The sequence below is a fragment of the Poromitra crassiceps genome (assembly GCF_964638095.1).
Source record: "Poromitra crassiceps genome assembly, contig: HAP1_SCAFFOLD_858, whole genome shotgun sequence".
Lineage (NCBI taxonomy): Eukaryota > Metazoa > Chordata > Actinopteri > Beryciformes > Melamphaidae > Poromitra > Poromitra crassiceps.
In genome coordinates, this window is record NW_028151551.1 from 1 (window position 1) to 59,592 (window position 59,592).

A 59,592-nucleotide genomic window follows, 5' to 3' on the forward strand; every position below is an offset into this window, starting at 1 on the left:
GGTGTGCACATGCATCAGATGTGACTAGGTGCACACATGCATCAGCTGTGACTAGGTGCACACATGCATCAGCTGTGACTAGGTGTGCACATGCATCAGATGTGACTAGGTGCACACATGCATCAGCTGTGACTAGGTGTGCACATGCATCAGATGTGACTAGGTGCACACATGCATCAGCTGTGACTAGGTGTGCACATGCATCAGATGTGACTAGGTGCACACATGCATCAGATGTGACTAGGTGCACACATGCATCAGCTGTGACTAGGTGCGCACATGCATCAGCTGTGACTAGGTGTGCACATGCATCAGCTGTGACCAGGTGCGCACATGCATCAGCTGTGACTAGGTGTGCACATGCATCAGCTGTGACTAGGTGCACACATGCATCAGCTGTGACTAGGTGCACACATGCATCAGCTGTGACCAGGTGCACACATGCATCAGCTGTGACTAGGTGCACACATGCATCAGCTGTGACTAGGTGCACACATGCATCAGCTGTGACCAGGTGCACACATGCATCAGCTGTGACTAGGTGTGCACATGCATCAGCTGTGACCAGGTGTGCACATGCATCAGCTGTGACCAGGTGTGCACATGCATCAGCTGTGACTAGGTGCACACATGCATCAGCTGTGACCAGGTGCACACATGCATCAGATGTGACTAGGTGCACACATGCATCAGATGTGACTAGGTGCACACATGCATCAGCTGTGACTAGGTGCACACATGCATCAGCTGTGACTAGGTGCACACATGCATCAGCTGTGACTAGGTGCACACATGCATCAGCTGTGACCAGGTGCGCACATGCATCAGCTGTGACCAGGTGCGCACATGCATCAGCTGTGACCAGGTGCGCATATGCATCAGCTGTGACTAGGTGTGCATTTCCATAACTGCAGCCATGGTGCATCATTTCCAGAGTCTCCATGCATGCTCAATTCCTAGTATAACAAAATAGTGATCCAACCTACAGCCAGTTCATGAAATCTTTTACATTTGCTGTTCTAAACACCACAGGTTTTGAATGGATTTGATGGAAAGGGTCAAAACACTTCCTAAATGTACATGCAGTCACATTGACCTGCAGGTATATGAGTATATATGAGTTCCCAGGAGAGGAAAGTGAATGACAGACTGTGGGGAAGTAAACAAGGAGAAAGGAATGGACTTTTGATGGAAGTCTCTTTTATATAAGAACATCAGCTAAATACATGACATTTACAGTATGTCAACTAAATGTGCCTATAACTCCTACATCATTTTCTGAGGATGTTAACATAATTTTCTATCTACTGTATCTGTATGAATCTATCTACCGTATCTTGTGATGTGGTGGAGTGGAGGGAGCATTGGTTTACTTGGTGTCAGATGGGTGGATGCCGGCACTTGACCTGTGTTTCTCCGTCCTCGAGGGGGTTCAGCAGCATGACATGATCCTTCACTTCACATCCACTTCACCGGCCTGGTAATGGAACCCTGCCTGGATCCAAGATGGTACCAGCATGACCGCTGACTTGAGATAGATTCAGTCAAGCATTTTATACAATGGTTCCCCTTCACGCATTTATCCTGTTTCTGTATCTGTTAGTACTGCAGGCAAACCTTTCTTGAATGTTATACAGCAGAGATATAAAAAGAAACAATGTAAAACAAAACTCTATAGTCTATAGTGGCTCTAAACAGCTATTAGGCTACCACACAATTCTTTGTAGCTACACAGAAAAATAAAGGTCCAAAAATGTGTGTTAAAATGAGCCAATTACACATCCTTTGCATAGGGCAGGCTACATTAAACTGAGACCACTGATGCTTTTAAAGCAACTGACAGTAGCAGGCTGGTAGCAGGGCACTGCCAAGGTGGCCTCCATGTAATTCCCATCCTGGTGGGTATAACATGGAGCCCCTAATGGCTCATAGTCCACTATCCAGAGACTCTATAACCTCATACAGGTTCTGCATATCCCTTTGAGCACAATATGATCCCAGCCTGACTGAAAAGGGAACACCTGATATGAACCTTCAGCTACGCTGAGGAGTCCATGAACAGGACAGTCAACCCTCAACTGCTCCAGTGGAGCTGCTCATGATGGCCACAGTCATGAATGAAGGAAAAAATAAATCATTGCCATTATATTTGGACCCTGATGAAGGTTGAGACGCACACGTTATTTTTGCCTTGGCTTTCTTTTTGGCTTACTACCAAGTGAATGATTCAAAGTTTTCTAGTATAATTTCTTTTCTTCTTCTTTTTTTTTACCAGAGTTCATTCTTTGCCATTCAAGTTGACCAGTTAGCTGACTTGCACTCTAAAAAACAACAACTTGGAACTTCAGTCTGCCTCCTTCAGTTAGGTGATATCTAACAATTAACTGGGCTGGCCAACAGGTTGAAACAAACAAAAAAGATTTATTTAGTGGGAATCATTTTTTTGTTGGCTGGGGTTTCTCATAAGTTATGAGAAACCCCAGCCAGCAGCTGCTGTGTCCTCAGTGGCCCAGTCACCCAGTGACCTGTGCTTTACTTCCAGGTCAGTGCCTCCTGCAGGTCTTACAGCCAGGCTCACCCAACAATGTCTCCTTTACAGGGAGGAAGAGCTGGCTCTGAGCGAGTCCCTCTGGAGCCTCTTCAAAACACTGTTACCATGGCCACAAACCTGACCGCCGGGAGAGAGAGCTGCTTCTGACTGACTGACTGACTGACTGACGGTACGTGCACATCTACAATGGCAAATTCGCTTTTCCGCTGTGTCGCAGCGTTTTGTGGGCGTGCAAACCAGCTTCCAGCTTGGAGCTGTAGCCTGTAGAAACGTTGTACACAGGAGGGTGCGGGGAGGAAATGTGTAAGAAGAGCTGTCATTGGGTAGCTTCAACGAAAGGTCCCGCCCTAGTCCCGCCCCGCGAGCGTGAAGCCGCTCGGAGACAAGCCGCCTCTAGTCTGCGACAGTGAAACGCTGAAACGCTGGGGGCGGTTCCAGCGCGATGTTGAAATGGACCAATCAGAATCGAGAATACAGCAAGACAGCCTATCAAGATGCAGCGTCAAAGCGGCTTTTTCAGCAGGCAAGCCGCCGTGCCATTGTAGATGTGCACGTACCGTGACTGACTGACTGACTGACTGAGAGAGGGGTGTGTTTCAATGTGTACACACAGGGTACAGACAAGAGACTGTGTGTGTGTGTGTGTGTGTGTGTGTGTGTGTGTGTGTGTGTGTGTGTGTGTGTGTGTGTGTGTGTGTGTGTGTGTGTGTGTGTGGCACACATGGCAACTTTAACACGCGCGCGCACACACACACACACACACACACACACACACCACTAACAACTTCAATGCACACTTCTCGTATTTCACAGTGTTCTGTTTTCTACTATTTCCTTGATTTTACTAATTGTACCATTTTCTTTTTACAGTAATCTCATTATTACTTGAAGCATTGGCAACATTGTCTTTGTTACATCCATGCCAATAAAGCGAATTGAATTGAGAGAGGGGGTGCAGGTAAATAGGCTATGCATGTGTATACGTTTATTTGTGAATGTAAGGTTAGGCTAAGTGCGGCGCCATTTTCAGTTAAAAAACACACCTCCAAACTTCAGAGGGCAATGTTCCATGTTGACTCCTGACATGCCTGCCTGCTTGCCCACCGTGCCGTGCGTGATTGACTGCCAGCAATCTGATCCGGTGAAAGACATTGACAACCAATAGGAAGCGGAGTGCGGGTTGTTTCCATGGGAGGCCCCGGGAGGCGATGCCAAGCCGCTACACAGCAACACGGTGAGCGGCGAGAGCGCAGCCTTTAGCCCGGGACCGTGGAGGAAAAGAAATCACTCCTGTAGCGGCTCTGCTCTGCTCTGCTCCAGTCCGCACACACGCAGTCCACTGTCGCTCGGTAAGTGCGCATTTTGTTTTTGTTTTGTTTTTTTGCACGACTTTTCTCGCGTCTGAAGCATTTTGCGCTGCGTCTTTGCGCGCTTTGTGCCGTTTTACGCACGACATTTGCAGATTTGTCAACAAAGTTTGCAGCGTCGCAGGTGTTGTTAGTTGTATTTCATTCTCGTTGAGCTAAAAGCTCGAGTAGAGGTGTGTAAACTGTGCCTTTATGAAAGAAACTATCTCATTTTCACTCATGGAAAGATGCGAAACCGTCATTCATGTCCTCTTTCTCTCTTTCTCTCCTCTATCCATCTTTTTATTGTGACCAGAACAGACTCGAGGGAGACATTATAACTGCTTATCAATTACAGCGCTGCAGAATGGATGGATTTCACGACCAACAAGTGCCTTACTGTAAAGTGAGTGGTTATAGCCTGTAGGCTAGTTAAAAAAGTTAACTCAAACCTGTAAATCTACCAAGGAAGTTTTTTTTGTCCTTGTTGCCTGTTACAATAATGTTATTGTTATAATCCCCTGTTGTATTACCTCCAACACTTTATATTTGTTCTATTCTTTTCTTTGTCTTTCTTTACTGCTGCCAAGACCCATATACCTCACATGGACCATTTAAGTTTCATCTGTTCGTCAAAGACAATCAGTTAAACAAGGTGTCCATGACTTTATTCTGTGTTTTGGCTAAATGCATTATGTTTACAACTTCTGAATTTGCATGACAAGCATAAGAGCACAAGTCCCTTGCCATGGGTCGGGCTTTAAAAGCGATTGAGATTCTCCTGCTGCTCTTTCTGCTGCCATCAGACAGAGTGCGTGGTGTGCTGCTGCAGCCAGGAAGCGAATCACCGCTCCAGTCAGGGAAGAAAAATTGATTTGTGTCTTTGTACCCTCTTTGCAGAAGCCACAAGACAAGACAACGAGCAGCGAGAGGCCAGCAAATGACAGAAAGAGAAAATTCATTAAGTCCGACCTGGCCCTGGACACAGAAGGTAGGCAGAGGGCGGGGGTGGGGGGTTAGAGTTAATTTCACGGCTCCTAAACATTTAGCAAAATTCAATTGGTTGGTGGCCACCTGCACTCCTTAGTACAGACTCTCAATTAGAACACAGCAGCCTGTGAAGATCCTCACAAGCCTCTGTCAGTGGTTACAGACACAAATTGAGTTGTTATTAGCTGCACACGTGCCCAACACTGTGCTGCAATGGTGCCAAGCCCCGTCATAATGAAGTCAGTTGTTTCCGATGCTTCTCATGGGGTTTTTGACTGTGTTTTTTTTTCTTTACTTTCTTCAAGCATCGCTCTCTGCTTTGATTCCCCCCAGAGCTCTTCCAGGACCTCAGTCAACTGCAGGAGGCTTGGCTGGCGGAAGGTGAGTGTGTCTTAAAGTTGGGGTGTGAAGAGGAGAGATGGGTATGATAGGTTATGAGGGAAAGAGCTGCCTGGAGTTACATGGCTGAGCGTTGCAGTCCAATTAAAAGCCTGTGTGGAAGAGGCACCTTGTGTGTCATGCATACATTAGAGACTGTGATGAGAGAGAGGGGTCTTCAGGGAGAGACGGAGGAGGCTCTACCAGAGAGTGTCATCACAAATTACCAGGAGAAGGCTCTCTGTCGACGCTCACTGTCGACTCTGCTTTTGGCAAGAGCTAACGCAGCGCACGCCAGTCGCTGCCACCAGCCACGTCCTCTTCCAGAGCCGAGCTGCAGCACCAGCTCGCGTGCTCGCTCGCTCTCGCTCTCGCTCTCTCTCTCTCTCTCTCTCTCTCTCTCTCTCGCTCTCTCTCTCTCTCCCTCACTTACTCTCTCTCTCACTCACTTTATCTCTCACCTGCTATCTCTCTCTCTCCTTCCTATCAGCACACCTCTCCAAATATTTTCCTCTACAGCTGTACCATCATCTTGTCTGCTTTAATTTAATTTCTTGGCGGAAAAAGAAAGGAAAAAGAATGGATCTATAATTTTTTCCCCTCAGAGTTGGTCTCACTGAGTGGCCACTGACATTTTTCACACTTTTATTTATTTATTTGTTTACTTTTTGTTATTATTTATTTATTTATTTATTTATTAATTTGTTTTGTTTTGTTTTGTTTTGTTTTGTTTTGTTTTTTTGTTTTCTCTCATGGCAAGACTTGTAGTTTGTGGTCTAACTGAGACGTGATGCTTCAGGATTTAAGTGCAAGTGTCCTCTTTCCGCCGTGTCTGCAACACCGAAGTTTTGGTTAGTGGTGAATATTGATATTATATTTTTACCTTTTGATTTGTTTGTAAAATGCATGTCTCCTGCTGCATCTGCCTCTTTCACTTAGTTTAACCTCTAGTTAACCTAAGTTTTGTATTTGCATCTCTCTAAATATTGCATGTGTTTTGAAAGTTCATATAATAGATATCATAACAGAGTAAGAGTTTGGCATTTCACACTGCGTGCATCATTGTGTATAAGTTTAGTTTGACAGGGTCATTGTGACTAATTCTTGATTTGCTCCGTCACTGTAAGATAAGAAAGCAGATAAATTGTAAAGTTGCAAAGAGAAAAGAGACAATTTCTATGTATGGGAAATTTTAACCAGCTTTTGCATACAATACTACAATACATATTATGGTTATAAATATACATCTAAAAGTAAAACAAAATAGGAATATCTCTAAAAATGTGCCTCAGCAATATTATGTAAAAAATAAGTTTGTCAAGTAGTGGAATATTGTCCCCTCTAACAGAACGATTAGACTTGTTTTCTTTATGTGTTTTCTTTATTACACCTTATTGGCTTATGTGGACATGTAAAGTCTCGTCTTTTTTCCCTTTATTTCTTTTTGTTAATTTGTAAAATCCTATTTTTAAAGTTCACTTATGGAACCAACGTTTTTTTGGGGGAAATCTATATTATTGTGTTAAATTACTGCATCAGTTTTATTTAGTCCTTTGCTTGTTTTGTGCTGAAATTGAGGTAGACATTGTGGGGAAAGACTGCTATCTGATGAGGCACAAATATAATATTTGATCAATTTAATTTGTGTAAAACAAGTCAATTGGAAGTTGGAATTTCCGAAAAATATTAAAAATTACAGCAATGTCATCAGTGAAATGAAATGTCAGTGCTCAGGACACACAGCCATAATTATAGTTACAAAGTAGCTCTCTCAAGTGCACAATGTAAGTGAATTAGGGGGAAAATCAACTGTAATACTTTTTTTTTAAAGGATGGAGCTTCATCTCAATACATCCTCTGGAAAGGTGCTGAGGAGAAAATGTAGCTCACCCTTTACACAGGTGAATGGGGTCTTCAATCTTTAATGGGACCCATCTATTCTTTAGCACATTTGAAAATGCTCACAGTATAATCTTAAAAAAAAAAGAAACATATGCTTTGAAACAGATATTGGAGTACTTCAGCAAGACCCCTCACCGCCAGTTAGATGGGGAGGTAGCGTGGCGCACACCGCAGGGCGTGTAAAAGAATAAGACAAGATTTTAATATTTCAGTATCCAAGTGAGGAGAGAGACGGCGGCCGTTGATAAGATAAGATATTACTGTTAAGGATGACAGTTCTGCCTGTCATGGACCAATGTGACGATGTCCGCTTCAACGCTGTAGATTTAATGAATGACTTCCCGTCCATTAAGATGAAAAGGAATACCTTGTCCATTTGTAAGATTTATTAGTTCAGGTAATTGGAGTAAGAGGAGGAATTATGAGAGACAGACTGAGTTTCCGACATGGACAGAGTGGTTGAAGGGGTTTTGTCACCTGACAGGCGTGTGTCTAACACCCCACCCATCCACCCTCCATCCCCACATGCATCCAGCCAGAATTTTTCTTTTTTGTTATTTAAGTTCAAAATACTTCCATTTTCATATTATTATTATTATTTAAAAAAAAAAAGTGTTGTGCTTCACAGATTTCTCGCTTTAAGAATGCACGGGTGCACCGATTCATCTGTGGAAATTTGGCATTGTTAGCACACAAATGTATCATTGAAATCGGCATTGACAAAAATGACAGTGTGACAGTTGGCGCCTTTCACCCAGATCCTGTTTGTCCTGCGCTAAATGAGTTTGAAAGTCAGCAGGCCAGAGACACAGAGTGGAGCAGGTAGTGCAGAGGCAGCGAGAGCATTCGCTGATCTTCTCTTCTGCAGGGCGCGTCTTCTCTGCTCCGGCCCTGTGTTTGGGGACTTTGCTATTTCTCTTTTTTTCTCTCCTCTTTCTCCCCCTGTGTTTCTCTCCTCTCTCCGTCTGTGTTTTTTGTGAATGGCGGCAGACTTCCAGCTCTGCGATCTCCCCAGGAGTTTGTTGCAGGGATCAGCTGGCTCATTCACAGGCCGCGGCCGGTGACTCATCCGCCCTGCACTTCCTTCTGGACAAAGACTCTTTCCTTCTTTCTTTCTCTTTTCCATCTGTCCTCTCCTTGTCCCTGTGTGAAGATCTGTCCTCTCCTTTGTCCCTGTGTGAAGATGTGTTGCCTGAGGTTTCTGTGAGTCCGTGTTTGTGTCATAACAGCGAAGCGAGAGCTGTTGCTGAGATTCACTCTTGTTTTCAGGTTTGTTTTTCATTGTGTTTTGGCACATTTGGTTGTCGTGGACCGTTGGGTTAATAATTGGTGTTAAAAAGTTGAGGTTAGGTCACGGTAGCTAAAGATGTGGGTATTATTTACCATGCAGTGAGCTTTCTTTTATAGCTTTCTTTTTGATTGTTGTATTGTTCACGTTTGCCCTTACTAGCCCTGGAAGTAGGCTTGTCACAAAGTATCTTATGTAAAGGAGTCATCCATCAGAACTGTGTGTCCTCTGCATAACACTGCAGTAGTCCTTTGTACAGTCATGGTTGTTTTCCAGATGATCGACTACTTCAACCAGGCTATAATACCAGGCTGTATTTAAAAGGACTGCATACAATAGGGTGGAGGCACATTTAACTGAACTTGCAGTGAAAAAACTCAGGTGTTTCTACTTGTGTTTTTTTGTTCTCATTACACACTTGACATGCATTGTTGGGAAATATGGAGCACCGGCACTGTTGATCTGTTGATTGTTTACTCACACCTTTGGAGAAAAAAACATCAAGATCGTATCAAGAGTGTAAAAAAAATGCCAAAATGGCGATTCTTGTGCGATCTCCAGACATGTGGAGACATGCTACTGGTTCTGTGATAATGAGGACCCACCTCATTGTGCGTATAAATAGATGTGCTAATGACACAATTTAAATCTCCTATTGCCTTTCGCCATAGTGGAACATGAGGGACATGAAGAACTGTCAGCAAGTGTAAATATGTGTGATAAATAATGTGTGTCATGTATAAATATCTACATTATGCCTAAGTGGATCCAGAGCAGAGGAGGAGGCTTCATTATTCTAGCATTAGCCGGTGGTGCAGGGGCGTTTGAAGCATAGGTGAAGCAGTGCAGTTTTGGAACAGACCTGACTCGGTAGGTACAGGTGGATTCACCAGTAGGGAAGAAGCCAATTAGATACTGTTAACAATGGGTGTTTGGCTGCTGGCAAGGACTGAGCGCTGAGGCTCCAGAGTCGTCAGTGGACAAGGCGACCTCAGGAAGTGGAATTTAGGAGGCAGACGAAGCATTTGTTTGAAAATGCAGTTCGTTCGAAACAATTTCTGGCAGTACATAATGCACACGCTATTGAAGAAGTTTTCAAGGTTGTGCTGGATATTGCTATTGCCAGTTGTTTTTCATACTTGAATTAAATGTTCACATGGTCATTTATGTTTGGAATGAGTCTCATGACCCCTTCTAGGCCATTAAAACCTTTTTAAACCAAAGTGCACATTTTTAAAAATACTGAGAAAACAAGCAATTCTTTCCTTGATTCCTGCAAAAAAAAGAAAAGAAAAAAAATGGCGAGCTCTGTGGTCTTTAACTGACGACGACGTCGAGGATAGGCCAACTTAATATCCCAGGAGGCTGCTTGCCAGAGCAGGTTATTGGCCTGTAGAGAGCCCTGATCAATGCAGCATTGTCCATCAACATCAAGAAACAATCTTTTCCTTTCTTCTTGTCTGCTTATGTCTTCAGCTCAAGTTCCCGACAATGACGAGCAGTTTGTTCCAGACTTCCAGACTGAAAACTGTGAGTAAGAGACAACATCACTTTTCTCTGTGTGTTGTGTGTGTGTGTGTGTGTGTGTGTGTGTGTGTGTGTGTGTGTGTGTGTGTGTGTGTGTGTGTGTGTGTGTGTGTGTGTGTGTGTGTGTGTGTGTGTGTGTGTTTGCGCTCTTCGACTCGTGTGTTTGTTTGAGAGTGCACATGTGCTCTCTGGAGAACCACTAGTCGTGCGGGTAGGCAGACAGGTGCATTGTGTGTGTGTGTGTGTGTGTGTGGGTGGGGGGGGGTATCTCTTTCTCCCCCCCCCCCGCCTCTGTCGCACCCTGCAGCTCTCCACCACCGTCTGAGATATTATTGCACCGTGATTTATTTGCATAAGGAAACATCAAAATATTGTGGTTGATTTTCAGGCAGTTGAGGTGATATTTTTAACACTGGGAAAGCCAAACTGGCATCAACTGATGGCTGTTTTGACATTTCTCAGCTTCCAATGCTCCATGCTTCCATGCTCCTCCGTGACCTATCCTAGACCCACTTTTTATGCTAGATTTTCAAAATCATTCAAGGAAATATGTAGTTCTTCTTCCTCTATTTTTTCTTTCAGTTCAAGGCTTTTGGGCCTTTTTTCTTACACCTGCAAACTTCACTGGCCTTTCTAGTGTTAGCAGAAATATTTTATACAGAGTATTTTATGGCATGTCAGGTTTTACTTGCGTAATCCCCCTCCAAAGAGTAAATTATTTTGTTACGAATATTTCTGAGAATGGGATGAATTTTCTGTCGCCTGACGTGAATTGATGATACCCTGGCAGTAGTTATAGGATGTGGTCGTTAGTAGCAGTTCACCTGGTTGTGCGCGGTGAAAGGCAAGCACGCGGGGCTGGGGACTTGGCACCACTTCTGGAGGAGGTAGTGCCAAGCTGGGGACAGAAATGGAGTGAGTGGAGCTCAGTGGGAGCCGGTGCTAGCACATGTCTTTTAGATGAGCCAAACGGCCCGCGCAAAACTGCATGTCCACAGCCTAAGTCTGCTTCTCCTGTCCTTAATGCCCTTTAACTACTATGTATTCAACCAACTTGTGCAAAAAGACAACTGCTATACTGGAACAAAAAGAGAAGATCCAGATTTTAGAATCTTTGCGTTGGTTACGTTTGTTTCTGGACTCATTTTAAGATTGTACTGATCACGGGTAAGACTATAAGAATAAGATGAAGGCATGGATGGGTCTGGCATCAAGCTATATCACAGGCTTTTTAACCCCGTGTGAGCCGGACCGCAGCTTCCTATTGGCTTCCTATTGTCTATATTAAAAACCAGATTGTGATTGTGTTTTTCAGTGTAAATTCCAGAAAAAAATAGTATAATCTTTAAACCACTTATTGATTTTTTTTCCATACTTGCTTTATGTAAGAAAAAAAAATTGTACTTCCTTTTACAACTTGATTATATGATTTGTATTTTTTGTCTATTATATGTTTATTTCTGACATCACTTCTAGTGTTTTTGCTGTTTTTTTTCTTTTACCTATTTGTGTGTGTGTGTGTGTGTGTGTGTGTGTGTGTGTGTGTGTGTGTGTGTGTGTGTGTGTGTGTGTGTGTGTTGGTAAGCATTCGGAGAGCGCTTTGTGACCGTGTTTGGACAAAGATTAGTTGATTTTTTTTCCGTTTAATGTAGCCCATTTTATTCAAATATTCAACCAAGAGCTTGAATTGAACAGACCGTGATCACAGGGGTGTTGTTAGGGTTAGGGGTAGGGTTATAGTTATCCATCATCGTCACACCCGCAAAAATGTTTCATTCATTGAAGTTGAGCATTATTGTTAAGACTTGTGAGTCCTGAAGCAGTGAACTCAGTGAACCTACCCCAAAAATCCAAGGTGGTGGAGCCGGTGTGGTGCAGCAGAGAACCAGAGGTCACCGAGACTGTCCCCTCGTCCTTCAGAGGTAGCCGGGGCGGGTGGAGACTGCTGACCATCTGAATTGTCCTGTTGGCAACCTGCAGCAGACTGGAGAGGCACTAGCAGATGGTGGGAGGGTGAGGGCACCGTGGTTGGGCGCTCGAGCAGGCATCCCAGCCGGCAGCTCTCCCATATGAGTTTCACCGAGCCCAGAGATGGAGGGACGGACAGAGAGAGAGAGAGAGATGGAGAGACAGGGGGAGAAAGACAGACAGACAGAGAGAGAGAGAGAGAGAGAGATGCAGAGAATGATAGAAGAAGTATCAGGTTGTATCTAAAGAGAGGAGAGAGACAAAGGGATGGAAACCCATTGTTAATGGTGGTAGTAATAAATTGCATTTATGAGTAGCTTTTTTCGTACTTGTACTTTTTTGAGTAAGTCATTACTTTACTGAAGAATGTTTTGCCTCTAATATTGTACTTTTCTATGTCTTTAGAAAAACAAAGGTGCGCACACAACTCAAAAACAAGAATAAATTAAGCTGCATGCCAAAAGGATAACTCATGAAAGGAAGGAAAAAGCCAACACACTTCATTTAACTAGTGCAGTGCCTGTTCCCCCATGCACCACCCCGTGGGTGCTTCCCCCTGCACACACACTGCACTCTGTCAGGTCCCTCTAAGATCCCCCATGCACCACCCCATGGGTGCTTCCCCCTGCACACACACTGCACTCTGTCAGGTCCCTCTAAGAGCAAGTTTGAAGTCCATCTGTCAAATGGTTATCGAGATACGCGAAGGACAGACATACAGACAGTCCTGGAATAAGTCCAAATTGCATGAAATGCGGCACTGCACTCCATCGGACTCCGTTCTCCGACTCCGTTCTCCGTCTCCAAGTTTGAAGTCAATCGGACACATGTTTCTCGAGATAAACTGCTTTTTGTGTTGCCAGTAGGTGGCGATATGTCAAATTGCAAGAACTTCAGCGCTGCACTACATCGAGTTCGCAGGAGCACATTCTCCAAGTTTGAAGTCAATCGGATGAACGGTTCTCAAGATAAACCACTTTTTGTGTTGCCAGTAGGTGGCGCTGTGCCAAAATTGCACAACATTCGGCACTGTTCTATGGCAGGTTCTCCAGCAGCGCACTCCCCAAGTTTGAAGTCGATCAGATGAATGGCTATCGAGATAAACTGCTTTTTGTGTTGCCAGTAGATGGCGCTATGCCAGATTGCATGGAATTCAGCTCCCTGCACTCCGTTGATCCGTTGAGTCCCCCTAAGCGCACTCCCCGAGTTTGACGTTTGAAGTCGATCAGATTAATGGCTATCAAGATAAAGCGCTATTTGTGTTGCCAGTAGGTGGCGCTATGCCCAATTGCACGAAAATAGGGCACTGCACTGCACAATAGGGCACACTCCCAAAGTTTGAAGTCGATCCGACCAACGGTTCTCGATGGCATGCAGCAGATGATGCTCATCCATAAGCAGTGGTGGAAATGGCCAGGTTTTACTCTGGGAACCCTACTTACACAGGATGGGGGTTCTCGGAAGTGGCGCGGCCCTAGAGGATATTATTTCTGAATGCGTGACTCATTATAGCCTACCATTATATCCATGTGAAAATCTCTTCGAAATCTCACTTAACTAAGATCACTGAGCTCTCTACTGATTATTTCCCCTTGATTTTATTCATGACAGACTTGAATATTAATGCTGCTTATTCAGCTTACAAATACATGTTCTCCTACTATTCTCTGCTCCTTTCATGCTGCCTTCTCTCCAATGTTTACTTTACCCCCCCTCATTCTCGACCATTCACTCTCAACGACCCTACTTACAGCATGTTTACTTTTCTCACTTACTCTCACAGAGCTCAGCTGTGGCTTGAAGCAGTGCAGAACTGAACACAAATGTTCAAATATTGAACGTGTCCGAATTGCACAAAAACAGGGCACTGCACTCCATCAGGTGACCTTCAGCGCACTCCCGAAGTTTGAAGTCAACCAATGGTTCTCGAGATACGCGAAGGACAGAGAGACTGACAGACGATGCCGGCATTATAGTATAGACAGATTACCACTGGGTCAGCACATCAACGTCAGCGGATGCATTTCAGCAAACAGCCTTCCTTTCAGCAAACAGCCTTCCTTTCATAACTTTTCTACATCTTAAACATCCGTCACAGAGTAGCGTATACATATACAGTATATACATATATATATATGTCCCTCCCGGAAATTGCGATTTTGCGATCGCAATAACTAATGCAAATTCAACCAAACTCCGCGATATTTGCGGGGGCTTGCAATTTTTCAAAATTCCCGCGATTTCGCCACAAAAAGTTAGTAAAATGCCGCATCTTTACCTGGTTTTGAGATATGTGTGCGCTGTCATCTTGCCTGGTTGCTGTGGGAACGAGGGACAACAATAGGAAGTGACGAGAGTATGACGTAACGTAACACGTCATCGCATTGTGATGAGGAGGGCAAACCCCTCACATTTGCCAACAAAAATAACCGCAAAACAATTTCCAAATGTTTTGCATGAAAGTGGAGGCCAACTATTTTGCACTCCGTGCATCACTGTCGCGAGGAACACACACGGAAATCGTCACTGGACAGCCACTTTGCTAGCGCGAAGCATTTGAGACCCACACACACACACACACACACACACACACACACACACACACACACACACACACACACACACACACACACACACAGAGGTGGCATATTTAGCTTAGGGTCTAGTAGTTTGAATATTTAACAAGGAACAAGGGATGAGGAGGACAGGGAAGGCATGAAGAGGAAATAAGGATAAGAAGAAAAATATGAAGCACTAAGCAAAAAGTATGAGAAAAGGCAAAGTGATAATAGCATCATTGAGGATGAGGAAGAAAGGAGAAGAGAAACGATGAAGGGAGGAAAAGAAAAAATGTAATTAAAAATTAAAAAATTAAATCGCAATTTTTTCCGCAACTCCGCAATTTTTGCCAGTTCCCGCAATTTTACCGCAAAAAATCACATAAAATGACGCAAATTGCATCGCAAATCTTGAGAAAAGCCGCCGCAAAATCAAGCATTTATGATCGCAATAATCACAAAAAAACTCTGCAAAATCCTGGAGGGACTATACTGTATATATATATATATATATATATATATACATACATACACGTATAATAATAATAATAATAAAAAGAAATGTATACGCTACTCTGTGACGGATGTTTAAGATGTAGAAAAGTTATGAAAGGAAGGCTGTTTGCTCCCCCCCAGATTCTTCCCCCATCTTTTCCCCAATTGTCTCTCCATATAAGCATCAGAAATGTTTCTAGTCGATTGTAAATTTAAAACTTGTTGGAGCAAATGTTAATGATAACTTACTGTTTAGCATTAGCCAAAAAGCCATCCAGCTGTAGTATTATTGGTTTGTGTTAGCCTGGTTGTTGTCGAGCTAGTTCGCTAAGTTCGTTAACCTTGCTAGCTAGCTGGAAGCTAGTAGCAAAAGAAACATTGACTACTGGCGATGGCTGTTATTTTCAGTCTGCTTAAAATGTGTAATAAGACATGTTAAACTATCATCCCCTTTACATTGCATGGGGAAAGATCATAGGTCGCCTAAAAGTTTTATTTTGAAGTACCGGTACTATACTTATTCAAAGAACATTTTTAATTAGCTACTTTTTACTTTTAAGTCGATTTGTATACCAGTAATTTTACTTTGCTAAAGTAACACTGCTTCTACTATATTTTGGTAATCTTTCCACCTCCAGAGAGACCAGAAGAGAGGTAAACAGGGAAAGGATGGTTGGTGTTAAGGCCGTATAAAGGAAAGAAAGAATGGCACCTCTGAGAGAAAGTGTTTGGTAGAATATTGAGGTGTACTGTAGTTCAAATATTTTACCAGAAGGCAGGTGTGAGATAAAAAAAAATCCTCTTTGCTATTCAAGTATTATTTTATATTTTCATCTACAATCCTGAAACTTCTTACCTCTTGACAAGCTGTGGCACTTTCCTCTCAATACTGACTTACAGTAGTGCTCTAATCCTGCTAAAGAAGCAGCATCTGAGCTGAGTCTCCAAGCTAATGTGTCCTCAGGCTGTGACGAAGAAGGAGAATTTTCTTTGTCTTGAACTCCAACACAGATGCTTACCATTAGCATAACTTAGCAGGGAACGGAGGAGGAGAGGAGGTGTAAAATGAGGCCACACGTAACCAGCAGATCTGAGCCTCTAATATTTAACAGGAAAGGCGAGCACCTACAGTAGGTGAAAATGGAATGGAAGGTTTTTCGCTGCTGCCAAAAGACCTGTATTTTTTTCATGAATGGACTGGAGAAATATCTGCCAAACGTAGGCTTCGGTTCTGCCAAAACACACAATTTGTAGCTCAGCATACACAATTGCTGGTCCTGAGGGCTTTTTGATAATTACCAGTATGAATGATTGGCATAAAAATGCTTAGGAGCTCAAAGTAAAATATTACACCCAAAATGAAAAGGCGAAAATAAAAAAGAATGTGTTTTTGTCATTTGTAATTGTTAAATTGTATCTCTACATCGAAGGCCAAATAAAATGACTCAATATTTGAATGAATAGCACAGAGAAAAAAACATTTGCATTCAAAATAGACCCAGTAATTGTTCTAACTGCCTCTTCTTTTAAACACCCTACCATCTTGGTTAATCAATATGTAGATAATGAGAGCAATCAAGCAGTGATGGGCATGACATTCTGCACTAAAAAGGAAGTATCTGTTTTAGTTAGGGGCAATGCCTTCACTATTGATTTGTGTGCCTTGGCACCCCATTGACAAAATCTATTGTGACATTTCCATCTCTATTTTAAGGCACTCTGTTTCAGCCCAGGTGAAGCCATTGTTAATATTGTAGCCCATGTGGCGCTTAGGTAAATACAGGGTTTTATACAAATAAGTTAAATAACCCACTTATGTTTTGTCTTATGCATCTTATGCTTTATGCATTCTTCTTATGCATATTTATTTTTATTATGCATTATTCTTATGCATAAGTGTATTGGGCTTCATGGTGATTCTACACTTTAAATAAAATTGATTGACTTCCATTTAACATGCAAGTGAAATAGCGCACAGACTTTACTGTACTGTTCAGAGTAAAGCGCAGAATTGGAATGTAGAGAGACGTGCAGGCAGATAGAAACCTCTGATAAGTCAGTGGATTAGCTCTTGTGTTACTGTCAGCAAGGCAGATTCCTGTACGTTTATTGTGCTTGACGATTAAAGTGTTACTGATTCTGATCTTGAGGCAAAACAAAGTTATCGTTTCGACTGCATGAGCCCTTAACGAGGCTCTCCCACGTCTGCGAGCCGTGCTCAGCGTCGTCAAAGGTCTCCCCTCAGGAAGTGTCTCTTTGACCTCCGATCGATGACCCGGAAAGGTCGGGCCCCCAGCGAGGGCTGCCAACAAGCCCGGCCCCCAGGGGCCCGGCTGGGCGTCAGATGGGGTGTTGGCAGATCGCCGCCTGCTCGTACGGCAGCTGTCAGTCAGCCGTGAGAAAAACTCCCCAAAACATCCTCCTCTCTCAGCTCCTTAGACCTTCCACACAGTCCCTTGGATAGGAGTTTGTTTGAAAGAAAAATATTCCCACCGGCAAATATTCCCCCAAACAAAACCACCAGCTTGAATCTTTTGGTTCATGAAATGTCAAAATGTTTGTGCTTTGGTTGAACGAGGAGTTGATGGATTTCCTTCATCCATTCATAGTTTCATGGTTGCTTTGTTTTTTACTCAGCTATTTTACTAGACTCCCATCCTGTCTGTAACATCAGTCAGAGCAGAATCTATCCCTTTCAACCGCGTGCATCAGCGGGGTCTGATGGAGCGCTGTGGGATAGGCTCACCGCGGCGCACGTCGTCGTGTGTAGTCGCGGTGAGACGGTGATTGGCGACTGAGGCAACCTGAGCCTGACTTCATTCTGACTGACTGGGTTTTTGTCAGCCAATTGGATTAGCGTTGATCATGACTCAAGACGGTGGGATGTTAATCAGGACCGATCAGGCACTTAACAGCCTCTCAGATGCACCGGGGGCGGGGCTCACTGTGCTGTGGGGCCGACCCGTAGGTAGAGAGCACAGGCCCCTTCAGTTCAATGAGCCCGGTTGTTGTCGTCTGGGATGTATTGACAGCCAGCTGAAAGCAGATAAAGCATTTACTGTAGAGCAGCCCAGTTTGATGCTATATTTCACTAACAGACTCCCATTCTGGAACATAGCTTACAAATGAGATTTGAAGTGAGTTGTTGGTGTGTGACTGATGGCTTGACATGGCAGACATGTGTAGGATGGCAGACATAGGAGGGAGGGGTTGGCATTATTTCATAGCTGGCAACATCCATACACAGAACTAGGCTTGTACTAATATACATAGAGCTGATTTTGGCCTTTTGTTAAATATCATATCAAGTGGATGATGGAAGTTCCTCCCTGACCACAGATACATAAAAAAAAAAATGTCTGTAAATCCTGTAATAAAATTGTATTTACTTATTTTTTCATTGAATTGTTCAATAGTGTTTCTTGCCGATGTCAAGGAATTCTTAGGCATTATCCCAGGGTCGTTGAATTGGTAGGGTGTGTCGTCCTGCCATAAATAACTGCCAATAAAACTCAAATAATTGAATTACTATGTGTTTCTGTGGACTGGTATAAATGCTGTTTCTGGGTCTTTTCCACCCGGACAAAAATATAATTCTGCCGGAAACACATTTGTCATGAAAATAGGCACTGTGAATGACAGTAGTTATTGGCACCTTCAGTACAAAAAAAAAGTTATTTGCAACCGGCTTTCAAAACCCATATTGGTCGAACCCTACTATTGATTATTTAGTAAAGTGTGACTCATTATTATTCCAAGTCTAATTGGGGTTTCTCTCACTCTCTCCTCCTGGCTTGGTGCAGTGGCTTTCCACGGACTGCAGCTGAAGATCAAGAGGGAGCCGCATAGCCCGTGTTCAGAGCTGAGCTCCAACTGTAGTCAGGAACGGCCCTTCAAACTCCAGTATGGAGAGAAGTGCCTGTACAACGTCAGGTGGGCCCCGCACCACACAAACTGACCACTCGAAAATGATATTAAAAAAAAAAGACATATTCACCGTTTGAAAAAAGTGACACCTATTCTTTCAAAGTGATCGATAGCAGTCTATTAGAACGAGGCCAACATTAGAAGAAGTGGAACTTTTTTTGCTGTGTATCATATTTGGCTCCACATTATGTTTATAACCAACCGAAAAAGTTTGAGGAGTTTTATTTATTCTAAAATTATATCCACTTTTATACCTACTTTAAAAAAAAAGAATTAGCACAAAACTGAAATAAATTACTTTGTACTTTATCAAGTTTCTGATTTAAGTCATTGATTGACAAAATGACACTAGGTACATTTTATTTTAGGGATATTAGATGATGAACTGTGTGTGCGTGTGTGTGCGTGTGTGTGTGTGTGTGTGTGTGTGTGTGTGTGCGCGTGCGTGCGCGGCTGCACGCGTGTGTGCGTGTGTTTTATGAGATATTGAATTCTTCAAAAGCGCTGTTCAATTCTACGTGATGTTATTTTCTTTCTTTTTTGTGTGTAAACACTGCGTTCAGTATTTCAAAGGAGATGCACAGGAAACTGGAGGCATCTGATATTTCTAAGGTAAATCCAAAGCACCCTGTAACAAGTGCCGTCATGTTCGGCAAATCCTTTTTTCAAATGAACGTAAGGGTAAGGGGTCTGTGGCACAGGAGTGTTGCTTAGTTACACTCAACGTTGAATTGATTTGATTTGTAATACATGACATTCATTCTCCTTGCGTGCTTGTATAATGACCTTGTATGTAGACTCTACATAGAGAGCCATCTTGAAGCAGTCTTTGATGTGGTGAATCATGTGTGTGATTCTTCGTTCACTCACCTGGTGACATCTGCTCAGATGCAGACAGGGTACAAAGAGGCAAAGTATCACATTTGGCGTGCTGTGCTTTCCATCAAATTACAATGAAAAGGAGGTGTGACATATCCACTGAAACTACGCAGCATTCACTCCATCATCTACAGTAGCATCTGATCATGAAAATGATCCTGTGGAATAGAAGTTAATCATCATCATCATCATCATCATCATATTGATAATGATAATATAGCACTATTCTGACCAAAGTACACAATACTGCATGTAAAATAAAGAGCAACAAAACTATAGCAATCGGCTATAGTAAAGGGAAGACACTAATATCTCTCTTTCACTCAACAAAAATCCATATTTTACTCCCAACAAATACCCAATACTACAGTGCAAAAAAAAATAGTTTTCATCTTTAAAAAAGATAGTTTGCAAATTGGTATATCCTCAAACATGTTGCTAATATTGAGATGCCTCAATATTTCCCAGGCATAAAAATATATCTTTAATATTTTTGCTCCTCTTCATCTACAGTGCATCTCCTCTTCTCAAATCAAAGAGTATTTGATAGGTGAACTCCATGTGGCCAGTCTGTTTCATGGAAAGAGCAGGTGGTCATATTGTTTTAAACCAGTGTGTGTTTGAAAGGGCCAAATGCATTCATACCCTGTCAGCAACAGCGGTGGTTCCCAACATTTTTTTGTCTTATGTACCCCTCGAGATGTTCTGCCATGCCAATAGTACCCCCTCACTCATGCGAGTAGATGATTCTCCTAAATTTGTTCTATTAAACACTTTTAGTAGGCCTATACACATCTGATTATTAAATGGAAACCATTTGAAAGACTCCACTTTAATACAATTCTGACAGTTTTCAATTGAAAAAAGTCATCCGTTTTAACGGGATGGGCCTATGAAATGACGTAGAATATTGTTTTCATCATTTTGGAAATAAATAAATTGTAATCCCCAATCTTTCCAGGTACCCCCTCTGCAAGCTGGTCAAGTAGCCCCTAGCCCTAGGTGTACACGTACCCCTGGTTGGGAATCACTGAGCTACTGCATACGATGCACTGTACATGAGTGTATCGAAAAAGTTAGATCCTAACACAAGTAGTGTATGACATAACATATAACATAACGTAATGTAAAGTAAAATAACAACATAAACCATTTCATTAAGCACCAGACGACCCCAGGGTGAATCAGACCCCGAAAGACTGACTGATGATGTCCAACCTCTTGCCCCCCTCTCTGCCCACAGTGCCTATGAGCAGAAGCAGCCCACAGGAATGAAGCCCTCCAGCCCAGTGACGCCCCCTTGTAGCACCCCCGTGTCCCCGCTCCAGCATGCCTCGCCCACGGCAGCCCCGACCCCCAAGCCAGATAGGACCTACGCCCACTGTCCGCCCTCGCAGCCTCTCCCTGACATCGCCTACGCTCTGGACCACAGGTACTCAAACCCACAGCCTTTTTACATTTACATCACATTTACATTCAGGCCATTTAGCTTAGGCTCATGTCCAGATCAGCTTACAACCAGGTCAGCATGCAGTAGAGTAACTTTATAGTGCCAGTTTTAGTTCTACAAACATTTTCTCGCCGGCAGAGCTGCTCTGCAGGCAGCAATAATCTCATTCATTGTGAGTTAAACCTCGATGGGCAGGGCCAGAGTCATAATAGAGAGAGAGAGAGAGAGAGAGAGCTCTGCGTCAACTCCATTCACTTCATCAGGCCAATTATTTGACAGCAATGGCGGATCATGGAGACCCAGAGTAGTTCCAAACAGCCGGAGCTAGCAACTGCATCGCCCTAAGGAAGTAGTGGAATTGGACCCGGAGCTACGTGAACCACATGAGCTGTATTGTTTTTGACCCTCCGTTGACACAACTTTTTCTCTCAATGACTCGGGGCAGGGCCAAAGAACCACCGTGTTTAGGAGCGCAATTGGCAAATTAACTTGAAGCACAAAGAGGGAACTCTGATCAAAATGGAAACAGCAACAATGTATCTTTCCCATTCATTTATAGGCTGAACCGGATTCATTATCTTGGCCAGTGGGCTAGAGCTAACTAGCTTAGTTAGCCTAGTTTGAACTTGGAAGGTCAGCTAGGCTAACTAGCTAACCTAATTTAGTATGGCTATTGCTAGATTTATTTTATTTTTTTCAGTTAGTAGCAGAGCGCTTAGCTTCGGAATATTAGCTTCCTCCTCTTTTACCTCTTGTATTTTTCACTGGACCTCAGTTAAATGTTACTTCCACAGTGTTGCCAACTCTTTTCCAAGTAAAGTAGCTATTGGCTGCTCAGAACATTGCTAGATGTCGTCAGATGACATCTCATGATCATTTGCATATCAATATAGCCTACTGGCTATAATGCTGCACTTGCTATGCACGCCGCGGCGTAGCCTGTTTTCATATTAATGTGCTGACTCCGCTCATCCGGGCCAGTTTCGGCATTCACAGGTAACAATTACAAGTGGACCCTACCATACAGTCCCTGCTTGCAGCGGAGGGAGGGGGGCTCTGCTGTGTGTGGGAATTGCTGATTAGCCAAGCAAGTAGAGAAAACCGGCATCAGCCATACCAATTTATTGCCAAATGCTTTGGGATTCATCATATTAACATTGCTTCCCATGGTCAAAAAGTCGCCAGATTTGTTGCTAGTCGATTTTGAGAAATAAAGTCACCAGGGGGTCTGAAAAGTCGCTAAGTCTAGTGACAAAGTCGCCAAGTTGGCAACACTGCTTCGCCAGAAACACTGTGGTTCTTTGGCTCCGCCCACTGAAGTTTAATTCAACCAATGAGTTTATTTCTGCCTCCAGAGCAGCTCTGCCTCTGGGAAATGTCTAAACCAGTGCTTCTTATATCACCATTATATATGCAATCAGTAACTAATGAGTGCAAGATTCAAAGCCACAAAGGCCTGACAACAGATATAACAAATAGTCCTGTGTACCAAGAAGAAGGCTAAAGAGGTGCTACAGTAGGTAACCAGAACAGCACCCGGCAGACAACCTGAAGTTTTGTATGTTGTTTTATTTGTTTACAAGGCAGTCATGACTTGCATAATAAACCAGGTGCATCGCTGCTGGATATTTGAGCACTGGTTCTTTTGAGGCTCTCTATTCAGCTATTCCTAATTTGCAATGTTTTTATTTAGGTCAGACAAGTCAGACAGTGTCAAGTAATCGGCAATGTGCAATCTTTAAAATACTCTATAGACCCTTTTCACGGGGGCCATTTTGTGTCGAAAAGGCAGAATATACACAGGTGCGAGCAAAACCCTAATGAGGGTTTCCAAATTCCAATCATGGAAGTGGGAAACCCTCATTAGTGTTTTGCTTGCACCTGTGTTTACCCTGCCTTTTCGACACAAAATGGCCCCCGTGATGAGAAGGGTCTATTGTTTAAACTTGGCACTCGTATTTTGCCCTCAATGACAAAGTCCAGTCATTTGGCACTCGAGCAGGTTAAAGCCCTAAACATAATTAGCAAATGCTATGATTTAACCGTGATTTAACCATGATTAAGCATGGATTTAACCATACCAGTTAAAGGGATAACATGTTCTTGTCTAAATATGTCTTCCGGTATGAGTGCTGCTAACTAATCCACTGATTTGTTGTCGTCCTCAGATTTCGGCGTCAGCTCTCAGAGCCGGGCCACTCGTTCCCTTCCCCGCCGACAATGGTTCGGGATGGGCGGCCCGTGTACCACAGGCAGATGTCGGAGCCTAACATCCCCTTCCCTCCTCAAGGCTTCAAGCAGGAGTACCCCGACCCGCTGTTCGAACACCCGGCCATGGTGGGGGCGCCGCTGCCCCACGCATACCCCGCCTCCATGATGATCAAGCAAGAGCCCAGGGATTTCACCTACGACTCAGGTGAGACAGGCTTCCCACGGCTCCTTGACATTGTTGAAAGTTTGTGGATTTCAGGGGGGGAAAATCAAGGCCTTGAAAGTTTTTGAAAATAGACATAGATAGACATGGGTGATTCAAGTGCTTGAATTTATATATTCTTATAAGTTCTTATACGATTATTTTTTTTTGCTCAACGTTAGTAATACGTTACGTTTACGATACGTTTCGCTGTCTGCGCGTGTCTCTCCCGCCGTCTTTGCGTCCTTGTTTCACACTCTACCTGCTTCGAGAAAGTGGATCCGTATCTCAAACTATGCCGTGGTTGTTGGGTCCTTGAATTTGAAGGAATTGGGCCTGGAAAGTCCTTGAAAAGTCCCTGAATTTGATGCTTAGGAAGGTGTGGGAGCCCTGGTGAGAATCTTCTAAATTCTGTGTGTGTGTGTGTGTGTGTGTGTGTGTGTGTGTGTGTGTGTGTGTGTGTGTGTGTGTGTGTGTGTGTGTGTGTGTGTGTGTGTGTGTGTGTGTGTGTGTGTGTGTGTGTGTGTGTGTGTGTGTGTGTGTGTGTGTGTGTGTGTGTGTGTGTGTGCGTGCGTGTGTGTGTGTGCGTGTGCTTGTCTACATGTTACCCTGATAACTGGTAAGTAATGTGATGAGAAGTCTTTTTATGGTAGCGATGAAATAAATACCATAAAAAGCGACAGCATTTCTTTCTGTTGCTAGAGCGTCATCATTTCAGGAATGGGAGAAGGCGGAGGAGGGGTTGGCGTTTATTGAGTTTGCCCATTATTAGGGCAGGGGATCTGGCTGAGCCGGGTGTCTGCGCCGGCCTCCATTTCCTGTGGTGCTCTCATAGAAAAGAGGGGGGGGGGGGGTATGCCTGGTCACTATCCGTCCTCCCACGCTTGTCCATTCCCCTTAGGGAGTGAGTAAAGGGACCTAATAGGCCTTTTTCACAGCGGCCATTTTGTGTCGAAAAGGCAGGGTAAACACAGGTGCAAGCAAAACATTAATGAGGGTCTCCAACTTCCAATCATGGAAGTTTGGAAACCCTCATTAATGATTCGACGGAAAATGGCCACTGTCAAAAAGGCCTGTCGTCAGCTGGGGCCTTCCACGGGGCCTGAGGCTACATTCGGGACATGAATGAACATGGTTGGGGAGTAACGGAATACATGTACTGTATTTAGAATACAGTATTCAAAATATGAGTAATATTCCCTTACAGTTACAGTTTAAATTGGTGATATTCTGAAAACAGTTACTTGAAGGGATTACTTTGTTTTGTTTTTATTTACTCTAAAGTTCATATGAGGCATGCATTTCTGATAAACAGATTAAAAAAAAGTGCAACAATTTGTGCATGCACAGTGCACCTGCCATAAGGCAATGGCAATGGCGGAAGAGACACAGAACCAGGACGCTCTCAGGAATATGTAGAACACTGTGCAAAGGCTTCTCCCCTGCCTTTTCACCTGACTCTATGTCCCCAAAAGTGCTGCATACTAAATGTCAAGTCAAGTCAAGTTTATTTGTATAGCCCTAATTCACAAGCATGTCTCAGAGGACTTCACAGAAAATATGTCTAGCTAAATCTAGCTGACACAACAGTAGCAATTACAGTAGTAATAATAACAAGATTGAACAATTAGAGAAAGGCAGAGAGAAGGGGAGAAAAGGGGGGTGGAATGTGCGGGAGGAGAGAACAGGGAAGGGAGGAGATGGGGAGGGAACATGGGAATGTGGGGGAGGGCAGAGCAGGGAAAGGGAGGAGGTGGGGAGGGAGAGCGGGGGAATGTGGGGGAGGAGAGAGCAGGGAAAGGGAGGAGGTGGGGTGGGAATGGGAAATGTTCGTGGAGGAGAGAGCAGGGAAGGGGAGGAGGTGGGGAAGGAGCAGGGGAAGGGGGAAAGAGGAGAGAGCAGGAAAAGGGAGGAGGGGGAGCAAGGGAGGGAGAGTGGGGCGATGTGGGCGAGGAGAGAGCAGTGCAAGGGGGGAGGTGGGGAGGGGACAGGGAAAGTGGGGGAGGAGAGAGCAGGGAAAGGAAGGAGTTGGGGAGGGAGAGGGGGGGTGTGGGGGAGGAGGGAGCAGGAGGAGGTGGGGAGCAGGGAATGTGGGGGAGGAGAGAGCAGGGAAAGGGAGGAGGTGGGGAGGGAGCAGGGGAAGGGGGGAAGAGAAGAGCAGAACAGATAGAATATACTGTAGCTAGGTGATATGGTCATGAATAGTCACAGGGGACAGTCAAATTTAGCAGGCAGGTTATGTAATTACTTATCAGGCGAAAAGAGCCAATGAATAAGCAAGAAATGAATTGACATTTATCGCCCAGCCACAGGTAGCAACGGCACACTGGAACTAGCAGCAGAGCATCCAGGCCAAATGAGCAGCAGTTCAGACAATCTGACTACTCGAGCCATTAACCGGAACTAACTAGAACACAGGGAATCTAGCTAATCTACAGCCTAGTCTGCCCTCTCCTATTCTACTCTAGTCTGATTTTAGCCTGAACACTATAACAGGTCTACAGCCTACAGTTAGGCTGTAGCTAATCTATCACCTAACCTAAGCTATTCTAACCTACCGGCATCCCTCGACCAGTGATGGAGAGCACCGATGCCCCCCACCCCCACACACATAAGGCGTGAGAGAGAAGGCCAGGCCGGGACACACCGGAGCCCCTCCCCCATTTTTTTTCTTTTTTTTTCTCGCTTCTTCAGCACACAAACATCTTTTTTTGTTTTTGTTTTTTCCAGTGCCAGTCAGCCCTTTAAAGTAGTGTTGCAAGCTAGGGCTGTGCAATAAAATCGATACGGCAATATATCGTGATACTTTTTTCCGCAATACTGTATTGATATTTCAGAAAAATATCGTGATATATCGCCATATCAAATTTTTTGCACTGCTGTGTGTTCAGTGACACAATAAGAATACTTTTTATTTCAGTGCGTTCAGTAAGACACTCAACACTCAGTAGTTTTGACAAAATTTGTCCACTAAGTTAACAATATAAAGCGATGTACATATTATTACACTACCTGGGTGGTACACAGCGTGTTGTATTTTTAGCTATATTTTTTAATTGTCAGTTAATTATGTAGAGTATTGCAATATATCGCAATATGTATTGTATCGCAATGTATCGTGATACAATCGTATCGCAACCCATGTATCGTGATACCTATCATATCAGGAGGTCCTTGCCAATACCCAGCCCTATTGCAAGTGCTAACTCTACAAACACATTTCACTAACATGCTGAAGAAGGACACAACATTACATCAGTGTGCAATGTGCATGTAACTCACTTTTTTTCACATATTAAAAAAAGAGAGAAAAAAGAAACAGAGTAAAGGAAATCAACAAAAGCATGTGCAGGTAGAGACAGGAAACCCTAGGTGGGCTTATTCTGGGTCTTTACCTGCAGAAATTAAACCAATATTAATAATCATACAAAGCATACAATATTTTAAACAAATGAGTGTGTACATTCAGAGTGACCCAGACAAATGGGCTCAGCAAGACGATTTTCAAGTATTCCAAAAGTAGGCTAATCCAAAGTATTTAGAATATGTTACTTAACTTGACTAATCTAATCGAGTATGTTACAAATTACATGTTAGGACATGCATTCAGTAATCTGTAGTGGAATAACCCTCCCAACACTGTGAATGAACATACGCTGGACTGCTTGGGTTCATTCACTAAACGGACAGACAGGACCCTGGAGAGGCAGAGCTGCCTCCTCAGCCACTTCTCATGGCCTCCTCTGGGTCTGTCCACTCTCTGTTACACCAGCTCTTTACTTCCCATGGCCTCCTCTGGGTCTGTCCACTCTCTGTTACACCAGCTCTTTACTTCCCATGGCCTCCTCTGGGTCTGCCCACTCTCTGTTACACCAGCTCTTTACTTCCCATGGCCTCCTCTGGGCCTGCCCACTCTCTGTTACACCAGCTCTTTACTTCCCATGGCCTCCTCTGGGCCTGCCCACTCTCTGTTACACCAGCTCTTTACTTCTCATGGCCTCCTCTGGGTCTGTCCACTCTCTGTTACACCATCTCTTTACTTCCCATGGCCTCCTCTGGGTCTGCCCACTCTCTGTTACATCAGCTCTTTACTTCCCATGGCCTCCTCTGGGCCTGCCCACTCTCTGTTACACCAGCTCTTTACTTCCCATGGCCTCCTCTGGGTCTGCCCACTCTCTGTTACACCATCTCTTTACTTCCCATGGCCTCCTCTGGGCCTGCCCACTCTCTGTTACACCAGCTCTTTACTTCCCATGGCCCCCTCTGGGTCTGCCCACTCACTCTCTGTTACACCATCTCTTTACTTCCCATGGCCTCCTCTGGGCCTGCCCACTCTCTGTTACACCAGCTCTTTACTTCCCATGGCCTCCTCTGGGCCTGCCCACTCTCTGTTACACCAGCTCTTTACTTCCCATGGCCTCCTCTGGGTCTGCCCACTCTCTGTTACACCATCTCTTTACTTCCCATGGCCTCCTCTGGGTCTGCCCACTCTCTGTTACACCATATCTTTACTTCCCATGGCCTCCTCTGGGTCTGCCCACTCTCTGTTACATCAGCTCTTTACTTCTCATGGCCTCCTCTGGGCCTGTCCACTCTCCGTTACACCAGCTCTTTACTTCCCATGGCCTCCTCTGGGCCTGTCCACTCTCCGTTACACCAGCTCTTTACTTCCCATGGCCTCCTCTGGGCCTGCCCACTCTCTGTTACACCAGCTCTTTACTTCCCATGGCCTCCTCTGGGTCTGCCCACTCTCTGTTACACCAGCTCTTTACTTCTCATGGCCTCCTCTGGGCCTGCCCACTCTCTGTTACACCATCTCTTTACTTCTCATGGCCTCCTCTGGGCCTGCCCACTCTCTGTTACACCATCTCTTTACTTCCCATGGCCTCCTCTGGGTCTGCCCACTCTCTGTTACATCAGCTCTTTACTTCTCATGGCCTCCTCTGGGCCTGCCCACTCTCTGTTACACCAGCTCTTTACTTCTCATGGCCTCCTCTGGGTCTGCCCACTCTCTGTTACACCATCTCTTTACTTCTCATGGCCTCCTCCTCCTCTGGGCTTGTCCACTCTCTGTTACACCAGCTCTTTACTTCCCATGGCCTCCTCTTGGTCTGCCCACTCACTCTCTGTTACATCAGCTCTTTACTTCCCATGGCCTCCTCTGGGTCTGCCCACTCACTCTCTGTTACATCAGCTCTTTACTTCCCATGGCCTCCTCTGGGTCTGCCCACTCTCTGTTACACCAGCTCTTTTCTTCCCATGGCCTCCTCTGGGTCTGCCCACTCTCTGTTACACCAGCTCTTTACTTCTCATGGCCTCCTCTGGGTCTGCCCACTCACTCTCTGTTACATCAGCTCTTTACTTCCCATGGCCTCCTCTGGGTCTGCCCACTCTCTGTTACACCAGCTCTTTATTTCCCATGGCCTCCTCTGGGTCTGCCCACTCTCTGTTACACCAGCTCCCCCCCCCCCTCCACCGGCAGCTCCGCAATGTACCACTGCTGTCATGGAAAAGCCAGGCAACTGCAATTTTGGTGTTTTTCTCACTTTCCATTGTGAGGTTTACTTGGTAATTGACGTGCTGACCGAGTTTTAGGGGCTCTTGGCTCTTGAAACCTATTAAAACACCATTGATTAATCTGAAAATACACACAGTTTTCTTATGTCCCTGTGGTCCATCAACAGCACTATGTTTCTTGAATGGTCTATTTACACTTAAAAAAAAATACATTTACGTAACTGCCTCACAATGAGTGCAACAGTAACCTTCAATTTGTAGATCATCATCATTATAAGGCAACCAATAATGAGTGTAAGGTTCAGAGAGCCACCGCATTCCTGTGAGAAATGTGCTAGTGAGAGAAATATGGCATTTGTTGGTCCATGGTCCAAGGCTACAGTAGAAACCTTAGCAGTGTTGTGTACAGTTGTGTATAAGATTGAGTACGAGGGTGAATGTATTAGCAGGCACTGTGGGGCTTGTTGACTGGAGCAGGCCTGCTGCAGGATGGGAGGGGAGCTGATCATTTCATTAGCAGTCATTTCCTCTACAAGCCCATTACTTTGATGACGTTCACAGAAATGTTTATGGGTCTAAATGAAGGGCCTTAGTCTGTTTATTGAACATTCACTTTGTAACCCGTTTGGCCATTTTGATCACATGCCATGTGCCTGTGACCCGTTTGGCCATTTTGATCACATGCCATGTGCCTGTGATGCCTGTGTTATGGGAGGTTCTGAAAACATGGACAGTCAATGGAAGTTTAATTGGATGTTGTAAAACAAACTAGTAAATATGGCTTCCGTAGCAAAGTGCAAGTCCTTTTCAGACAACTGAGAATTATTTGATTGGACACATCTAATTAAACCTAAACAAGCCAAATAAGCTCATCACTCAAATAAGCAAACCACCAAATAGCTGTTAAAGGCATTAAGATCGTATTAGAAATTTGTATTTTGTGTGTACAAATTAGACTATTCGGAACACCAACTATTCCTGAAAGTCACTGAGCAGGTGAATTTAAGTAAAAAGGTATGTTACTTATGGATTTCACCTGTTAAATCCATGATGTGTAGATAAAGGAGAAGACATAAGTGTTGAAGAAGGAATAAGTGACCCCTTCACATCTATGTAATTTAGATCTGAAAACACGTTTGTGCTCGTTTAACGCCGTGTTCAATGTAAATTGGGGGCGGGCACAAGCGCATGGCTGTTATAATTGTCTTGGGCATAGGCGTGCCACATGCCAAAGCAGGCGTTTCAGCGCTAAAATGTGGGGATAGATGGCATTATCCTATCGTCAGCAGCACGCAGTTACTTTGCGCTAAGAGCTTTGAAAAGGAGGCGCTAAAACACTCGCTGCGCTTGAGCGCACCATAATCTCCGCGCAGCGCAGCACAGCACAGAAACGTCATTACGCACGGATGTGCCACGCCAGGACATCAAATTCTGCTGTTAAAATTGGGTAACCAGCAGATTATTCGGTGAGGCAATAACTATAATTCACTGAGAAACTTTTATCACATTGCAAGGAGGGGTTAGGTAAATTGGAAAAACTTACATCATGTCCACTTGCTCCACTGTCCATACAAGCGTTGTGTGTTTTTTTTCTCCCTTTTTTCTGATTTCCCTTCTCTTTTTCGCCCCAATTGTACTTGGCCAATTTCCGCCCCTGCTGCCCCGGTTGCTGCTCCACTTTCTGCCGATCTGGGGAGAGCCGTAGACTAGCACCATGCTTCCTCCGACACATGCGCAGTTGCCAGCCGCTTCTTTTCACCTGACACCGGGAGCTTCACCGGCAGGACGTAGCACGTGGGAGGATCACGCTATTCCCACCAATTCCCTTCCACTCCGACCAGGTGCACGACCGACCAGAGGAGGCGCTGGTGCAGCGACCAGGACACATATACCCCCAGTCTGGCTTCCCTCCTCAGCCAATCGTGCCTGTATGGACGCCCGACCAAGCCGGAGGTAACACGTGGGTGCAAATCTGCGACCTTCGTGTTGGTAGGCAGGGAATCTACCGCTACACTACCCGGACGCCCACAAGCATCTTGTTGTATGCGCCATATGCGGTAATAAATCTCCCTCTGTGTTTAGACGTTGGGAGCGTGTATTAGTAGTAGTGTGATATAGTGAGCTCGCCTGTGGCTGGGAGCCATTGCAATGCTGGCGCTGGAGGCCATATTGTTTAATCAGAGCCAGTGGTGCGTTGAGTGAACAGGCTCTGACTGCTATCAGATAACTCAGATAGTGTTCTTAATGCTGCCTTCAGGCCCTTTAACACCCACTCTCCCATTCTTGCCTGGCTTTCAGCTGAAGTGCCGAGCTGCCATTCTGTATACTTACGGCAAGACGGCTATCTGGCTCACGCTAACAGGACTGAAGGTACCACTGATGATACGTGTGAATGTTGTCATGGTGCATTTTGGGTATTTGTAGAATATTACACCAATCACTCGTGTTTACTCCCCCAGGTTGTATGTTTGACAAAGTGGCGAGGCATTTCTATGATGATACCTGCGTGGTCCCTGAAAAGGTTGAAGGTGAGTCCTGCCTAAGTGCATTCTGTTTCATTAAAGACAGGGTTCCCATGGCTCCTTGAAGGATTCTACATTTGAGGGGGGCGGGGGATCAAGGCCTTGGGGTGTCTGGGTAGTCTAGAGGTAAAAGCGCTTGCCTACCACCGCAGAGACTCGGGTTCAATTCCTGGCAGTGGTATTTCCGGCTTGGTCAGATGTTCCGACAGACGCAATTGGCCGGCGGTGGGGTATGAGTCCTGGTCGCTGCACTAGTACCTCGTCTGGTCGGTCGCAGCGCCTGTTCGGGTGAGGAGAGGAACTGGGGGAATAGCATGATCGTCCCACGCGCTACGTCCTGCTGGTGAAACCCCTCGCTGTCAGGTGAAAAGAAGCAGCTGGCACATGTATCAGAGGAAGCATGTGCTAATTTACGGCTCTCCTCAGATTGGCAGAGGGAGTGGAGCAACGACCAGGACAGGGCAACGGCCGCGACAGGAAATTGGCCAAGTACGATTGGGGAGAAAACGGGGGAAGATGAAAAGAAACAAACTGCACAAAGCTTTTTGAAACATCATAGAATTGTCCACTCTGTGTCCTTTAGGTGACATCAAGCAGGAGTCAGGCCTATTGTCCACTCTGTGTCCTTTAAGTCAGTGGTTCTCAAATGGGGGTCCGCGAAAAGTTTTTAGGTAAAAAAAGAAAAAAAAAAAAGAAGAAGCTACAGTACATGTTACTTATTCCTTCTCAAACTACTTCCTACATGGTGCTAGTCTATCAAAATAGCTTGGCTGTCATTGATTGTGTTGCATAGTGGTTTTCTGTACTGTTGACAAATTGTGATATTGTAAGTCGCTTTGGACAAAATCGTCTGCTAAATGACGTAATGTAAATGTAATGTAATAAAAAAAAAAGATATACCGTATATTTTTTTTCAACGAAAATAGTTTATGCTTTAAATCTAAAATGGTTCATGGATTACATTCTAATAACAAACCTATCAAATTAAAAGTCAAGCACGTTACCGTGGAAACAATTAAGCTTAGCCCAAAATCACAAATCAGAATGAGGGGGTCCCCGGTATATTTTCTATCTTGTAAGGGGTCCTTGGCTGAAAAATATTTGAGAACCTCTGCTTTAGGTGACATCAAGCAGGAGTCAGGCCTATTGTCCACTCTGTGTCCTTTAGGTGACATCAAGCAGGAGTCAGGCCTATTGTCCACTCTGTGTCCTTTAGGTGACATTAAGCAGGAGTCAGGCCTATTGTCCACTCTGTGTCCTTTAGGTGACATCAAGCAGGAGTCAGGCCTATTGTCCACTCTGTGTCCTTTAGGTGACATCAAGCAGGAGTCGGGCCTATTGTCCACTCTGTGTCCTTTAGGTGACATCAAGCAGGAGTCAGGCCTATTGTCCACTCTGTGTCCTTTAGGTGACATCAAGCAGGAGTCAGGCCTATTGTCCACTCTGTGTCCTTTAGGTGACATTAAGCAGGAGTCTGGCCTATTGTCCACTCTGTGTCCTTTAGGTGACATCAAGCAGGAGTCGGGCCTATTGTCCACTCTGTGTCCTTTAGGTGACATTAAGCAGGAGTCAGGCCTATTGTCCACTCTGTGTCCTTTAGGTGACATCAAGCAGGAGTCAGGCCTGTAATTGTCCACTCTGTGTCCTTTAGGTGACATCAAGCAGGAGTCAGGCCTATTGTCCACTCTGTGTCCTTTAGGTGACATCAAGCAGGAGTCGGGCCTATTGTCCACTCTGTGTCCTTTAGGTGACATCAAGCAGGAGTCGGGCCTATTGTCCACTCTGTGTCCTTTAGGTGACATCAAGCAGGAGTCGGGCCTATTGTCCACTCTGTGTCCTTTAGGTGACATTAAGCAGGAGTCAGGCCCTGTAATTGTCCACTCTGTGTCCTTTAGGTGACATCAAGCAGGAGTCGGGCCTATTGTCCACTCTGTGTCCTTTAGGTGACATCAAGCAGGAGTCAGGCCTATTGTCCACTCTGTGTCCTTTAGGTGACATCAAGCAGGAGTCAGGCCTGTAATTGTCCACTCTGTGTCCTTTAGGTGACATTAAGCAGGAGTCAGGCCTATTGTCCACTCTGTGTCCTTTAGGTGACATCAAGCAGGAGTCGGGCCTATTGTCCTCTCTGTGTCCTTTAGGTGACGTTAAGCAGGAGTCAGGCCCTGTAATTGTCCACTCTGTGTCCTTTAAGTGACATCAAGCAGGAGTCAGCCCTGTAATTGTCCACTCTGTGTCCTTTAGGTGACGTTAAGCAGGAGTCAGGCCCTGTAATTGTCCACTCTGTGTCCTTTAGGTGACATCAAGCAGGAGTCAGGCCTATTGTCCACTCTGTGTCCTTTAGGTGACATCAAGCAGGAGTCGGGCCTATTGTCCACTCTGTGTCCTTTAGGTGACATCAAGCAGGAGTCAGGCCTATTGTCCACTCTGTGTCCTTTAGGTGACATCAAGCAGGAGTCAGGCCTATTGTCCACTCTGTGTCCTTTAGGTGACATTAAGCAGGAGTCTGGCCTATTGTCCACTCTGTGTCCTTTAGGTGACATCAAGCAGGAGTCGGGCCTATTGTCCACTCTGTGTCCTTTAGGTGACATTAAGCAGGAGTCAGGCCTATTGTCCACTCTGTGTCCTTTAGGTGACATCAAGCAGGAGTCAGGCCTGTAATTGTCCACTCTGTGTCCTTTAGGTGACATCAAGCAGGAGTCAGGCCTATTGTCCACTCTGTGTCCTTTAGGTGACATCAAGCAGGAGTCGGGCCTATTGTCCACTCTGTGTCCTTTAGGTGACATCAAGCAGGAGTCGGGCCTATTGTCCACTCTGTGTCCTTTAGGTGACATCAAGCAGGAGTCGGGCCTATTGTCCACTCTGTGTCCTTTAGGTGACATTAAGCAGGAGTCAGGCCCTGTAATTGTCCACTCTGTGTCCTTTAGGTGACATCAAGCAGGAGTCGGGCCTATTGTCCACTCTGTGTCCTTTAGGTGACATCAAGCAGGAGTCAGGCCTATTGTCCACTCTGTGTCCTTTAGGTGACATCAAGCAGGAGTCGGGCCTATTGTCCTCTCTGTGTCCTTTAGGTGACGTTAAGCAGGAGTCAGGCCCTGTAATTGTCCACTCTGTGTCCTTTAAGTGACATCAAGCAGGAGTCAGCCCTGTAATTGTCCACTCTGTGTCCTTTAGGTGACGTTAAGCAGGAGTCAGGCCCTGTAATTGTCCACTCTGTGTCCTTTAGGTGACATCAAGCAGGAGTCAGGCCTGTAATTGTCCACTCTGTGTCCTTTAGGTGACATCAAGCAGGAGTCAGGCCTATTGTCCACTCTGTGTCCTTTAGGTGACATCAAGCAGGAGTCGGGCCTATTGTCCACTCTGTGTCCTTTAGGTGACATTAAGCAGGAGTCAGGCCCTGTAATTGTCCACTCTGTGTCCTTTAGGTGACATCAAGCAGGAGTCGGGCCTATTGTCCACTCTGTGTCCTTTAGGTGACATCAAGCAGGAGTCTGGCCTATTGTCCACTCTGTGTCCTTTAGGTGACATCAAGCAGGAGTCGGGCCTATTGTCCACTCTGTGTCCTTTAGGTGACATTAAGCAGGAGTCAGGCCTATTGTCCACTCTGTGTCCTTTAGGTGACATCAAGCAGGAGTCAGGCCTGTAATTGTCCACTCTGTGTCCTTTAGGTGACATCAAGCAGGAGTCAGGCCTGTAATTGTCCACTCTGTGTCCTTTAGGTGACATCAAGCAGGAGTCAGGCCTGTAATTGTCCACTCTGTGTCCTTTAGGTGACATCAAGCAGGAGTCAGGCCTGTAATTGTCCACTCTGTGTCCTTTAGGTGACATCAAGCAGGAGTCAGGCCTATTGTCCACTCTGTGTCCTTTAGGTGACATCAAGCAGGAGTCGGGCCTATTGTCCACTCTGTGTCCTTTAGGTGACATCAAGCAGGAGTCGGGCCTATTGTCCACTCTGTGTCCTTTAGGTGACATCAAGCAGGAGTCAGGCCTATTGTCCACTCTGTGTCCTTTAGGTGACATCAAGCAGGAGTCGGGCCTATTGTCCTCTCTGTGTCCTTTAGGTGACGTTAAGCAGGAGTCAGGCCCTGTAATTGTCCACTCTGTGTCCTTTAAGTGACATCAAGCAGGAGTCAGCCCTGTAATTGTCCACTCTGTGTCCTTTAGGTGACGTTAAGCAGGAGTCAGGCCCTGTAATTGTCCACTCTGTGTCCTTTAGGTGACATCAAGCAGGAGTCGGGCCTATTGTCCACTCTGTGTCCTTTAGGTGACATTACGCAGGAGTACGTCCCTGTAATTGTCCACTCTGTGTCCTTTAGGTGACATCAAGCAGGAGTCAGGCCCTGTAATTGTCCACTCTGTGTCCTTTAGGTGACATCAAGCAGGAGTCAGGCCTGTAATTGTCCACTCTGTGTCCTTTAGGTGACGTTAAGCAGGAGTCAGGTCCTGTAATTGTCCACTCTGTGTCCTTTAGGTGACATCAAGCAGGAGTCAGGCCTGTAATTGTCCACTCTGTGTCCTTTAGGTGACGTTAAGCAGGAGTCAGGCCCTGTAATTGTCCACTCTGTGTCCTTTAGGTGACATCAAGCAGGAGTCAGGCCTGTAATTGTCCACTCTGTGTCCTTTAGGTGACGTTAAGCAGGAGTCAGGCCCTGTAATTGTCCACTCTGTGTCCTTTAGGTGACATCAAGCAGGAGTCAGGCCTGTAATTGTCCACTCTGTGTCCTTTAGGTGACATCAAGCAGGAGTCAGGCCTATTGTCCACTCTGTGTCCTTTAGGTGACATCAAGCAGGAGTCAGGCCCTGTAATTGTCCACTCTGTGTCCTTTAGGTGACATCAAGCAGGAGTCAGGCCTGTAATTGTCCACTCTGTGTCCTTTAGGTGACATCAAGCAGGAGTCAGGCCTGTAATTGTCCACTCTGTGTCCTTTAGGTGACATTAAGCAGGAGTCAGGCCTGTAATTGTCCACTCTGTGTCCTTTAGGTGACATTAAGCAGGAGTCAGGCCTGTAATTGTCCACTCTGTGTCCTTTAGGTGACATCAAGCAGGAGTCAGGCCTGTAATTGTCCACTCTGTGTCCTTTAGGTGACATCAAGCAGGAGTCAGGCCTGTAATTGTCCTCTCTGTGTCCTTTAGGTGACATTAAGCAGGAGTCAGGCCTGTAATTGTCCACTCTGTGTCCTTTAGGTGACATTAAGCAGGAGTCAGGCCTGTAATTGTCCACTCTGTGTCCTTTAGGTGACATTAAGCAGGAGTCAGGCCTGTAATTGTCCACTCTGTGTCCTTTAGGTGACATCAAGCAGGAGTCAGGCCTATTGTCCACTCTGTGTCCTTTAGGTGACATTAAGCAGGAGTCAGGCCTGTAATTGTCCACTCTGTGTCCTTTAGGTGACATCAAGCAGGAGTCAGGCCTGTAATTGTCCACTCTGTGTCCTTTAGGTGACATCAAGCAGGAGTCAGGCCTGTAATTGTCCACTCTGTGTCCTTTAGGTGACATCAAGCAGGAGTCAGGCCTGTAATTGTCCACTCTGTGTCCTTTAGGTGACATCAAGCAGGAGTCAGGCCTGTAATTGTCCACTCTGTGTCCTTTAGGTGACATTAAGCAGGAGTCGGGCCTATTTATTTATTTATTTATTTATTTATTTGTTTATTTGGACGGGACAGTGCATATTCATGAACATTACACAAGGCAACGTAAATAAGCCGGAGTTAGCAAGAATGCTAAATTACATCCGTAGTCCCCACAGAGAGACAGAAAAACGACAGAGGCAGCACCAGGACAGAACTAAACAGAACAATACAAAAAACAACATGAGCAATAACAAAACCAAAACGGATCAGAAACTAAAGTAAACCAAAATGAACTAAACTAGGTTAATAAGACAAGACAAAACAAAAACAAGAAGCATAACAGAGCAAGCAAAAACAAGAGCACTACAGTACAATTTACACATGGTCGCAGATTTGGCTATTTAAAATCCATTTTTTTACGTTGTGTTTGAAAGATGTCCACTCTGTGTCCTTTAGGTGACATCAAGCAGGAGTCAGGCCTGTAACAGGCCTGTAATTGTCCACTCTGTGTCCTTTAGGTGACATCAAGCAGGAGTCAGGCCTGTACCGCGAGGGTCCGTCCTACCAGCGCAGAGGCTCCCTGCAGCTCTGGCAGTTCTTGGTGGCGCTGCTCGACGACCCGTCCAACTCCCACTTCATCGCCTGGACCGGCCGCGGCATGGAGTTCAAACTCATCGAGCCAGAGGAGGTGAGAAGCTCAGTGAAACATCAATGTGCTCCGGTGCGTGGTGGAAATATGGCAGTATTTGTAGTGCCATACGTTGCAGCTGAATTTTGCCAGTACTTGAGGAAGAAAAACAGATTGCTTGATATGTTCAGACAGCGACAGAGAGGTCATCATTTGCAGTGAAATGTTCTCTGCTCTTGAAGTGGTCAGACCAGGCCTCTAAGACTCGCTTTAGAAACCTACAGAGAGGCCAAGATGTATTTACTGGGCCCTTCTTGATCTAACCTCGTCTCTCTCTTTCCTTATATAAAAAAAAAGAAAAAAAAAAAGAAAAAAAAAAAAACCCTAACCAACCTTGTACCACTAACCTAAACTTGTACCACTGTTCCTTCAGAAGCTGTAGTTGTCATAGACTGTGCTCCATAGTTGATTGTTCTATTGCAGACAGAAAAATGTGTTATTGTAAGTCGCTTTGGATAAAAGCGTCTGCCAAATGACGTAATGTAATGTAATGTAATGTAATTTATTTTTTTCTTGTACTTCGGCCACGTGCACACGAAAAATTGTCACCCAACCAAATCACCTCCACAGCCAGTCAAGCGGGCCATTTCAAAGAACAAGTTAACTAAAAATATAACCCATGTTGACGGTTGGGCCTTTTGAAATGGAAACAGAGCGCGGGTCTGTGTGCACCCACATCACACACAGTAGGGCTCAGTCAGTCACTCCTGCACGCTGATGGAGGATGAAGGAGAATGCAGGGTGCGGGATGGGGGGTTGGGTGTGGCGGGGAGGGGAGGGCGTAGAAACGGGGTTGGTAGAAGGGTACCTGGCAACCATCCACACGGCCCAACGGTGTTGCGGCATGGGCCAGCTGCAGCAAACAGGGGGGCCCATTCATGCCATCAGGTGACCAAATGCACTCGCTTTGGGGCGCCGAGGACAGACGTTAGTGCCTATCTCTTTGCCTTTGGACCGGGCAGGTGTGGCAAGCGAGGTTGCTTTTTTATTACTTTTTTTTGGGGGGGGGGATGCATTATATTGGATTTTTTATTTATTTTTTATTTGGGGGTGGTGATTTCCCCCCACCTAATTTTAGAGCAGATCAAGTCTCTCCTGTCGTAGAATTAACACATTATTATTATGCCTACTCTCATCATGATGGCCCACTGGCAGATGCAGACATACTGTAAATACAATGTTTTTTCAAAAGGTACACATTCACTGGGCAAAATAAAACTGCTTCAAGTTATGTCAAACATGCCAGATTCTTTATTTATTTAACATTTCCTTTCAAACAAAACTGTAAGATTCATCCTACTGAAACAGGCTTGGATGAGACCTGAGACAATCCTGGCAAATTTGACCTATTTCACAAGTTGCAAAAAAAGCATTTAGTCAAGCATCAAGCATTTTGGCTTAAAGTGTCATTTCTTCGGCCTATAATATCGGCAGAAATGTTTGTTTCGAGCCGATTCCGGTATTTCATTTTAAGGCCTTTATCGGCCGATGTCATCGTGCATCCGTAATGTGTATCATATTTTTGAGTGTACAGGTTCAGAGAGAGAGAGAGAGAGAGAGAGAGAGAGAGAGAGAGAGAGGGGTGGATAAAGAGGGAAAGACAGTGAGAAAGCTAGGAGAAAAAGAAGAGAATAGAGTAGTTAGTAAACCACAGAATGGCAGAGAAGAGAGAGTGAGGCGAGCGCCATGGGGCTGTGTGTTTGGAGCGCGAGGCGCGGCCGGGTGGTGGGTGGTCTGGTAGACAGGTGCTGTAACATCTGCTGCCTCCTCCGCTGGGTGTGTGACAAGCTCCTAATGAACACATCCCTGGTCAGGTCTGCCCAGTCTGGACGCACTCTTAATTATTCTTATTAGGAAATACAGATTAATAAGGTTTGTTTCAGCTGCCATGACATTCTTGTCAGGAAATTGGGTAGATTGTGCGTGCCTGTGTTCTTTCACAGGTCTTGCAAATGTGCACAAAACATAATGCAGTAAATACTTTTGGCATTTATTCTTTTATTTATTTTATTTTTATTTAACCTTTATTTAACCAGGTAAGTCATTAAGAACAAATTCTTATTTACAATGGCGACCTGTTGGCGATTCTGCTATAACTTCCCCTTTATGTCTGCTGTTATGACTCCATCATTTGTGTCTGTGTGTTTGCAAAGGTGGCACGCCGATGGGGAATACAGAAAAATCGACCGGCTATGAACTATGACAAGCTCAGCCGATCGTTGCGCTATTACTACGAGAAGGGAATCATGCAAAAGGTAGTGTGTGTGTGTGTGTGTGTGTGTGTGTGTGTGTGTGTGTGTGTGTGTGTGTGTGTGTGTGTGTGTGTGTGTGTGTGTGTGTGTGTGTGTGTATGTATGTGTGTATGTATGTATGTATATATATATATATATATATATATATATATATATATATATATATATATATATATATATCCCTCTCCCCTCTCCCTCTCCCCATCTTTCAGTCTGCCTACTGTCCTGTTGAATAAAGGGAGAAAATGCCCCAAAAACTATCTAATATAATATTTAATATATATATATAAAATAAGTTTGGCTATGTGGCAACGTTTGTTTATTTCAATGTTGTGTCCCGGAAGTGATGATGTCACACACACACACACACACACACACACACACACACACACACACACACACACACACACACACACACACACACACACACAAGGAGGCATTGTGACATCACAAGGCGGCACACTTTTCTAATGGCTTTCCGGCAGACTGGATGCCTTGTGGCACATTGCTGCCTCTCACAGTTGGGGAATCTTCTCCTTTTCACTCAGACGCACATCACACACACACACACACACACAGATGATGTCATCAGTGATGTCATAAGGTGGCGCACACACACACAAGGAGGCATTGTGACATCACTGACGATGTCATCAGTGAAGGGATCATGTGGGCAATGTTCTGTTTCAATTTTGTGAACTTTAGGGTGGGCGAGCCCACGCAGCAGGCGAGCCTAGGATCGAGCGTGCGTAGCGCACGAGATGCCTCGTATATCATTCTGTTTTCCCAGTACCTATATGTTTATGTAGATTGGATTTTGAGTTATACAATGTTTCTACAGGCAGAAATACTTTCATTGGTTGAGCGAAACTTCAATGGGTGGAGCTAAAGAAGCACACATTTTCAGAACACACAGAAAGCAGCTTAAAATAGTTTTTTTTAATGGCACTGATCCCCCCCTTTCATTCATGACCATGGTTTTCATGATGTTGGAAGGTCATCAGCTAGCTAACTACCATAGCTTTAGCTTACCTAGATAGCTAAAGGCTAGTGCAGTATGGCTAGTTTGAATTTGGAGGATCAACTACGCGTCATTATGGACAGCACCACATTTCTGCCTCTGATTGGGTTTAGGCATGAGGAGTGATGATTGGGTTTAGGCATGAGGAGTGATGATTGTGTAAGGTTAGGCTAAGAATATCAGGGTAGGCCACTCAGAGGTAGTGTAGGGCAGCCCATGCCAAGAAATGTGATGCTATCCATAATAACACTTCAGGTACGCTAGCTAGCTAACCTAGATAGCTTATGGCTGTTGCTTCTTACCCCAGTTAGTATAAAAGCACTAGTCTTCATAATATTAACTTCTTACCTCTTGTCTTTTTCACTGGGCTTCAATCTGTCCAACATTAAATTTGATTATTTGGCCCCGCCCACTGAAGTTTAACCATTATTTGTTTCAGAGCAGCTCAGCCTTCAAGAAATGTTTGTCTTAAACAGCAATCTGCTATTAATTTATTAAAATTTTTCTCACCTGACACCTGTCTCCATCCAGGTGGCGGGGGAGAGATACGTGTACAAGTTTGTGTGCGACCCCGAGGCATTGTTCTCCATGGCGTTCCCTGACAATCAGCGGCCGGTGTTGAAGACCGACATGGAGCGGCAGATCAACGAGGAGGACACGGTGCCACTGTCGCACTTTGACGAGAACATGGCCGCCTACGTACAGGAAGGGCCCTACTGCCAGCCGCACCCCTACAGCGAGGGCTACGTTTATTAACATCAACCCCCCCCCCCCCCCCGCCCGGCCCCTCCCCTCTGACCGCTCACACCTGAAACTGTCATATCCTCTCATTCGCAGTCGCTCCGGGAATAAGACTTAGCATACGCATCCAGCGGAGCCCTCGCGCCCCCTCCCCATTTCTCTCTCTCTCTCTCTCTCTCTCTCTCACACACACACACACACACACACACACACACACACACACACACATCCCCCTTTTTGCTCTTGTCTTTTTTGACGTCCAAGCCGTACAGCAGGATGGAGAGTGCACTTTATGGACAGGAACGACACGTTGTTAACCTGCCAGGGTTAGCTATGTGGTTGGCTTTTTTTCTTCAGATGTTAATGTGGGATTTGTTTAGTTTGTTTGTTATTTTTATTTTGAGCATGCAACACCCTGGTGAGACAGGACTCAGCGGCTAACAGTCGGCCCAAGGACAGATTGATAGACAATGATTTTCTTGAGACTGCAGCGATGGAAGGAGTACCGATGATCACTTTTGTCCAATTGTCCTTTTGATTTTGCTCGTCCTCATCTCGTCATTATGCTTTCATACTCATTGAAGTGAATAATAATGCAATGTATTGTAATGATACTTTTATGGTGAAGTGTGACATGATTATAGACTTGAAAAAGTAATGATAAGAAGAGACATTTAGTTGCCATGGAAATACAGTAACAACTGCCTTGCTACCGGTTTTAAAATGGCACCTGTCAATCATCTCTGCCCCTCACTCATACGGTAGCTCTCATCAAATACAGTAGGTGTTTTTGCTATAATTATGTATTACGCCGTTGACTCCACTAGATCATCTCCACTAACCTGTACTGACAGGAACCTCTTCAGTTGGAAAGATGAGACATTGGCACACAAGGATACATTCAAAATTGTATTGAAGAACTGTATATGGATGAAAACCTTTTTTTTCAGCATATGTGAATGGCCTGTATTTAGGATAATTAACAAAGGTATCCAGGCCTGGATACCTTATATATACTGTAAAATAACTGATTCATTGAATATACTGTAAACAGCAGTTTCTTTAGTATTTTTGAAATACACATACATCAAAGCAGCAGTCATTTCTCATTCAGGTGTTTGGTTTCCCATGAAAAACTTGTAAAAATGTACAGATATATCATGAGTGGATACAGCAATCAGTCAAGATATTCAAGGTATCATCTGCATCCCCAAATAAATAAACCAGGATGTCAAATATTTCATAGGCTCAGACAAAAAAAAAAAAAAAAAAAAAAACATTTTTGTCCTTTTTTCAGTTTTGTTACAGGTAGGGGAGCACAAGGTGTATATTTTGCTTAAATCATCACATTGCCATTGATAGGGTTGCTTTTTGGTAAAAGGTATAAGAAATATTTAGAGTTTTATAATGTGATAAAGATTCATGTTATAACAAAAAAATGTGTTCCATTGTATAATCAGGTAAATGCACATTTGTTGCTTCAAATTGTAAGTGTATTTTCTAGTCTAAAAAAAATGTACGGCAGCTATGGCCTGCTATTCTGGATTCCTCATTTTCATTTGGTATTTTCTTTGTTTTGTTCAATCAAGCATTAAAAAAGATCTGGTGTGTCTGAGTTTTGTTCTCAAGCTATACATGTCTGGGGTGGGATTGGCAATAGCAGAAATTCTGTAATAAAATAGTTCTGGAAAAACAAGCTTATCAACACTTTTCAGATGATTAATCTGCTACATGAAAAGTTTTTTCTTCTTCTTAGTTTGATGTCTTGGCAACGTTATCTATCACTTGTGTCAAACAGAAAATGCAATTTTGTGGTGATTTCCACAGCCAATCTTACCGCCTGTCGCTTCTTCCTTGACAGAAAAAAGAATCGGTTGGTATTTACATATTGGCACGGGTAATAAAGCATAGTGTCTGTGTGCTGAAGGGCAATAGATTATGGACCCTTGTCAATTTCCAGGTTGGAGAGAAAACTCCCAACCACAAAGCATTTAGCCAAAGTGACACCTAAGGAAAAATCAATGAGTAATTTAAGGCAGTATTTTTTCATGTAGGTGAATTGTTTCTGTCTTTTGTTCCCATGCTCTTACGAGAGTGGCAGTAATGAAAAAAGGTACCACTGCCTTAAAGTTATTATTTCCTTCTGTAAAGTGTCACTATTGCTAAAAATCAATGACTAATTTAAGGAAGCATTGTTTAATTGGTTCTACTGATGGAAAAAATGAAAACGGATGTGTAAGTAATGAAAAAACGCTGCTTGCCTTAATTTGTCAGAGCAGGTTACAAGCCAAGCCCATTATAGTTCCCTCTCTCGGTTCCTCTTTATTGATTGTCTATGGTGCGAGGAATTGCCCTTAACTTTATACATCTGATTGCTTCCCTGATGCATTTAACAACATCTAATCCGACATACGAAATTGAGAATAGCGCTAAAGCTTTTAATATGATAAATGACACTTCTAATTTGGTTATCCACTTACAATGGCCTTATCCCAGGGTATATTACCTGTGTATTAACCAGTGGAAAGGTCCTGTATGTACACAATAATACTACCGGTATCTGCATTTTGATAATTAATGCATAATGCACTTACAATAGCATAACAACATCATCTCTGTACAATTCGTACCAACATAATTTGCTAAAGTAAGTAATTTTAAATGACATGTCTAACTTCACATCCAGCAGGAAAACATATTGGCTGCCCCGGCTCCTCTCCTCAGGTGTGAGCTGGTTGGGTTCCGAGGATGCGGTTGACTTTCGCTGTTCAAATGAACTTCACGGTTACAGACCGGACACAAATGACTCTGGTTTATTCAAACTCTGCCATTGAAATCCCATGCAAACATCTGTGAGTTTTAAATATGTGGTGAGCTTTCATGTCATCGGTGAAATGACGCGGCTCGCAAAAGTGCAACAGCGCTGCAATATCTTACACCTGTGTGTTATAGGAAGAGTCTTAAAGGAATAGTTCACCCCCAAATCAAAAATAGATATATTCACTCTTATCTGCAGTGCTATTTATCCATCTAGATCGTTTTGGTGTGAGTTGCCGAGTTTTGGAGATATAACCGGTAGAGATGTCTGGTGATGTCGAATACAATGGAACTGGATGGCTCGGCTTGTGGTGCTCAAAGTGCAAAAAAAAATACATTTGAATAAACTCAACAGCAATGTCTCTTTCCAGAAATCATGGCCCGGTTGCGCAAGATAATCCACAGACCTTGTGAACAGTTTCATGTAGGAACTATTTTCTTTCGACGAAACCACACCCACTAGCTAGCTGCTGCAGCTCAAATGATGTTTTCTTTTTGGGGGCACTTTACTTACTCTTTACTAGCCTGGTAAACCAGCCGGTCATGTGAACGCACATTTCATTTCGTTCTACCAGACCGTCTGGCCTCAAGCCCTGGGTGGGCTTCTGCAGAAACTGCAAAGCGTTCTAACCAATCAGCGACCCGCCTCGTAGTTGACATCGTAACCGGCCAATCAGGAACGCCGCTAGCAAAACAATAATGGCTGCCTCCTTGCCTGTCCGCCTCGAGGACTAACGTCAAAGTTCATCAAGTTTAAACAGCCATAAAGTGCAGTTATTGCAGAAATAGACTCAATAACAACAATTAAACAAGTACAGGAGTATGTAGGGACACTGGGGGATCGGGGCTCGCGCTCTTATGGGTTACGCCCACCGACGCCAAACTCAATCCAAAAACCTGTCCGTTTTACTGTTGTCTTGCTGGTCACTAAGTGCGTCCGACTGATAGGCTATAACATGACTTTAGACCTGTTATGAATCAGTGGGGTCTTTAATAATATTCGGGCTAAAAACCGAAGCTCAGACCACGTACATGTCTTGTATATTTACAAAATTCACATCTGCGCTCATTGTTATGAATGGCGAGTTATCCCCCAGTTCCGGGTCCCGTGCTGCCCCCCTTGCTCCCGTGACGCGCGAGTGTCCCTACGTATGCAACAGGGGAGTTTCTCACCGGAAAATATGTTTTCGCCGTTCTCCTGAGTGGATTTGTGTTTGACTGGATCCAATACTGATTGGCTGAAGGAGTTGTCTGTCAAGGCAAGCACCCACCCAACTTCCACCCACTGCAAACATTGTGTGAAAGCATAAGGCCCAAAACAATCTCTAGATAAATAGCACTACAGGTAAGATAGATAAATAGCACTACAGGTAAGATAGATAAATAGCACTACAGGTAAGATAGATAAATAGCACTAACATATTGATAATTTGTTAGTTGTAGCTTGAAAGAGAGACAATATTGACAGTGTGTGAATTGGTATTTCTCAAATTCTTTGTGTAACAGAGTTGAAATGTGGTCTACACAAACACTAAATTTCAACACGTTTAATGTCTCGTGAAATATCATAAAATATCATTAATATGTAACTATCGGCTATGTCCTGTCAGTAAAAAGCTTCCAATACACCATTATTGTGGTTAATACTGTAACGTAAACACAGTAAAATAAGTTTCTGCAGTAAGTAACACATGCACACGTACTTAGAAACGAGACGATCCTGCAGCGACTAGACTGACCGGGACGCAGAATTGAATCAGAAGCAACAACAGCTGTGCTGGATGAAGTGCGGAGCGAGGTGCTCTGATTCACGCTATTACAGATATATGAGGCTGAGTCCCCCCGGAGTTGCCAGAGTTAATCTGAAGCCGCAGCAACATTGTCTTATAGGTAAAACGCTCGCTTCCATTTTAGTTGTTGGATTAGCTCAGTTTGCGGGCACAATGCTATAACGCCATTTAGAACACGGCTCTCTTGAATACTCGATTCTGATTGGTCAATCAACAAGATTCACCGGTCATTATTTCTCGACAACCGACCGCTGCTCTGCCACACCTGGATTAATCAGTTGATAAGAGCCTTTTGTCAGCAAGCACTGCTAATTAGGCCAACCAGTTGCAGTCTTGTGTGGCAATTACGAATGAAACCGCTTTGACGTTGAAAACGCTATTAAAAAATCTATTTGAATAATTACTTTTGTCAGATTATTGAATGATTTAGTTGTAGGCCGTGTTCTAAGCGGGATAATGTATAGTGAGCCAGTGATTACTGGAAATAATGACCTTCAGGTGAATGATTATGGGGCGGCTTTAGCTCAGGAGGTAGAGCGGGTCGGCCAATGACGCAAGGGTTGGCGGTTCGATCCCCGCTCCCTCCCAGCTGCTGTCGTTGTGTCCTTGGGCAAGACACTTAACCCTCCTTGCTCCCGATGCGTGGCAGCCTGCCACCATCGGTGTATGAATGGGTGAATGTAGACTATCTACTGATTGTAAAGCGCTTTGGATAAAAGCGCTATATAAATGCAGGCCATTTACCATTTACCATGATTAAGCCCTCCGCTGCGCGTCGGGCTCAATCTTCACCTGTTGGTCATTATTTCGCCAGTAATCACCGGCTCACAATACATTATCCCTTACAGATAGATTGCAAGTTCAAACCCCGCATGGGATGATGCTTTTTAAAATTTTATCCTGGTGAAACCGCGGTGAAATAAGGTCTAAATGTGGACGTTTATTCAACGTCTGCAAATAGTGGGTGACTAAACTTTCACTTTTGAACCAGTTTTGGAAGTTTTTTCACCATTGACCCTAAACGTTTTTTAAATGTCTTTTCAACTGAAAAATGCTCACTGGGTACAGGTAAGATAGATAAATAGCACTATAGCACTACAGGTAAGATAGATAAATAGCACTACAGGTAAGATAGAGAAATAGCACTACAGGTAAGATAGAGAAATAGCACTACAGGTAAGATAGAGAAATAGCACTACAGGTAAGATAGAGAAATAGCACTGGTAAGATAGATAAATAGCACTACAGGTAAGATAGATAAATAGCACTACAGGTAAGATAGAGAAATAGCACTGGTAAGATAGATAAATAGCACTACAGGTAAGATAGATAAATAGCACTACAGGTAAGATAGATAAATAGCACTGGTAAGATAGATAAATAGCACTACAGGTAAGATAGATAAATAGCACTACAGGTAAGATAGAGAAATAGCACTACAGGTAAGATAGAGAAATAGCACTACAGGTAAGATAGATAAATAGCACTACAGGTAAGATAGAGAAATAGCACTACAGGTAAGATAGAGAAATAGCACTACAGGTAAGAGGGAACATGTGTATTTTTTATTTAGGAGTGAACGATCCCTTTAAGGTCAGCAGTAGGTTTACGTGTCTTACACCTCTGAGGCGTCATGTTGACGGAGGTGAAAATCACCATGCAAATCCCATTATCTGGCCCCAGTTCAGAGTCCCAGGCCTCAGCTAACAGGATATTTACCATTTATGGACATACGCTTTACATCCTGTGGCACTGGCCAAATCCTCCCCTCCTCTGCACTACCGGCCACGCTAATATTCTGTGTATCTGAACTGTGAATGGTGGTCCTCCCCCACTGTAACAAACAGATGGCTGTTCGATCTTGAGTCATCACAAACCCATTACGAGAGTGGCTCCTCCTCGCCCGCGCCGCCGTGATTCGTGCCCGATGGCTCTGGCCAGTGTTTGCCCAGGCTCTTAAGTCGTCCTCAGGCTTCGTGACACACGGTGTTTGCTCAGGTTAAATGGCTTGTGTTGCCCGTGGAGGCCCCTGATTGGCTGTGACACTGCAGTATTTGACAAGTGAAATGACACCAAGCAGCCCCGCACTGTAGCAAATGTGTTTGGCTGTTTGAAACAAGTTGGCTTTTAATACAGTGTGTTTACACACCAAAAAGCTCTAAGTGTGTTTCTATCTGTTGCCAGGGTCTATCAGTGGCCAGGCCAGTGAGCATAAATCATTCAGGGGTAATTCAGAGGAACAACAGAGGCTCTAAGAGGAAAAAGCTTGGGAAATTATAAAGCCTCTATAATGGAGGCCCCTATTACAGCTGCTGGTCCAGTTTAACACCGCTGTAGTAAATGGCTTTATTGTCTAGGAGGATCTATTTTGCCGCATGGCTTGGCCAGTCAACAAGCCCTATAAGGCCGCATCTGCCCGAAATCACTTAGCGAGCCGTATGCTTCTTCTGAACAGAATTCTCAATTATGATAGAAAACTTTCAGGTAAATCGATTTTCTTTAATAAGCCTCAAGTGAATCATGGATCACTTTCATGACTTTTTTAAGCATTTTCTGAAAATCGCGTAAAAAAAAACACATTTACGTTTCATGTCAGGGCTAATTTATCGGGCTGTGTTTCTGACTGCTGAAACAAATGTCAGGGTCTAGCAGGCTCACTGCGCAAAACACCCCAGAATCCAGAGATGTTTTTGCCCAGATTTTTTAATCACGCCCTATATATGATGATATCTGTTTTGATACTCTCCGATCATGGCAGAGAAGAGATTTCATATCAGGAGCACGTCTTGACTCCATATGGGAAGTGTGATACTACCAGAATCTGGATTCCTGATATTTTCTTGATTTGACAGAATCTGGATTCCTGATATTTTCCTGATTTGACTCATGCCATATTTTGAATCCCGAGCACAACACATTTCTGGTGTCATTATACCACACTATCCTACCCAAATATCTCATATCTCATATCTCATATAGGCCTATCTTAATATCTGGAAAGTGATATGTATCAGTTGCAGGAAACTTTGGGATATCACAAATAGCCCTATATACACACATAAATGCCTCATGTATGTTGATATCTGGAAAGCAAAATACATGGGGTATCCACACCAGGAAACTTTTGGATATCACCAATTGCCTTATGTTGTATATTCACAGATATGATTCAAATATGATGGTGGATGCTAACTGTTTATGGCCTAGCCTATATCTGTTGCATATCTGATTCCCAGATTGGGACCAATTTCAGAATATGGAGTTCAGATATTTCCCCCAAATGAATAACGCTGTATTATGAATGCCACACACAAACAAATCTGATGTTACACACCTTGCATCCAGATATTATTGTGCTATGGTCAACAATTTAAGATGTACTTCTTGTTAGTTACAAGGAGACTTGTCAGATTATGATCATAAAAAACACCTTTGAATTGAAGGTTTTCATCCAAAAGTTAAATTGTTAAAATCCTTTCAATTACACCACTTGTTTTCCCAAATTGAAAACAAAAAACAAAACAATTAATGAATATGAAGAAAAAAAATACTTTTCAATTTTCAAACATGCAAGTCAAGTCAGGTAGGTAGATCAAATAATTATCAAATCAAACACAAGGTAAAAGGTCCAGTGGATGATGCTTCAATACACAAAAAGTAACTTCCAAAACAACGTGTCCAAGTCTCTTGGTTGAAAGTCGTGCATGGGGAATAAACAAAATGTATTAATCAATCTTCCTCCTCGTCCTCCTCATCCCTCTGCACCTCCTCCGCCTCCTGCTACCTTCAATATTTCAACTCTGCAGCCGCCAGAATTGTCTCAGCCACTTCCACTCCCTTCTTGAAGAGCTTTGAAAAGAGAAAGGAGTTGTGAGTTACCAGCAGCATTGAATCTGGAGTCAGCAGTTAATAGACCTTTTTCACTGCAGCCATTTTGTGTTTCTGACTGCTGAAACAAGCGTCAGGGTCTAATTTAGCAGGCTGTGTTTCTGACTGCTGAAACTAGCATCAGGGTCTAATTTAGCAGGCTGTGTTTCTGACTGCTGAAACTAGCATCAGGGTCTAATTTAGCAGGTCGTGTTTCTGACTGCTGAAACTAGCATCAGGGTCTAATTTAGCAGGTCGTGTTTCTGACTGCTGAAACAAGCATCAGGGTCTAATTTAGCAGGCTGTGTTTCTGACTGCTGAAACTAGCATCAGGGTCTAATTTAGCAGGCTGTGTTTCTGACTGCTGAAACAAGCATCAGGGTCTAATTTAGCAGGCTGTGTTTCTGACTGCTGAAACAAGCATCAGGGTCTAATTTAGCAGGCTGTGTTTCTGACTGCTGAAACTAGCATCAGGGTCTAATTTAGCAGGCTGTGTTTCTGACTGCTGAAACAAGCGTCAGGGTCTAATTTAGCAGGCTGTGTTTCTGACTGCTGAAACTAGCATCAGGGTCTAATTTAGCAGGCTGTGTTTCTGACTGCTGAAACTAGCATCAGGGTCTAATTTAGCAGGCTGTGTTTCTGACTGCTGAAACAAGCGTCAGGGTCTAATTTAGCAGGCTGTGTTTCTGACTGCTGAAACAAGCATCAGGGTCTAATTTAGCAGGTTGTGTTTCTGACTGCTGAAACAAGCGTCAGGGTCTAATTTAGCAGGTCGTGTTTCTGACTGCTGAAACAAGCATCAGGGTCTAATTTAGCAGGCTGTGTTTCTGACTGCTGAAACTAGCATCAGGGTCTAATTTAGCAGGCTGTGTTTCTGACTGCTGAAACTAGCATCAGGGTCTAATTTAGCAGGTTGTGTTTCTGACTGCTGAAACAAGCATCAGGGTCTAATTTAGCAGGCTGTGTTTCTGACTGCTGAAACTAGCATCAGGGTCTAATTTAGCAGGTTGTGTTTCTGACTGCTGAAACTAGCATCAGGGTCTAATTTAGCAGGCTGTGTTTCTGACTGCTGAAACTAGCATCAGGGTCTAATTTAGCAGGTTGTGTTTCTGACTGCTGAAACAAGCGTCAGGGTCTAATTTAGCAGGTTGTGTTTCTGACTGCTGAAACAAGCATCAGGGTCTAATTTAGCAGGCTGTGTTTCTGACTGCTGAAACTAGCATCAGGGTCTAATTTAGCAGGTCGTGTTTCTGACTGCTGAAACAAGCATCAGGGTCTAATTTAGCAGGCTGTGTTTCTGACTGCTGAAACAAGCATCAGGGTCTAATTTAGCAGGCTGTGTTTCTGACTGCTGAAACTAGCATCAGGGTCTAATTTAGCAGGCTGTGTTTCTGACTGCTGAAACAAGCATCAGGGTCTACTTTAGCAGGTCGTGTTTCTGACTGCTGAAACTAGCATCAGGGTCTAATTTAGCAGGTCGTGTTTCTGACTGCTGAAACAAGCATCAGGGTCTAATTTAGCAGGCTGTGTTTCTGACTGCTGAAACAAGCATCAGGGTCTAATTTAGCAGGTCGTGTTTCTGACTGCTGAAACAAGCATCAGGGTCTAATTTAGCAGGTCGTGTTTCTGACTGCTGAAACTAGCATCAGGGTCTAATTTAGCAGGTCGTGTTTCTGACTGCTGAAACTAGCATCAGGGTCTAATTTAGCAGGTCGTGTTTCTGACTGCTGAAACAAGCATCAGGGTCTAATTTAGCAGGCTGTGTTTCTGACTGCTGAAACTAGCATCAGGGTCTAATTTAGCAGGCTGTGTTTCTGACTGCTGAAACAAGCATCAGGGTCTAATTTAGCAGGCTGTGTTTCTGACTGCTGAAACAAGCGTCAGGGTCTAATTTAGCAGGCTGTGTTTCTGACTGCTGAAACTAGCATCAGGGTCTAATTTAGCAGGCTGTGTTTCTGACTGCTGAAACAAGTGTCAGGGTCTAATTTAGCAGGCTGTGTTTCTGACTGCTGAAACTAGCATCAGGGTCTAATTTAGCAGGCTGAGTTTCTGACTGCTGAAACTAGCATCAGGGTCTAATTTAGCAGGCTGTGTTTCTGACTGCTGAAACAAGCATCAGGGTCTAATTTAGCAGGCTGTGTTTCTGACTGCTGAAACAAGCATCAGGGTCTAATTTAGCAGGTTGTGTTTCTGACTGCTGAAACAAGCGTCAGGGTCTAATTTAGCAGGTCGTGTTTCTGACTGCTGAAACAAGCATCAGGGTCTAATTTAGCAGGCTGTGTTTCTGACTGCTGAAACTAGCATCAGGGTCTAATTTAGCAGGCTGTGTTTCTGACTGCTGAAACTAGCATCAGGGTCTAATTTAGCAGGTTGTGTTTCTGACTGCTGAAACAAGCATCAGGGTCTAATTTAGCAGGCTGTGTTTCTGACGGCTGAAACTAGCATCAGGGTCTAATTTAGCAGGTTGTGTTTCTGACTGCTGAAACTAGCATCAGGGTCTAATTTAGCAGGCTGTGTTTCTGACTGCTGAAACTAGCATCAGGGTCTAATTTAGCAGGTTGTGTTTCTGACTGCTGAAACAAGCGTCAGGGTCTAATTTAGCAGGTTGTGTTTCTGACTGCTGAAACAAGCATCAGGGTCTAATTTAGCAGGCTGTGTTTCTGACTGCTGAAACTAGCATCAGGGTCTAATTTAGCAGGCTGTGTTTCTGACTGCTGAAACTAGCATCAGGGTCTAATTTAGCAGGTCGTGTTTCTGACTGCTGAAACAAGCATCAGGGTCTAATTTAGCAGGCTGTGTTTCTGACTGCTGAAACAAGCATCAGGGTCTAATTTAGCAGGCTGTGTTTCTGACTGCTGAAACTAGCATCAGGGTCTAATTTAGCAGGCTGTGTTTCTGACTGCTGAAACAAGCATCAGGGTCTAATTTAGCAGGTCGTGTTTCTGACTGCTGAAACTAGCATCAGGGTCTAATTTAGCAGGTCGTGTTTCTGACTGCTGAAACAAGCATCAGGGTCTAATTTAGCAGGCTGTGTTTCTGACTGCTGAAACAAGCATCAGGGTCTAATTTAGCAGGCTGTGTTTCTGACTGCTGAAACAAGCATCAGGGTCTAATTTAGCAGGTCGTGTTTCTGACTGCTGAAACAAGCATCAGGGTCTAATTTAGCAGGTCGTGTTTCTGACTGCTGAAACTAGCATCAGGGTCTAATTTAGCAGGTCGTGTTTCTGACTGCTGAAACTAGCATCAGGGTCTAATTTAGCAGGTCGTGTTTCTGACTGCTGAAACAAGCATCAGGGTCTAATTTAGCAGGCTGTGTTTCTGACTGCTGAAACTAGCATCAGGGTCTAATTTAGCAGGCTGTGTTTCTGACTGCTGAAACAAGCATCAGGGTCTAATTTAGCAGGCTGTGTTTCTGACTGCTGAAACAAGCGTCAGGGTCTAATTTAGCAGGCTGTGTTTCTGACTGCTGAAACTAGCATCAGGGTCTAATTTAGCAGGCTGTGTTTCTGACTGCTGAAACAAGTGTCAGGGTCTAATTTAGCAGGCTGTGTTTCTGACTGCTGAAACTAGCATCAGGGTCTAATTTAGCAGGCTGAGTTTCTGACTGCTGAAACTAGCATCAGGGTCTAATTTAGCAGGCTGTGTTTCTGACTGCTGAAACAAGCGTCAGGGTCTAATTTAGCAGGCTGTGTTTCTGACTGCTGAAACAAGCATCAGGGTCTAATTTAGCAGGTTGTGTTTCTGACTGCTGAAACAAGCGTCAGGGTCTAATTTAGCAGGTCGTGTTTCTGACTGCTGAAACAAGCATCAGGGTCTAATTTAGCAGGCTGTGTTTCTGACTGCTGAAACTAGCATCAGGGTCTAATTTAGCAGGCTGTGTTTCTGACTGCTGAAACTAGCATCAGGGTCTAATTTAGCAGGTTGTGTTTCTGACTGCTGAAACAAGCATCAGGGTCTAATTTAGCAGGCTGTGTTTCTGACTGCTGAAACTAGCATCAGGGTCTAATTTAGCAGGTTGTGTTTCTGACTGCTGAAACTAGCATCAGGGTCTAATTTAGCAGGCTGTGTTTCTGACTGCTGAAACTAGCATCAGGGTCTAATTTAGCAGGTTGTGTTTCTGACTGCTGAAACAAGCGTCAGGGTCTAATTTAGCAGGTTGTGTTTCTGACTGCTGAAACAAGCATCAGGGTCTAATTTAGCAGGCTGTGACTGCTGAAACAAGCATCAGGGTCTAATTTAGCAGGCTGTGTTTCTGACTGCTGAAACTAGCATCAGGGTCTAATTTAGCAGGTCGTGTTTCTGACTGCTGAAACAAGCATCAGGGTCTAATTTAGCAGGCTGTGTTTCTGACTGCTGAAACAAGCATCAGGGTCTAATTTAGCAGGCTGTGTTTCTGACTGCTGAAACTAGCATCAGGGTCTAATTTAGCAGGCTGTGTTTCTGACTGCTGAAACAAGCATCAGGGTCTAATTTAGCAGGTCGTGTTTCTGACTGCTGAAACTAGCATCAGGGTCTAATTTAGCAGGTCGTGTTTCTGACTGCTGAAACAAGCATCAGGGTCTAATTTAGCAGGCTGTGTTTCTGACTGCTGAAACAAGCATCAGGGTCTAATTTAGCAGGTCGTGTTTCTGACTGCTGAAACAAGCATCAGGGTCTAATTTAGCAGGTCGTGTTTCTGACTGCTGAAACTAGCATCAGGGTCTAATTTAGCAGGTTGTGTTTCTGACTGCTGAAACAAGCATCAGGGTCTAATTTAGCAGGTTGTGTTTCTGACTGCTGAAACTAGCATCAGGGTCTAATTTAGCAGGCTGTGTTTCTGATGCTGAAACAAGCATCAGGGTCTAATTTAGCAGGTTGTGTTTCTGACTGCTGAAACTAGCATCAGGGTCTAATTTAGCAGGCTGTGTTTCTGACTGCTGAAACAAGCATCAGGGTCTAATTTAGCAGGCTGTGTTTCTGACTGCTGAAACTAGCATCAGGGTCTAATTTAGCAGGTCGTGTTTCTGACTGCTGAAACAAGCGTCAGGGTCTAATTTAGCAGGCTGTGACTGCTGAAACAAGCATCAGGGTCTAATTTAGCAGGCTGTGTTTCTGACTGCTGAAACAAGCATCAGGGTCTAATTTAGCAGGTTGTGTTTCTGACTGCTGAAACAAGCATCAGGGTCTAATTTAGCAGGTTGTGTTTCTGACTGCTGAAACTAGCATCAGGGTCTAATTTAGCAGGCTGTGTTTCTGACTGCTGAAACTAGCATCAGGGTCTAATTTAGCAGGTCGTGTTTCTGACTGCTGAAACAAGCATCAGGGTCTAATTTAGCAGGCTGTGTTTCTGACTGCTGAAACAAGCATCAGGGTCTAATTTAGCAGGCTGTGTTTCTGACTGCTGAAACAAGCGTCAGGGTCTAATTTAGCAGGCTGTGTTTCTGACTGCTGAAACTAGCATCAGGGTCTAATTTAGCAGGCTGTGTTTCTGACTGCTGAAACAAGCATCAGGGTCTAATTTAGCAGGTCGTGTTTCTGACTGCTGAAACAAGCATCAGGGTCTAATTTAGCAGGCTGTGTTTCTGACTGCTGAAACTAGCATCAGGGTCTAATTTAGCAGGCTGTGTTTCGGGGTTGCAGGCAACGCCACCTCTCCACACTCATTACACTCTGCTCTTGTTGATCATCTTTCTGCTCTGAAATACAAAGGGGGCCGACACAAAGCCCTATGACAGTAATAAATAGCCTCCCTGATCCAGGTTTGGAAAGCTGTGAAATTGGATATTGAGATGCTCTCCGGAGCTGCGGGTCGGGAGTAGTTTCAGACTAGACTGTGGGAATCGGCTAATCCGATCACTGGGAATGTAAGGCGGGGTAATCGTCTGATGGGCCCATCTTCCATGCCCCGCGGGGCATTGGTGGTGTGGAATTGATGCTTGTTTTGAATGGGGATTTATCATGTCTATTGTTTCACAGACACTAGTAAAGACTTTTTTCCCTCTGCTGTGTCTGTCAAAATGTTGCTACGTTAGATGAGTAATTATTAGTGTTGTTATTATTAGTGTTAGTGTTATTGTGTACTACAGTATGTCCAGCGTTATTATGAAAATTCCTCATTTGCAATGTTGGAGTGGTTGGCCATTTTTCTTTACTTCACAGTTCACACATTGCTCAGTCAGTGTATTACTTAAAGGAAGTTCACACAAAAATGAAAGTTCTGTCACCATCTACTCACCCTCATGCCAAATGGAATACAGGTCAAATTTCTTAAATTTGGTATAAAGATAGGGAGGTTTCCAGCACACATCTTTGTAGCAGCCTTCACGAAAACAACTGAAGTCAACGGGGACGTGTTATATAGTGCTAAATCATAACAAGAGTTATCTCCAGACGCTTTACAAATACAGCAGTAGAAGTCCAGGCTCGTTCCAAAACAATGGAAAAAGTGAACAGCGAGCACATTATATATATACAACTTCGGTGCAGGGCAAATGCAATATCAAGTCACAGCAGAAACACCAGCACACAAAAAAGTCCTTTTAAAGGTCTTAATACCTTAGTCTAGGTAGAGGCAACAGGCCATGCATGCCCTACCCAGACTAAGGTATTAAAACCTCTAAAAGGACTTTTTTGTGTGCTGGCGTTTCTGCTGTGACTCGTTCCAAAACAATCACACTGTGAATAGAAAGACATATAATAATAATAATAATAATAATTATTATTATTATTATTCATTATGGTAACGCTTTAATTATTATTATTAGAAAGACATATACACCATTATTGTTGCAAATCAATCAGCTGTAGTTCAGATTTGCACTAAATTATGGAAGGATTTTGTTGGAACTCACGAGGAACTGGCATGAGGGCGAGATGAGGACAGAACTTTCATTTTTAGGTGGACTATTCCTTGAAACCAAACAATTGCAGTGTTTTTGTTTCCCCCCTGGTTAATGAAAGCTTGTCCTTTCACTTCAGCGTGATGCCTTCAGCTCTCCAGCATCAACACATCAGTGAGGAGATGTTGGTTGGACATCATCCTTCCTTGCTTAGAAAGGACTGGATTATGTCTCATCTCTCTTTTTATTTATCAGTGATAATAAGCTATTTTGATTTGCCTTGCGTCATGATGGAAATGAGGTAAAACCCTCCTGACAGACAGGACACACTCACACTCAGCACATGGTGCAAACTAGCTGCCAGTGCGCGGCTCGGCACTCCATTTGTAAGTTCAAACTGTAATCTGTCAAACAACACAACAGCTATAGCCATGTCTCCCAGATCTAGACTGATTTATTGAGCAGAAATGGACCTTTTATTGATTATCGGATATTGGCCAGTCATCATGTCTTCCACTGTCTGTGATGGACATTCCTCTCCCGTTTTTTAACAGTTATAATGTAGTTCTATGTATAAATTAGTTCACTACCCTCCCACTAAATGTTGTTTCAGTGGCATTTCCACCGTGACAGGAATAAAATCCAGGGGAGAAAGACGAACAATTTGGTACGAAAACAGTCCAAATGAAAGATATTGAACATTGGCTATCGGCGATGACTCGAGTCTAAAAATATCAGTATTGGCACCGGCCTTCGGGAACCCAAATCTCTTCTTCCCCCGGGTGTCACGGCATTGGCCTGGCGCGCCGCACGCCTCTTCACCTTCCACAATGTCGTTTGATCTCTGCTAACGCTGTGGACGCCGCGGATCAGCCGCACCACAGACCGTGTAGCCACAGCCACCCAGCGAGGTGGCCGACCATCTGTCACCGCGCCCGGAGACCTTCGGCGGCAAAGGGCCCAACTCCCCCACCCCCAACCCCGACCCACACCCACCCAACCACCCACCACCCAATCCCCTCGCCACCCCACCCGGCCCCCTCCCCGCGCCCATTAGCTCTCCCTAATGCAGCCACTGCAGTTCTGAGGGGCCCCTAACAGGCACAAAATGGACTGCTACTTATCCTACTTAATTCCCAAATTAGTTCTCTTTAGGGTATACATAATTCATTTCTTGAAGTCACTACTACTTACGGGTGCCTTTCACCCGTTTAGGCAAATACAGTCATGTTCTTTTCTCTTTTGGGATCAACATTTTTCAGGTGGTTCAATTTGATCGCAGCTACAGTAAAACGTTATGGCGGGATTACTCCTTGTGGGAAAAACAAAATGACTTGCGAGAACTGCGAGCAAAACAGATGAGTCTGGATTTCAGAGTCATGTAATGTGATTTAAATAGCGAGTGAGGAGCTATAGCAGAGCCTGGAAAAGTATACTAATGTAGTCAGATGAAGATAGATATCACAGGGGTAAATTTAGACCACCTCACATTCATAATACCTAATGCTCTTTAAATAGGCTTAAGAGGAGGACTAGAAATAGGCTGCAAGAATTAATGATTATCAGTAGATTTCTTCTTGCTTTAGTTTCCACAGGCGGTATTAATTCTCGCTGCGAATAGGTGGCAGCCATGTCAAATCTACTAAATAATGCACTTCTTACGATACACCTTAATTTCTTTAAGACTGGAATTCATGGGATGTTCGCCGGTCAAATTGAATGCAGGTGGTCATGTTTTAGTCATATCTTTCTTAAAGTTATTCTATTCCTCCACACACCTTGAAGAGTAATGTTATGAAAGCTGGGGGAAAGAAATGGACGCTCGTTACAGTAGTCTTACGCAGCAATAGCAGAACTCTGTGGGAGAGCTTCCCCATACATTTAACAATCATAACAAAGTAACTGGAGAAACAATAGATTTACATGAGTTAACACTATAGGTATGGGCGATAAAATCATATCTTGGTCTTTCTGGGCTGAAGGGCAGAACACAATATACATCTCTGTATTTTCTACGAAGTGGGCTAAATGTTCAGTTTACAGTAAGTCCAAGCCACATGTGAGAAGTCACAGGTAGGGCTTGGCGAATGGGCAAACAATTGCAACTATATATATATATATATATATATTCGATAATTTTTGGGGCATTTTCTGCCTTTATTCAACAGGACAGTAGGCAGACTGAAAGGTGGGGAGAGAGAGAGGGGATGGCACGCAGCAGGGGACCGCGGGTCGCATTCGAACCCGGGTCAGCCGCGCGGACTAAGCCTTATGTGGTATGTGTTCTACTGTACCAGGTGAGCCACCAGGACTCCCCATTA

General features: G+C 44.2%; 1 protein-coding gene across 3 annotated transcripts; it reads left to right on the forward strand.

Moving 5' to 3' along the window:
• Nucleotides 1–3,781: 3,781 nt before the first annotated feature.
• LOC310771595 (ETS translocation variant 1-like) lies at nt 3,782–43,636 on the forward strand. 3 transcript variants are annotated; one of them, XM_083664174.1, is made up of 13 exons: nt 3,782–3,900; nt 4,214–4,303; nt 4,798–4,888; nt 5,221–5,268; nt 9,932–9,985; nt 18,807–18,936; nt 21,053–21,241; nt 23,428–23,675; nt 31,488–31,559; nt 31,649–31,717; nt 37,796–37,965; nt 40,119–40,220; nt 41,770–43,636. In XM_083664174.1, the coding sequence occupies exons 2-13, from the start codon at nt 4,265–4,267 to the stop codon at nt 41,992–41,994; spliced, it is 1,437 nt and encodes a 478-aa protein (XP_083520300.1). In that variant the 5' UTR covers nt 3,782–3,900; nt 4,214–4,264; the 3' UTR covers nt 41,995–43,636. The 3 variants fall into 3 exon arrangements, with proteins under 3 accessions (XP_083520300.1, XP_083520302.1, XP_083520301.1); XM_083664175.1 differs by having other exon boundaries at nt 3,879–3,900; nt 4,219–4,303; XM_083664176.1 differs by lacking the exons at nt 31,488–31,559; nt 31,649–31,717.
• The last annotated feature ends 15,956 nt before the right edge of the window (nt 43,637–59,592 follow it).

Coding starts and splice junctions, on each gene's coding strand:
- LOC310771595 (XM_083664174.1), top strand. CDS start 4,265: ATGGATGGATTTCACGACCAACAAGTGCCTTACTGTAAA. Junction 5,269..9,931: donor GGAGGCTTGGCTGGCGGAAG/GTGAGTGTGTCT, acceptor TTATGTCTTCAG/CTCAAGTTCCCGACAATGAC. Junction 37,966..40,118: donor AACTCATCGAGCCAGAGGAG/GTGAGAAGCTCA, acceptor GTGTTTGCAAAG/GTGGCACGCCGATGGGGAAT.